This window comes from Adiantum capillus-veneris, chromosome 16, assembly GCF_014529385.1.
Source record: "Adiantum capillus-veneris isolate H3 chromosome 16, ASM1452938v2, whole genome shotgun sequence".
Taxonomy (NCBI): domain Eukaryota; kingdom Viridiplantae; phylum Streptophyta; class Polypodiopsida; order Polypodiales; family Pteridaceae; genus Adiantum; species Adiantum capillus-veneris.
Genome location: NC_140946.1, coordinates 7,561,469 through 7,633,557, shown reverse-complemented (window position 1 = coordinate 7,633,557; position 72,089 = coordinate 7,561,469). Strand labels below are relative to the sequence as shown.

The 72,089-nt window shown below is 41.9% G+C and overlaps 1 protein-coding gene across 1 annotated transcript; it reads left to right on the top strand.

Moving 5' to 3' along the window:
• The first annotated feature begins 34,760 nt into the window (after positions 1 to 34,760).
• Positions 34,761 to 44,179, top strand: LOC147438511 (uncharacterized). The gene is made up of 10 exons (XM_086484122.1): positions 34,761 to 35,072; positions 35,357 to 35,405; positions 35,528 to 35,662; positions 35,801 to 36,017; positions 36,473 to 36,663; positions 37,047 to 37,121; positions 42,380 to 42,522; positions 42,637 to 42,804; positions 43,339 to 43,477; positions 43,559 to 44,179. The coding sequence occupies exons 1-10, from the start codon at positions 34,828 to 34,830 to the stop codon at positions 43,688 to 43,690; spliced, it is 1,494 nt and encodes a 497-aa protein (XP_086340248.1). The 5' UTR covers positions 34,761 to 34,827; the 3' UTR covers positions 43,691 to 44,179.
• The last annotated feature ends 27,910 nt before the right edge of the window (positions 44,180 to 72,089 follow it).

The window sequence follows — 72,089 nt, the reverse complement described above, 5'->3', positions numbered from 1 at the left end:
AAAAATCGGGAAAATTTCAAGTTTGCCCTTACTTTCACTAGTTAGGAATAATGTATTTTTCTAGCCCTGACCACAATGCTTGACATGGCTTTGTGTAGGGTTGGACAGTTCTCCACACTAGCCCATAAGTTCTTCATGAGAACAAACCCAAAAGAATTCATGGGTGTTTCACATTGGTCTGCTAGTCTGTTATTACATTTTTAGAACTTTCATTAAGGCTTCTATGTCAAAATACTTTGCCACGACACTAGAATCAAAGCTTGTATGTGAACATATTTTACAACAGAATATAGATCTCACCACGCATTTGTATTTATGTGTTTTCATTCGAAGGTCACAAGCCCCAAGTCATAAGGATAGGTAGGTATTCTTAAAAATTTACAAAAGCCATTCTTGTACTAATAAGTGCCATCTAGAAGTAGAGTACTGATGAGTCAACATAGAACAACTTTTTGGCCTACACATGGACAAAAGATTGGTATGCCCTTTGATCATTCCAGACAAGAGATAAAGGTATAGACCAAATGCAAACACTTTGAGTTGATTGACAAGTCAACTTCCATTATACCTCATACATTGTTGAGTGTCCAAGCAAAGCTTGAACCTCTGTATAGAAAATGTGTATATGTTTTCCACCATGTGTCAACAAGTTCTATAAGTTTTTTTGGTTGAATCCATTGGGGACAAGATGGAGTGACAAGATGTGTTTTTCACCTAGGGCATCACTAGCACACAGTAGAGGAAGGACAAAGTAAAGTTGTCTTTGAGCATATTCAAGAGATTCTGTACACCGTGCATAAATGTATATTCTTATAGCAACAAAATAGTTGAAAAGAAAGACTACTGAGTGTATAATTATGGACAAACTTTTCAAAAATGATATAGTGCTAGTGACATCATGGGTGATAAGGAGTTTTCGTAATTCCTTAATACTGTTACTTTATTGTCCAAATTGAGCATGCCTTGGAAGATTATAAGAGAACAAAAGGGGCCACAACTAAAGGTCTCGAGGCTATACCTGACCTCAAGGCAAGGATTTGTTATGTACTTATTCATAGTGTGGTATATCTAGGATAGTTAGAAAGAGAAATCCAACCACATGTCTGTAGAATGTCTACTCACACCCCTCGTGCGACAAAGGTTTGCAAATGCAAACTAATAATGTTTTGGAAAGCATGCCATGCCATTGGCAGTGAGATCCCACCCTTGGAAACATGGTTGTCATAATGGGATGTGAGGGTGCCACAATGGGGAGGCAAGTCAAGGAAGAAATTGTGGTTTTGAATGAGAACCATGTTTATTATATCAACATAGATGGCTATGTTGCAAAGAGTGTGATGTATTTTATGACCCTTGCTGATTTCCCACATTGCATATGTGAAGATTTCTAGTGGTGTGAGAGCAAGAAGCTTACATATGTGCCATGTATGCATATATATATATATATATATATATATATATATATATATTGTAGATCCTATCTATGGATCCTATGGCACATGAGTTTATGCATCAAGCTGTTCTCACAAGGACAAGTTGTTCGAGGCCCTTAGAGGTGAAATAGCATCCACACAACCATAGAGCTCAACACTTAGTATCTCTTTTGAGAAAGGTGTTTACCCAGTTCATACGAAAAGGTTTTTGATCTACGTTTAGTTAGGCTTACTATGTTCTTGTCATCGTGTGTGGTATGCCATACTCCACTGCATCTATATAATATTGGATAAGTATTTTGATCTTGTGTAGCTGTCTCTTATTTTGATATTGATACTATGTGATCATCACTTGTTTTGAAAGGACTAATTTTTAATTCTCCCTGTAGTTGGTCGATCAATGTTTCCAAGAAATTAATATCTATTTTATTGTTAAATCCAAGTAAATTCTCTTTGCCTATAGCCTCTATTTGTAAAAAATCGCTCGGCTTTGTGTTCGTTTGAAAACTTTCGCTCGGAGTGTGTGATTCCTCCTCCCATCAAAGGAGACTTTTGTACAATACAATTCTTGTGTTCCTTGACAAAACTCGTTGGTGCAATGAAGATGGAAGCTTCATGCACCAAATTATGCTTGAAAAACACACCTAGTGTCCCTAGCCTCAGTCCTAAGACCTCACACACCTTCAAAAATGGTGAGAGCTAGCAGGGAATGAGGATAGATTGAGAAGAAGAAGAGGTATCTTACGAGAAAGAAGTATTCTCCTCACATAATCACTTTAATAGCATAGCTTAGCTTACTAATTAGCACGGTAGAGAAGATGAGCATGCCATTGAAGCTTGGCTCTTGGTTGGATTTGCATTCCATAGCCAAGAGTTGTTGGTGTAGGCCTCCACTTCTCAATGCTTGGAGAAGGAGATGGAGTTCTTCTTGCACATAGGAGTTGTGTGTGTGTGTGTGTGTGTGTGGCAATGAGTTTGAGTAAAATGCAGCCTCTTCTCTCATCTTGGTCGACCCCTCTTGCTATTTGCTCATGTTGGCATCCTATTGGCTCCTGCAAAGCTTAGCCAATGACAAATTAGAAGCATAATTTCTAGCCTTGTGACATGTGTCCCCCTTTCCCCTTTTGTGGGATATTTAGGTAATTAATAAATTCAACTAAACTCTCATTGGACCTTTTAGTCTTCTGGACAATAGGAATTAAGCAAGCCATTGGGCTGCTCTGCTGAATGCTCATTGGACCCCTTGGTAGACTATCCAATAGTCTTCTAGGGAGCTTAATTTCTATTGGTTCTTCTATCAAGCATTTTAAAATTGATTAAACTAAATTTACTCTAGCCTAATTCTCATTGGTCCACCTCTATGGCCATCCAATAGGATTTGAGGGGAGGTTGGGGGAAACTGGCCTAGGGGCTTGACATGTGTCCAGTATTCCATTTCTGTAACCTTTGTGTAAAGGGGCAGCCTTATAGAGAGAGAGAGAGAGAGAGAGAGAGAGAGAGAGAGAGAGAGAGAGAGAGAGAGAGAGAGAGAGAGAGAGAGAGAGAGAGAGAGAGTCTCTCTCTCTCTCTCATTCCCTACAATAAGTGCTTGCCCCCTCCTTCCTAGGGATGTGGGAAGACTTTTGAGTCTTCCCATGACCATCCAATTTTTCCCTTGCTTTGGCCATTGGATAAATGATTTAATTTTTGGAATCTTAGCCTATGGAAGTCTTAAGCTGAACCTTAGGTCTTTTAAGCCCCATTGGAGCACATTGCTCATTTGCAGATTGTCCCCCTTTTAAGCCCCATTGGAGCACATTTCTCATTTGCAGATTGTCCCCCTTTGGATCTCTATTTTCTCCTTTGGATCCCTGACAGAGACCGGTCTCACAGCCTTACCAATATTCTAGCTTTTACTCCCCTGATACTTCCCCATATTCAATGATCAGTTTAACATGAGAAAATCATTTGGGAGTATTAGATATTATTTTTTATGACATTACCTCTCTCTTGAAATCATAGTCATCCTTGACTATGAGGTAGAGAAGATAAAGCCTAGTCATTAGTCCGTTTGCTAGTGGGTAGAGGATCCCTATTTTACCCTACGACATCGTCCCAGAATGGATGACTAGTCCATTTGGTGCTTGAGAGCGTTAGCGGCTGCAAGCATGTTTTCACATTAGTCCATATGAATCTTCCATAGTAGAGTGACAAGCTCTACTTGGTGTTCAAGAGACGTCGTCTCCACAAACATGATCCTAAGCATGCATACTCATTAACATGTGCACACAATATAAAAAAAGAGAGTCTTATAAGACAAAAACTTTGTTCATTTATATATATTTACATTTGCTTACTCTAGGGAATCATTGTAAGAATTGACAAGGTTTAGGTTATCCTTCAGCTGTATGCATTGCATCCATCTAGCATCTTCAAAAGGATAATTTTAAAACTTGATAAGATATCGCCAGATAGTCTTACCGCCTATACCTTGTCTTCGTGTTGGAGAATGAACTCGGATTGTAGCACCTCTTCTTGGTCCTCAATCCCCGGTGGGTCTTCATTAATTGCTTCTTGAGGTGGCTCTCCTTTGTAAGGCTTTGATAGGCTCACATGGAATGCATTGCGTATGAGCCAATGGTTGGGTAACTTGAGCTGATAGGTCATCTCATTGATTGGCCTAAGAATATGAAAGGGGCCATAGTACCTTTTTGCTAATTTAGCATAGTACTTTTGGTGTCCCGTAGGATTCTTGCCCGACGTGTGTCTTAATCGAGCCTTGGGAAACTTAAGCAAGACCCAATCATTTTGTTTAAAGTCTAGGGCTCTTCTGTGCTTATCAGCAGCAACCTTTTACCTTTGCTGAGAGATGGATATAGCATCTTTAATCTTTTGGAAAGATTCTTGCAGGTCTCGGCTATATTCAGCTGCAGCGAAGATCTTCCCATGTACCTTGAGTAGCAGGGGACTTTTGGATCTTCTCTCTATCACCTCAAATGGTGCTTTTCCCGTGGAAGTATGTACAGTGTTATTGTAAGCATACTCCACTAAGGGTAAGTACTTCTCCCATAGGGACTTTTGATCTACTTCTGTGACATAATCTTTTCGTAGATCAAGAATTGTTAGGTTGGCTATTTCACTTTGGCCATTTGTTTGGGGATGATAGGCTAAAGAGAAGTTTATCCTTATACCTAGATTCTAAAAGAGACCCTTCCAGAAGTTACTGGTCATTCTAGGATCTCTATCCGACACTATGGACATTGGCAATCCATGGTACTTGAAGATTTGTTATATAAAGAGGGTTGCCATTTGATGGGCCTTGATAGTCTTTTTGACAGGTATGAAATGTGCTTGTTTGCTAAACGTGTCTACTATTTTCCATATTCCCGTATTCCCATGGATAGACTTGGGCAATCCAAAGATAAAATACATGGATAGGCTCTCCCATGGTGAATTAGGTATTGGCAATGGTTGAAGCAATCCAGGTTGCTTCCCTCTATCAAACTTCATATTTTGGCATACCACACATTTTGAAACATACTCTTGTATGTTTGCTTTCATGGCAAGCCAATAGAAATATTTTACTATCCCTTTTAGGATAGACTGAATCCCTCTATCCCCCGCATAAGGAGGAGCATGAGATTCATACATTACTTTCTCACATAGTGAGCTAGTAACGCATAGTCTATTACAATAGAGAAGATAACCATCTTGTAGGGTAAATGGTTCTTCCTTCTTCCCTAGTGCAAGGGCTGAAATCACATCTCTAAAATTGGGATCAATAACGTACTCATCTATCATAGAAGATAGATCATTGTGAGTTGCTATGGATACCACATTCACTCTTGGTCGTCTTGAGAGTGCATCGGCTACTTGGTTATGCTTGCCAGCAATGTGAGCAATATGAAAATCAAATTGCAAAAGGAAATTTTCCCACTTCATTTGTTTGTCAAAAATATTGGTGTGCGTCATGAAGGACTTAAGGCTTTGGTGATCCGTTCGCAGAATGAAAGGAGTCCCCGATAAGTAATGCTTCCACAAGTCTAGAGCATGTAGAACTACTAAGAGTTCCTTCTCGTATATGCCTAGAGCTTTCTCAATAGGGTCGAGCCTTTGACTTTGATAGGCTATGGCGTGCCCTTCTTGGAGCAAAAGAGCTCCAAGTCAATCACCACAAGCATCGCATTGGACCTCAAATGGCTTTGAGAGATCGGGCAGTGTAAGCACAGGTTGAGAGATAAGCTTTTCGAAAGCATTGTTCTCCTTGGTGGACCATATATACCTAATGTTTTTCTTTGTTAGGTCATGTAATGGTCCCACGATTTGTGAGAAATTTTCTATGAAGCATCTATAGTATGCACACATACCTATAAAGCTTCTTAGTTCATGCGGATTCCTTGGATTAGGCCATCCTTTTATTACCTCTAGCTTTGATGGATCCATTTGGATGCCATCTTGACAGATAATGTGACCTAAATAATGAATCTCTTGTAAGAAAAGTTCACTTTTCTTTCGATTAATATAAAGTTTATTCTCTCGTAAAACTTGAAATCTTACTAGAGGTGTTACTTGTGTTCGTCTGATGAATTAGAGTAGATGATTATATCATCAAAGAACACTCCAGTGAGGCCTAAATAGCTTCTCCATCAAGCGGTTAAATGTGGTTGGTGCATTGGTCAAGCCAAAAGGCATGACAATGTACTCGTAAAGACCAAACGTAGTGCGAAATGCGGTCTTTACAATTTCTTGATCAACTATCCTTATTAATGGTAGCCACTTTTTAGGTCAATCCTACTGAAGTAGGTCGACCCTTGTAGCTTATCAAATAGGCCTTCTACCCGTGGGATGGGAAACCTATTCTTGATAGTTTTCCTATTTAGTGCTCTGTAGTTAACACACATACGATATGTGCCGTCTTTCTTTTGCACTAATAACACTGGTGAACAAAATGGAGATGAGCTAGGCCAAACCATGCCTTTCGCACTTGCCGCATAATCTCCTCTTGTTGAGCTTGGGAAACTTTATAAGGAGGTTTATTAGGCGGTGAACTTCCTGGAAGAAGTTTAATTGCATGGTCATCATTACCTCGTTTGGAGGTAGTCACAAGGGATATTGTCAGTAAAAACATCTTGGAACCCCTTGAGGAAATTGGGTAACTCTAATTCTTTTTTATTGTTTATGTTTTCTTTTGCTAAAGCATTAGGTTCATTTTGAGAATCTTTAAAAAAAATCATGTACATGGAAATAGAGCTCTTTATTGACTCATTGAAAGCTTGCTTATCTACAAGGGGTATGGTACTACCCAACTCCTTAGCATCTATGTACATATCTTTTTCCTTGAACCTAAAGTAGATTAGCCTTTCAGGGAATTTAACATTGGCAGCCATGCGAATGAACCATGGTGCCCCTAGGATTACATCCTCATGCTTGAGAGGAGAGATAAAGAAATCCTCCTTGTCCACGTAGCTTTGGACATGGAGCCTCAATTTCCCAATTAAGGGAGTGACTGAGGCTTCTTGTCCCTTGAAAGCACCATCGACAGGTAGAACAACTCCCATCTTATAAGCTTGGATGCCTAGCTTCGTGGCCAGCTCTGTGGATATCAAATTGTGAGTAGAACCAGGGTCAAAGAGAATAAAAGCATCATGTTCTCTTACTTTCCCCAAGCATGGCATAGAGGAGATCCTTTGTGATGAGCATACTCTTCTTGAATTTCAACCAAGGCAGCTCTAGAGGCTCATTACGTGCATTCTTGTGGGGTCAAGTACGAAAGGCATGCCCTTGCTCCCCGCACTTGAAACAACGGTTATCTTCTCGATAACGCTCTAGCTCTTTAGGAGAGAGTTTATTTTTGCCTTTATAAACTCCCTTCTCCTTAGATTTGTTGTTGTTGGCGTTGCCTTTGGGAGACTTTTGGATGTTGTCCTCCCTTAGGCTCCTTAATATCCTTGTTTTCCATGGGCTTAAGATTTCTCTTAGCCCCTTGTTGGAAGTTGATTCGTGAAGCCACCATGGTATGGTGTATAACCGCAGATATGGTGCGTGGCCTTTGGGAGTTAGCATACTCTACCATATCCTCTGTTAAACCGACACAAAATTGTTGTTTTTGCTCTTCAAAATCCATCTTTTTAAAGACAGTGTCTTTGAGATGTAAATCCCAAATCTTGTCTACATATTTGTGAATAGATTTATAGGGAGAGAGCTTCAAGCTTTGCCATTCGGTGAGTACTTTGTCTTTGGCATTGGTAGCCAAAAATTGCTTCATGATGGAAGCTCGTAAAGCTTTCTATGTTCGTGGAGCTTCATCGTTTGCTTGTAGGCTAGACCACCATTACCTGGCGGACTTTTGAAAATGCATGGCTACATGACGTAGCTTATAGGACTCCGTGAAGCCCTCATCTCCAAACACTGCATTGAATTGTTGGATAAAGGCCAAGACTTTGTCAGTAGCACCAAAAGTGCCATCGTAGGTAAGGAAAGAGATGTCCTTTCCTCCCTCTTTGAACTTTTTAAGCTTGGACAACCTCTTCCAGGCCGAATAGAATTTCCTATGGCCTCTTCTTTTAGGTGGTTCAAGGGCTACACCATCACTTTCTTCAGAAGAGGAAGAGTATGACAAGGATGCAGAAGAGGGTGACCTCTTTCTCGCCTTTTTCTTACCTTGTTCCTCCTTGTTTGCACCATCACTTTCTTCAAAAGAGGAAGAGAATGACGAAGATGGAGAAGAGGGTGACCTCTTTCTCGCCTTTTTCTTCTCTTGTTTTCTCTCGTCCCTCTTTGAATTATGGTGTAGAGAAGTATGCGATGGTCTTCTCCGTTTAGGGAGTGCTGGAGAGCGTTTTGCCCGCCGTCTTGGTGGAGCCATCTCCACCGAGGTGGCATGAGAGACACTTCTTTCTCGTTCTTTCGGTGGGGGCTCTACCATTGAAACTTGGGTTTTCCGTTGGGAAGGAGATGCGTCATCAAGTAGTAGATTTTTGAGCCCTTCCTACTTCTTCTTCCCTTATCGGAAAGAGTCCTCTTTTGGAAGTCTCACTAGAAGGCTTCCTAGGTACTCTCTCTTCTTGGTGGGGAGTTTGGAGAATACCATGGGTGCGCAATTGATGTAGCACTTCACCTTGGAGGGATGGATTGCCCAGGGTTTGTTGAAGCCTAGAAACAAGATGGTTTGCAAGCATAGGGGCATCATTAGTTTCTCTTTCATTAGCAAAATCAAAGCTATCAACATTCATTTCAATCTCTTTTCCTTTGTCAGCCATACTAGCAAATTTTAGGTTTAAAGTTTTACTTGTACTTTGGCACTTCAAGCCCTAGCTACTACTCCTCTTTACCTTCAAAGATAATGCCTTTATGGAGGGGGGAACGACTCCAAGTAAATCTGGTCCTCAATTGTTGTCAATTGCTCTATTTCTCTCTCTTTTCAAGTATTGTCAATGCCAAATTTCGCACTCCTATTTCTCCCTAGCCTCAGTCCCAAGACCTCACACACCTGCAAAAATGGTGAGAGCTAGCAGGGAATGAGGATAGATTGAGAAGAAGAAGAGGTCTCTTACGAGAAAGAAGTATTCTCCTCACATAATCACTCTAATAGCATAGCTTAGATTAGTAATAGCATGGTAGAGGATATGAGCATGCCATTGAAGTTTGGCTCTTGGTTGGATTTGCATTCCATATCCAAGAGTTGTTGGTGTAGGCCTCCACTTCTCAATGCTTGGAGAAGGAGATGGAGTTCTTCTTGCACACAAGAGTTGTGTGTCTGTGTGTGGCAATGAGTTAGAGTAAAATCCAACCTCTTCTCTCATCTTGGTCTCCCCTCTTGCTATTTGCTCATGCTGGCATCCTATTGCCTCCTGCAAAGCTTAGCCAATGACAAATTAGAAGCATAATTTCTAGCCTTGTGACATGTGTCCCCCTTTCCCCTTTTGTGAGAGCTTTAGGTAATTAATAAATTCAACTAAACTCTCATTAGACCTTTTTAGTCTTTTGGCCAATAGGAATCAAGCAAGCCATTGGGCTATTGAATGTTCATTGGACCCCTTGGTAGACTGTCCAATAGTCTTCTAGGGAGCTTAATTTCTATTGGTTCTTTTATCAAGAATTTTTCAAATTGATTAAACTAAATTTACTCTAGCCTAATTCTCATTGGTCCACCTCTATGGCCATCCAATAGGATTTGAGGGGAGGTTGGGGGCAACTGGCCTAGGGGCTTGACATATGCCCAGTATTCCCTTTGTGTAAAGGGGGAGTCTTGGAGTGTGTGTGAGTGTGTGTGTGTGTGTGTGTGTGTGTGTGTGTGTGTGTGTGTGTGTGTGTGTGTGTGTGTGTGTGTGTGTGTGTGTGTGTGTGTGTGTGTGTGTGTGTGTGTGTGTTTCTCTCTCATCCCCTACAATAAGGGCTTGCCCCCTCCTTCCTAGGGATGTGGGAAGACTTTTTAGTCTTCCCAATGACCATCCAATTTTCCCCTTGCTTTGGTCATTGGATAAATGATTGAATTTTTGGAACCTTAGCCTATGGAAGTCTTAATGGAGCTGAACCTTAGGTCTTTTAAGCCCCATTGGAGCACATTGCTCTTTTGCAAATTGTCCCCCTTTGGATACCCTTCCCTCCTTTGGATCCCTAACAGAGACCAATCTGGCAGCCTTACCAATATTCTAGCTTTTACTCCCCTGGTACTTCCCCATAGTGAATGATCAATTTAACATGAGAAAATAATTTGGGAGTATTAGATATTATTTTTTATGACAACCAATATTCTAGCTTTTACTCCCCTGGTACTTCCCCATAGTGAATGATCAATTTAACATGAGAAAATAATTTGGGAGTATTAGATATTATTTTTTATGACAACTTTCATGGGAGGCCAATAGAAGTACATCTCCACTCCTCAGAGAGTAGGCTGAATGCCTCTATGCCCCACGTAGAGAGGATCATGGGATTCATGCATGACTTTCTCACGAAGGGAGTGGGTAACACATAGCCTATTTCCATGGAGACGATAACCATCCTGGAAGGTGAATGGTTCCTCTTTCTTCCCCAAAGCAAGGGCCGATATTATGTCTTTAAAGTCAAGGTCAATAGCGTACTCATCTATCATAGAAGATAGATCATTGTGAGTTTCTATATACACCGCTTTAACTTTTGTTCGTCGTGAAAGTGCATCGGCCACTTGATTATCCTTTGAGAAATATGAAAATAGAATTGCGAAAGAAAATTTTCCCACCTCATTTGTTTGTCAGAAAGCTTGGTTTGCATCATAAATTACTTGAGACTTTGGTGGTCTATTCCTAAAATAAATGGAGTCCCCAATAAATAGTGCTTCCATGTGTCTAGGGCATGTAGAATAGCTCAAAGCTCTTTCTCATAAATGCCCAAGACTTGTTCATCTGTATTGAGCCTTCGGGTCTCATATGCTATGGCATGCCCTTCTTGAAGCAAGAGTGCTCCAAGGCAATCACCACAAGCATCACATTGGACCTCAAATGGCTTTGAGAGATCCGGAAGCATGAGGACTGGTTGGGAGGTAAGCTTTTCTTTGAGCTTGTCAAAAGCATTTTTCTCCTTAGCAGTCCATGAATACTTAACGTTCTTCTTTGTTAAGTCATCTAATGGTCCTGCTATTTGAGAAAATTTTGCTATGAAGAGTCTATAATATGCACACATACCAATAAAGCTTCTTATCTCATGTAGATTCCTTGGATTAGGCCATGCTTTATTACCTCTAACTTCGATGGATCCATATGGATACCATCTTGAGAGATAATATGACCTAAGTATTGAATCTTTTGAAGGAAAAAATCGTTTTTTTTTTAATTGAGAAAAAGCTTGTTCTTCCTTAGTGCTTGAAAAATCACTTGGAGATGTTGCTTGTGTTCCTTCAATGACTTGGAGTAGATGATGATATCATCGAAGAACACTCTAGTGAATTTGCAGTAGGGTCTAAAGATTTTCTCCACTAGAGGATTGAATGTGGCTGGTGCATTAGTCAAGCCAAAAGGCGTGACTAGATATTCATAAAGACCAAATGTTGTACAAAATCCGGTCTTTAGGATATCTTCATCCACTATCCTTATTTGATGAGAGCCACTTTTAAGGTCAATCCTATTGAAGTTGGTAGAGCCTTGTAGCTTATTAAATAGACCTTGTACCCGAGGCACGAAAAATATGTTTTTGATAGTGATATGGTTTAATGCTCGATTGTCCACACACATACGATATGTACCATCTTTCTTTTGCACTAAAAGGACTGGAGAACAAAAGGGAGAGGAACTAGGCCTCACCATCCCTTTGTCTACCAATTCCTGTACTTGCCTCATGGTCTCCTCTTGTTGATCTTGGGAAACTCGATAAGGAGGCTTGTTAGGTGGGTGAGCTTCCTGGTAGGAGGTCAATTTGATGGTCATCATCCCCTCGTTTTGGAAGTAAGTCCATAGGGATATCATCGATGAACACATCTTGGAATCCTTTTAAAAAATTAGACAAGTCTAACTCTTCTTGATTCCTACCATTTACATTTGATGAAGCATTATGACATTTTAGGGACTCTTTGACAAAAATCATGTATGTAGAAATTGAGCTCTTCATTGATTTATCAAAAGAAGGAGGATTTACAAGTGGTATAGTACGACTAGACTCACTAGCATCTATATACATGTTCTTTTCCTTGTAGATAAAGTATATTCTCTTTTCAGGGATCTTCATGTTGGCAATTGAATGCCCAACTTGGTGGCCAACTCCATTGATATGAAGCTGTGAGTAGAGACATGGTCAAACAAGATGAAGGCATCATGCTCCCTTACCTTTCCCCAAGCATAGGAGAGAGGTGATCCTTTTCAATGAGCATCCTCTTTTGGAGCTTCGATGGTGGAAGCTCTAGGAGTCTCATTGCGGGCATTTCTCTTGGGACAAGAACGATAGCCGTGTCCTTGCTCCCCACACTTAAAACATTTATAGTCCTTGCAAAAAGCTTCAAGATCTTTGGGAGAGAGTTTTTCTTTACCTTTGTAAACTCCCTTCTCCTTGGACCGATTGTTGTTGTTGTTGTTGGAATTACCTTGGGAATAATTTTGGGCATTGGTTTTCCCCTTTGCATCACTTTTGTCTTTTTTTTCCATGGGATTGACATTTTGTCTAGCCCCTTGTTGGAAATTGATGCGCAAAGCAATCATGGTGTGGTGGATTACTTTAATGATAGAACCATGCCGTTGAAAGTTGACGTACTCAGCCATCTTTTCAAGTAATCCTGCACAAAATTGTTGCGTTTGCTCGGCGAAGTCTATCTTTTGGAAGAAAGTAGCCTTGAGATGTAAATCCTAAAACTTGTTCACATTTATGTGAATAGACTCATGGGAGAGAAGCTTCAAACTACACCATTCGCGGTAAGCACTTTGTCCTTTGTATCGCTTGCAAGGAATTGCTTAATGATGGAAACTCGTAGAGCTTTCCATGTTTTCAGGGCTTCATCGTTGCCACGAAGGCTAGCCCACCATTGACGAGCCGATTTCTGGAAGTCATAGCTATATGGTGTAGCTTGGAGGACTCCGTGAAGTCCTCGTCTCCAAAGGCCACATCAAATTGCTGGATGAAGGCCAATACTTTGTCGGTAGCACCAAAGGTGCCATCGTAGATAAGAAAAGAGATACTCTTTCCTCCCTCTTTGAACTTCTTGAGCTGAAAATAACCAAGAGAGTAGAATGAACATTGATAGCTTTGATTTTGCACATGAAGGTGCTAATGATGATGCACCCATGTTTCTCAATTATCTCATTTTACTAGGTTGCAGCAAGCTATGGGCAACCCTGCTTTGCAAGCCGAAGTTATGATAGATGAGTATGCTACTGACCCTACTTTAGAGACATAATGTCAGCCCTTTCTTTGGGGAAGAAAGAGGAACCATTCACCTTGCATGATGGTTATCTTCTCCACGGCAATAGGCTATGTGTTACCCATTCCCTTCATGAGAAAGTTATGTATGAATCCCATGCTCCTCCCTATGTGGGACATAGAGATATTCAACCTACTCTTTAGGGAGTAGAGACATATTTCTATTGCCCTACCATGAAAGTGGAAATACAAGAGTATGTTTCAAAATGCGTAGTATGCCAAAAGACCAAGTATGATAGAGGGAAGCAACCTGGATTACTCCAGCCATTGCCTATCCCACATTCATCATGGGAGAGTATATCCATGGATTTCATCTTTGGATTGCCTAAGTCTATCCATGGGAATATGGGAATATGGACAATAGTCGACAGGTTTAGCAAGCAAGCACACTTTATTCCTGTCAAAAAGACTATTAAGGCACACCAAATGGAAACTCTTTTCATATCACAGATTCTCAAACACCATGGATTACCAACACCCATCGTGTTAGATAGAGATCCTAGAATGACCAGTAATTTCTGGAAAGGTCTCTTTGAAAATCTAGGAACAAGATTGAATTTCTCTTCGGCCTATCACCCACAAACATATGGCCAAAGTGAGATAGCCAAGCCAATCTTACGATACTCGATCTACTCAAGACTTATGTTACAGAAGTAGATCAATGCTCACAATGGGAAAAGTACTTACCTCTTGTACAATATGCCTACAATGATACTGTACATACTTCTACGGGAAAACCACCTTTTGAGATCATTGAAGGAAGACCTAAAAGTTTCTTGCTACTCAAAGTACATGAGAAGATCTTCGCTGCCGATGAGTATAGCCGTGATCTACAAGAATCTTTTCAAAAGATTAAGGAGGCTATATCCATCTCTCAACAAAGGCAAAAAGCTGCTGTTGCTGACAAACACAGAAGGGCCTTAACTTTCAAAGAAAATGATTTCCTAAGGCTCTAGTAAGGCAAACGATGGGCAAAAATCCTATGGGCCATCAAAAGTATTATGCTAAGCTAGAAAAAAGATACTATGGTCCTTTCCAAATCTTGAAGCCTATCAATGAGACAGCCTACCAACTCAAGTTGCCCAACCATTGGCTCATACACAATGATTTTCATGTGAGCCTACTCAAGCCCTACAAAGGAGAGCCACCAAGTGAACCAAATATTGAAGACCCTCCTGAAGTTGAAGACCAGGAAGAGGTGCTACAACCCAAAGCTATCCTTTGGCATGAAGACAAGGTACTACGACATGGTAAGATTATCCGACGATATCTTATGAAGTTCAAAAATTATCCTTTTGAAGATGCTAGATGGATGCAAGGAATACAGTTTAAGGATAGTATGAACCTTGTCAATGCTTACAATGCTACATTAGAGTAAGAAAATGTACAAATTTCTTTTAAATGACACATGTTTTTGTCTTATAAGACTAGTTCTCTTTTTAATTGTACACAAACTTAAATAGTATGCATGCTTAGGACCATGTTTGTGATGATGACGTCTCTCAAACACCAAGTAGAATTTGTCACTCTACTTTGGGAGAATGCAATGGACTAAACTTGCAGACATGCTTGCGGGCAGCTATGTCTCCCAAGCACCAAATGGATCGGTCATCCATCTTGAAAAGATGTCGTAGGGTAAAAAGGGATCCTCTACCCGCTAAGTAAGATTGACTAATGACTAAGGCTTTATCTCTTCTACCTCATAGTCGAGGGACGACTATGATTTCAAGAGAGAGGTAATGTCATAAAATCTAATATCTAACCAACCCAAATGATTTTCTCGTATTAAACTGATCATTTATTGTGGGAGAATAAACGGGACCAAGGGTTAAGATATAGACATGTGCTTATAGATCTATCTCAACACGGGGCCAATAGTAAAGGGCCCTAAATGAGAGATGGTCTATCAAAGAGCAAGGCTAAACAATGGAGCATAAAGACCTTAGGGTTAGCTTCATTGAAGACCTCCAATAGTTAGCGTAAAAGTCCTTTGACCTTAGGTAAGCTAGGGATGTGCTTCAGGTGGGAACCCGGCCCATGCTTAAGGTGCTTGACATGCCTGATCTCTGAGATGCTTGAGATGCTTGAGGTGCTTGTCATGCTTGAGATGCTAGGGTTGTACTTGAGGTGAGAACCCAACCCAAGCTTGAGGGGCTTAAGGGCCAAGCTTGTGGTGAGAACTAGGCCCAAGGTTAAGGGCCTTGAGGTGGCACAAAAGTCGAAGTGAATTCCTACAAGGAGGGGATGAGCCATGCAAGAAGGGGGGGTGGTTGCTTGACCACTCTCTCTCCCAAAGGTCACCCCTTGCCCAAGGGGCAAGTAGGACACATATCAAGCCCCTAGCTAGGTTGCCCTCATGGTGTGCCTGAAGCCTATTGGTTGGCCACCCCAAGGATCCAATGATAATATAGAAGATTTAATTAATTGTTTTTACATTTATCAAGCCCTCTCTCTCAAAGAGGAAAGGGGAACACTTGTCCCAAGGCTATCGTTGTTGCTTGGTTTGACTCTTGCTTGTGATTGGCTAGGCCTGGAGGGGTCCAATGAGCTTCAAGCATGAGCTACAAGGACCAAAGCAAGTAGGGGACCTACTTAGGGGGTATAATCTCCCACACACACTCTCATTTTGGAAAGTGCAAAGTGCAAGAGCTCCCTCTCCTTCTCCAAGCAAGTAGAGAGGTTGAGAGCCTATACCAATACTCTTGGCTGTGGAATGCAAATCCAACCAAGAGTCATGCTTCAATGCTTAAGCTTGCCATCTTCTCCATCTTCATTACTATGCTATTATGTATGCTAGCAAGAAGAGTGATGATAAGTGAGGAACTAATTCTTTCTCCTATGAAATGTTTCTTCTTCCTCTTCCCTACCCTCATTCCCTGCTAGCTCTCTCCACCTTCGAAGGTGTTTGAGGTCTTGGGACTGAGGCTTGGGATAGTTAATGCTTTCTTCAAAGTTTATATTATGCTCGTGATGCATGAAGCTTTCCATATTCATTGCATCACCTAGGTCACAAGGAACACAAAGATTGTATTGTAACAAGTCTCTCTTGATGGGAGAAATCATAAAACAAATTCCTCTTGGAGGGGACCGGCTCCACATAAATCCGGTCCTCAACTGTTGTCATGTTCTCTAAATTCTCTCTCTTGCAAAAGTATTGTTCATGCCAAGTTAACTAAATGCTATGTTTATGTTGCTACCATCAATTATGTTCACCCACTATGCTCACAAAGTAATTTCACAAAAGTACTCTCTCTAATTTCTTCTACTCTCAAATTAAATACCAATTCCATTACATGAATCAATATGGAGCTTCCCATTCCAATTAAACAATCTTTCCTAAGTTGTTTGGTCCTTCATCAAGGTCTTTGGACAGGAAAAATAGCTATGAAGGATGGCATTAGCACTAAAGCTTGTCCCAAATGTGGTCAGCAGAAAGATGTTCTCCACCTATTTATGTTGTGCCCTAAGCTAAAGCCTCTTCTACAAACTGCCAACTAGAGCTTCTGCATCCATCCACCCTCAACCCTTTTCTTACTTGGAGTTAGTACTGGAAGAATGCCATCATTTGGATATCCCTCTTTGTAATCTATGGAGAAATTCTTTCATTTTGGATACAAAGATTGGATGCTTTGTTCACTTTACCTGAGTCTACGACTACTTTTGTTTTAAGTTTCTGAAACAAAATGTCTAGCCAAATTCTCCCTTCAGCCTGTTAAGGATGTCCCATCTGATCCATTGTATTCTATCAGAGAAGCCTTCCTTGTAATCAATGTACATCTAAATTATTGTCATTTTACTCCAGAGAAAAAGCCTTAATAGCTGAAACCTATGGCCTTCTTTAACCCCTCCTGATGGGACTGCCTCTTTCCCTACCTTTGAGGCCTTGCACTTCCCCCTTCTTTGTCTTTTAATACAATTTACTTTTTTTCTCAAAAGAAAAAAAAACAATCCTCACATTGAACAAGGCTAAAGGTGTATTCAGAACAGACTCAAATCTTAAGAAGTGACTATGACGACGAAGTGTATTAGGGGAATCATTGTTAGAATTGAGAAAATAAACATAAAATGTGTATGTTTTTTCCAAAAACTAAAAGAATGTCACTTAACACTTAACATCATCATTGCCTTATTTTCAAAGTTAACAAGTATTAAAATCACGAGGCCTAACAATAAAAAGGCCATATCAACATGAAGCTAGCTTTACACCAAGCTTAGGGTTTCTTTCTCACAAAAACTATCCTCTGTGTACAATCAAACCAATGATTGATGAGATGAAAAAGCAACACAATGGTTGTTGTTAGAATGAATCAAGTCCAATGAGACTTAATGGAGTTCCAAAAGCGGTATCATGTTGCGAGCATGTATATTTCAATATGGTGCTAGGACTTCATTAGAAAAGTAAGTCTTTGGCAAAAGAATGGTGATGAGTTTAGCTAATGTTAAATATCGGGGTGATTGCCCCAGTGGCGTCACCCCCAATCCCTCCATTTCTTTACGTGCTCGCCACTCTTTCCTCTCTTCCCATGCTGACCTGTCCGCCCTCCTCTCTCTCTCTCTCTCTCTCTCTCTCTCTCTCACACACACACACACACACACACACACACACACACTTATCTAGCTGAAAATTCTTTGGCTGACTGCTTCCCTCTTTGGTGCTTTAGGCCGATGTCAATCTTGGACATGGGTTTATGCCTACATCTCTTAGAATGGCCTCTATTATACACATAACCTTCAAGGTTTAGAGATTGGGTCTAGTTTTTGACAAAGAGCCTCACCTTTCGGACGTATACCTGCACACACATTTACTCAGAAGTTAATCGTAGATGTCATTTATGAAAGATAATATATAGCCACTCATAATTACTCAACTACACACCTGCTTCACCACACCCAGTCGTGTTTGATAAAAGGCAACTCAGCTAAATATGATTAGATAGTCACCGTGATCGGGGATACGGTATATCACGAGAAGCGGTTACTTCTTTGCAAATTTGCACCTAACTATCTGCACCTACCTCACCTACCTTCCTTTCGATCCTAATAGTCAAAGGCTTTTTGTAAGCACTTGTCAACAAAACAAGGGCTCATTTGCTTTTTACAGTGCATATATTTAAACACACATATCCTCCACATGGCTTGAAGGATTGAACTTGCACACATGTCCACCTTTCATTTGAATTGCATATCCGATGACTGTTCTTATGCTTTAAAAAGCGCATTATCTGTGAACTGCTCATCCTAGCGCAAACGATGCTCTGTGCTAGTTTCCCGCACCTCCGTACACCATATCCCCGAGTCTGCTCCTTGCGACAGTTGGTGTACACGTTCTCTCTCCCACACACACACACACACACACATAGGTGCTTGAAAGTTCACAACTTCTAATCGGATTTCTTCCTTGGTGACTCTATCTACAGAGTATACGCTCTCTCTCTCTCTCTCTCTCTCTCTCTCTCTCTCTCTCTCTCTCTCTCTCTCTCTCTCTCTCTCTCTCTCTCTCTCTCTCTCTCTCTCTCTCTCTCTCACACACACACACACACACACACACACACACACACACACGATGGGTCAAAGCATGGTTTGGTGGTACAAAAAGTAGTGTCCTTGACACAACATATGCTTGGTGATTCTTGTGTGTAAAAACCATGGGCATTTTTTTGGAATTGGGGAGGGCAAATAAACTTCTTTTTTAAGTGGACATTTTTTTAAACTTTAGAAGCATGCAATCCTAAGAAGAGGTGGGGGTGACGGCGGGGCCGGGGGGTGGGGTTACGGTTGGGAGCTTTCACTCCAGCACCTCTCTCCCTCCCTCCCTCCCTCCCTCCCTCCCTCGCACGTCCCTCTCCCTGTGTGTCTCTCTCAGTTTTGAACCTTCTCGCCGCCTTGCCGCCTCCATAGCCACCGAGCTGTTGTGTTCTCTCTCTCTCTCTCTCTCTCTCTCTCTCTCTCTCTCTCTCTCTCTCTCTCTCTCTCTCTCTCTCTCTCTCTCTCTCTCTCTCTCTCTCTCTCTCTCTCTCTCCAAATGGATAGTAGCGCAAGAGATTACTGTCTGGGTGATGCTCAGGACCTTTCTTTCGATGACATAGAAGGTGATGCTCAGGACCTCTCTTTCAACGAGGTAGAAGGTGATGCACAGCTCCTCTCTATCGACGAGATGGAAGGTGACGCACAGTTCCTCTCTTTTGACGAGCTACAAGGTGGCCCAAGCAATGTTCAGCAGATGCACATCAATTCCATTAGCACTAGTATTCTAGCCGGTAATCAGGCTTTTCTTTGTGATTATTGGGCTGCAAAGAAACACGCACAGAGAAGCAAGGAAAGACATCCTACGTCTGCTCTTGGATTACGGGAAGCCAGGTCAAGAAAGAACATTTGTGCAGCGGTGGCTCGATGTTGGCGCAAGCAAACAGTAGGGATTGCAAAGAATGAGCAGAAGGAAATATTTCGGCAACTCCTGGACCACCAAACATTTTCCTTGCTGCAACCATCAAATTTCAGCAAAGTCGAAGACACTGTTGTATTGGGTGTGCGCAACTCTTTGACTCAAATCAAGGTCCCTCATTCAGCAAGTGAACTTTTTGTAAAGAGAAGCTCTTTGGCAATGATTCTGAACAATAGTACAAACTCACAATCAGTAAACCAAGCCAGAATGGCTAGTATCTTGGGGATCCATCGAAGGAATATAGCTGCAGCAAGCTCACGGCTAGAGAATAAAGATGAAGATGAAGTGTTGCCATTGAGTGCTTGTGAGAGACAATTGCCACGAAGAACCGTTATTACCAATGAAACAAGAGATTTGGTATATGCCTTTTGGACATCAGAGAGCAGAGTTTCACCCAACAAGAAAGACATATGCAAGATGAGAATTGGAAGGAAAAGTGTCGTCAAACATCCTATACATCTACTCGACGAATCTCAGGTACCAACAACTTCTAGTAATTGTTCATCTTGTTTGGTGCTACTTAAGGCTTATTTGGTTCAGACAGTACCAAATTTGGTAGTCTGTTGTACGGCAGAGGGTGTTTACAGTACCAAAGAATATCTAGAAAGTACCAAATCCTAGCTATCGAGTGCCAAAGCCTATCCATAGAGTTTAAAACCCTCTCTATAGAGTACCAAAACCTAATTATCCAGTACCAATGCCTATGTATAGAGAACCAAAAGTCTATTTACAGAGTACCAAACTCAACGGATACCACCAAAGCCTCTCTGTAGAGTACCAAATCCTATCACTATAGGACCGGGATCTATTTACAGGGTACCCCACACTTCTGATAGTACGAAAGCCTATATGTAGAGCACCAAATCATGTCTGTCGAGTACCAAAGGCTATCTATGGAGTACCAAAGCACATCTGTAGAGTACCAAATCCGGTGTATCTAGTACCAAAGCATATGTATGGAGTACCAAAGCAGATCTGTAGAGTACCAAATCCGGTATATCGAGTACAAAATCCTAGCTATCGAGTGCTAAAGCCTATCCATAGAGTTTCAAACCCTCTCGATAGAGTACCAATACCTATTTATCCAGTACCAATGCCTATGTATAGAGAACCAAAAACTATTTACAGAGTACCAAACTCATCGGATACCACCAAAGACTATCTGTAGAGTACCAAATATTCTCTGTAGAGTACCAAATCCTATATGTAGAGTACCAAAGCCTATCACTATAGGACCAAAGTCTATTTACAGGGTACCCCACACTTCTGATAGTACCAAAGCCTATATGTAGAGTACCAAATACTACCTATTGAGTACCAAAGGCTATCTATAAAGTACCAAAGCACATATGCAGGGTACCAAATCCAGTATATCGAGTACCAAAGCCTATCTATGGAGTACCAACTCAGATCTATAGAGTACCAAATCCGGTATATCGAGTACAAAATCCTAGCGATCGAGTGCCAAAGCCTATCCATAGAGTTTCAAATCCTCTCGACAAAGTACCAAAACCTATTTATCCAGTACCAATGCCTATGTATAGAGAACCAAAGTCTATTTACAGAGTACCAAACTCATCGGATACCACCAAAGACTATCTGTAGAGTACCAAATCCGCTCTGAAGAGTACCAGATCCTATCTGTAGAGTACCAAACCCTACCACTATAGGACCAAAGTCTATTTATAGGGTACCCCACACTTCTGATAGTACCAAAGGCTATATGTAGAGTACCAAACTCATCGGATACCACCAAAGACTATCTGTAGAGTACCAAATCCTCTCTGAAGAGTACCAAATCCTATCTGTAGAGTACCAAAGCCTACCACTATAGGACCAAAGTATATTTACAGGGTACCACACACTTCTGATAGTACCAAAGCCTATATGTAGAGTACCAAATAATATCTATAGAGTACCAAAGCCTACCGACAGTACCAAATCTACGGTACCATATTTGGAACTTTTTGGTACTGTTGGACTTGGGTGCATGTCTGTCCACTATTACAGTACCAAATTTGGTACTTTTGGGTACTGTTGAACTTGGGTGCACGTCTGTCCACTATTATAGTACCATATTTGGAACTGCCGAAAGCCAGTTTTGGCAATACTGCAGTAGTGAAATTTTACCAGTACCATGATGTTGGTTTTTTTCTGAATCGTTTTGTTTTTGTGCCATAGGTTGAGCTGTACCAAAGATTCAAGAAGGCTGACCCAACAGTGGTAGTGTCTCTTAGATGCTTCGAGGCATTGAAGCCATACTTTGTACGGAAGTTGAAGGACATAAATACTTGCTGCTGTGTGGTTCATGTGCAGATGCTCTATTTCAAAGAGGCCCTTAATCAAATGCGGCAGAACAAGTTCGGGCACCACGAGAAAGGTCACCTTTGCACTTGCTCCGTTTGTTGCAGAGGTGATGAGAGAGGAACGTGTTTTGCAAACCAAGCAGTGTGTCGGCACATCACCGTTATGTGGGAATCCATCATGTGCCCAAAGCCTCCAAATTGTGAATACCATGCAAAGAAATGCTTGATGGGGGACTGCTCACAATGTGGAGTACGGAGGTTGACATTTTGTCCCGATGAGATAGCAGAGGATAGCAAGGAGGTGTCTGTGAAGGTTTTCATGGAGGTTGGAACAGGACAGGTTCATGAAGGTGGGAGTGAGAAGAAGAGAAAGGACTTGATTGTGCAACGGATGAAAAGTGGGACTTTTCTTAGCCTATTTTCAGCCCATCTGATAGGCTTCATCAGGCACAACTTTGTCTTCCGCTGGCAAGCCCAACAATTCAAGGACTGTTTGCAGAATTCTCCTAGCAACGTTGTAGTATCTGTTATTGACTTTGCGGAGAATTATTCATTTAAAGTTCAGAATGAAATTCAGTCAATGCATTGGTGGTCTACCCAAGTCACAATACTTGTGCACATCACTTATTTAAGAAATGCAGCAGGTGGTACATAGAAGACGCTACACTTCTACATATCGGATGACAAGCAGCATGACACATTGTTTGTACAACATTGTTTCTTGCTGCATGACAAGTGGCTGAAAGAAGGAGGACATTCTCTGCAACAACATTGGGTTTGGTAAGATGGTGCTGCTTCACAATTCAAGGCCGGTAGACCTTACTATTTTGTGGCCAGGTACTATCAAATGACAGGCTTGCACATGATGCATAACTTCTCTGCATCCAGCCATGGAAAAGGTAAACATGATGGGGCAGGGGCGGTCATCAAAAGAACTTTGACGCATGAGGAATTTAAACCAGATGGCTGGCGTATGAAGTGTGCAGCCGATGTTGTCAACTTTTTGAAAGCAACTTTTCAGCCAAGAGAACAGTCTCAGAGGTGTAATACGCAAAGAGTCTTTTGGCTTATTGGCGCGAATGAAGTGGAGCGCAATCTACAATGGGACTGTGAGCGCATCGTTGGCTCCCGCTCATTTCATTGTGCTGATGGCTATTCACAGGACAACCGCACCGCCATACGCTTTCGATCACTTTCATGCTTTTGTGATCCATGTATGCGTGGGTTGTGGAGAAGATGCAAGAACAGAATGCACATTGAAGAATGGAAATATGTTTGCATCAAACCATTGCCAGAGTCCGGGGATACAATTAGGGATGACGAATCAGATGACGAGGAGGAGGGTGGAGATTCAACATCGATTCCGATGAGCCAAGTGTCCAACCTGCCACTATATGAAGGATGCCCTGAAATGTTAAGTGGCATGTTGTCCATAGGGGATAATTTTGCAGTAAAAGCAACTGAGGCAAACGAAGACTTCTACATTATCAAATGCATAGAAGTGTTGTACCAAACGGTGAAAGCACAAAAGGATAAGTGGCATAACAAAATTGTTAGAGGAGGGAAGGTTGTTGAAGGCTTTTTTTATGGCCAAGTTGAAGGAAAAGCTGATACATACCGGCTATTGGATCACACATCTCCGGTAATGATCTACTCACATCTTGTTAGGGCCATACGTTTCCTGATGGAGCCTATTGCAGGATCCCTATGTCAAATTTTACAATACAAGTTGTCTACTGAAGTATATGAGAGGATATACAATAGCATGCCATATCATGATGATGAGAGCGACGAAGGTGCGTCCATGTTACTTGAGGGCAATGAGAAGCCCTGATTGAACAACTGAATCCGGTAGTCAATAGTACCAAATCTGGTAGTCAACAGTACCAAGTGTATTCCGCACTATGTGCTTTTTAGTGACTGAGTCAACTTGATTTTTTGGCCCTGAGCTTTATCTGTTCTCTCTATCTAGTTCTGTGTTGGTATGTTACCTTTCATTACATTACTGTTTCAGTTGTCCTCACTATATGTGAATTTGGTACATTTTGGTACTGTTGAACTTGGGTGCTTCTCTATCCACTATTACAGTACCAAATCTTGTACTTTTTGGTACTGTTGAACTTGGGTGCACGTATGTCCACTATTACAGTACCAAATTGGAACTGCTTGAACTTGTTGTATCACTTATGGTTTACTTTATTTCTCTATCTGGTTCTGTGCTGGTATGTTACCTTTCATTACATTACTGTTTCAGTTGTCCTCACTATATCTCTACTTTCTGGTATTGTTGAACTTGGGTGCACGTCGGTCCACTATTACAGTACCAAATTTGATACTTTTTGGTAATGTGTTGAACTTGGGTGCACTCCTGTCCACTATTACAGTACCAAATTTGGTACAATTTGGTACTCCTTGAACTTGCTGTATCACTTATGGTTTACTTTATTTCTTCGTATTTTTCAGTTTGTCTATTCGTATTTGATACGACCACCTTGAGCAATGTCTAGAACTACGTTGATAACATGAAAGGTATGCCAAACATAGATGTTATCTGCCTCAAAAATTAAAATGTTGGGCAACCTGGTTAGCTCCAAGAGGTTTCAACAGAATTAGTCAGAGGTTTCAACAGTAGAGATCAAGATACCAAGACAGTCTGAACAAGAGAAGTGGTTTTCCATTATGTATAGTATCGGGTTACAAAATTCCACTATTTACATGATTATGGTAATCTGCTACCTCGGGGGATCAAATTTATAGGAATACCCCTCCATCTGTATGAAGTAATCAGTAATGTACCCAGAAATATCGTCTTCAGTGTCAAAGACTGGGTTTTTGCGAGTACGCTGTTGGGTACCGATCCCTTATCCACCCGAGCAACCAAGGCAAAACAAAATCCAACAAGTAAAATGGGTAATCGGTTCCTACTACCATGGGATCGTATGATCGGATTGCCATACAGTTTTCATAGTCATTTTTAAGAGACTTGTATCTACAATCATAGTGTTGTTGGCATCGTACTTTGGGTGCCTTGCCCACAGCGTCCGTAGATTCTTCAAGAAAACGGGCTTATCGCCCATGTGTTTGGGCACAACCCGAACCTCCGACATACGGGGCCGCCATATTTCACAGTCCTCTTGGGAGAGAATATATGCTAATGCCAAAAAACGAGGTTAGAGGTATGCGTAACTTATGTCCTGCAACATTCAAAGCGGGCATGCTTTACTTGCAAAATATTTTTGCCTTCTATGGTTGGGGAAGCACGCGTTCACCATGTGTAATAGTTTTTCCCTTCTACAGCAGGACCACAACACTAGGCTGGCTTTCTGTTAAAGCCGTAGGATGAACTGCTCCGCATCCGGCCTTACAAGACAAATTACATTCTTTTGGAGATAGACTACCCGTGGCGTGTGCTCCTTTGGCAGGCACTCAAGTTCCTCGGGGATTTCATTGCAGCTGGTTAGTAGCACACCATTAAGATCAAGCACAATCATCCGCCCGTGTCTAGCATCCACATCAGGCTGCAATAATGTGCTTGCCGGTGTCTCGTCTAGCCACCAACTTACTACAGCACCAACAAACATAATGAGTGGGGACAAATACACAGTGCAAACATCATATCTAAAACAAAAAACTGGTCCAAAAACTACCAAATTTGGTACTGTATTGCACAAGTGATAAGGACTATCCGAAATCGCAAGTTCAAGAAGTACCAAATTGGTACTGTAATAGTGGACAGACATGCACCCAAGTTCAATAGTACCAAAAAGTACCAAATTTGGTACTGTAATGCACATATAGTGAGGACAACTGAAACAATAATGTAACGAAAGGTAACATACCAACACAGAACTAGATAGAGAGAACAGATAAAGCTCAAGGCCAAAAAATCAAGTTGACTCAGTCACTAAAAAGCACAAAGTGCGGAATACAATAGATTCTCACTGGCTACAGTTTGCATGCACGGGATAATTGATCACGGGCGCGATTGCGCTTCTTTCTCTGCAAACAGAAAAGTTCCTGCAAGGTCACGGAATCAGGGGAATCACCTCTCCGCTTCGAAACAGCATCGGCAGCAGTAGAGTCAACGCCCCCATCGGTGCTGTCCACAATAGTATCGTTCGCAAGTACTTCTTCCTGCTCATCCTAGGCCTCCCTCCGATCTTTGTTGCCTTCCGACCCCTCTTTGACCTCCCCTTCACTCCCCTTTGTGGTTTCCACCCCCTCCCCAACACCCCCCTTTGTGGGTTCTTCCTCTCCCTTCTTGGCCGTTGCTTCATCGAGCTTTGTGTTGGCAGCATCCTGGCTTTCCTCTGCATCCAGCTCCACAACAACAGGGACTTTACCTTCCTCCTTGTCCTTAGTCTTTTACCATCTCTGGCCTCCTCCTCACTTTTACTTTCGCTGTCACCTGTCTTTTTATCATCTCTGGCCTCCTCCTCACTTTTACTTTCGCTGTCACCTGTTGCCTCACATCTTTGCCCCGTCACATTGTCTTTCCCTACAGAATTACCTTGCTTCAGATTGTGGAGAACATCTGATATCTCCCTTGTCACCTCATCCACGTCCCATATTCGACTTGCAGCCGACTTTGTGGCGTGCTGATCAGCAACTGCAGCATCCTGCTCCTCTGCAAACATAAAGAAAGACAGCACATACTAACTTGTATGAAAACCTCACTGAGTTGCAAGTGCGCATATGTATTCAAAAATGCACACATACTTACTCTTGACAACTTGAAGCCCACTGGCCCAGGACTTTGCCAAAATCAGAGATTACCATATTACAACCCAGCTTGACACATTGATCCTTGCTTTGTAACAGAGCACTGAAGCACAAGGGATGATACTGGTGTCGGCACTCTAGCATGAAGGTTCCAACTACATGTGCGCACTCCAAGGGCTCACCGCATGCAACACACATACCAAACACCGGGATCACATTTACCGAATCATTAACCTGGGGCCTAGGATATAGTAGGAACCTCTTCCCAAGCTTGATATCAGACAACATCTCCTTCACAAATAGGGTATGCTCTTGACCTTCCTTCCATTTTTTCTCCAGAGTGTCATACTCAGCCTGTTGACAACTAGCGGTCCTAATTAGTTTCAAAAACTACCAAGAAGTCATACCGAGACTGGTACTTCTAAGTATTGTACTACGAAACAGAACCCAAACTACCAAAACCACCAAAACTACCAAAAACTACCAAACTCGAGAATCATATAGTACCAAAAACATATAAATACCCTCAATGCAGAACTAAACTACCCAAACCTTATCAAAACTACCAAAAGCCACTTTTTGCAGCACTTTCAAATAGTACCTAAGAGTACCAAAACTACCAAAATCAAACTACCAAACAAGCTTTTTGCATCACTTTCAAATAGTACCTAAAAGTACCCAAAACTACCAAAATCAAACTACCAAACAAGCTTTTTGCAGCACTTTCAAATAGTACCTAAAAGTACCAAAACTACCAAACCCACTTTTTGCAGCACTTTCAAATAGTACCTAAAAGTACCAAAACTACCAAATCAAACTACAGAAGCCACTTATTGCAGCACTTTCTCATAGTACCTAAAAGTACCAAAAGTACCAAAACTCCCAAAATCAAACTTTCAAATAGTACCAAAACAACCAAAACTACCAAGACTACCAAAGAAACACTTTTTGAAGCACTTTCAAAAACTACCAAAATTGCCAAAATCAAACTACCAATTACACTTTTGCAGCACTTTCAAATAGTACCTAAAAGTACAAAAACTAGCAAAACTACCAAAGCTATCAGAATAAAACTACCATAACACCTTTTGCATCACTTTCTAAAAGTACCTTAAAGTACCAAAACTTCTTCATAGTACCAGAAATACCAAACCATAAGACAGAAGGAAACCATAAACTACTTAGAATAAAAACAGTTCTACCATGAGTACCTAATACTACCAATCCCACCAAACCAAGCATAAACAGTTCTATCAAAGGTACCTAACACTACCAATCCCACCAAACCAAGCATAAACAGTTCTACCAAAGGTACCTAACACTACCAATCCCACCAAACCAAGCATAAACAATTCTACCAAAACTCCCAAAACTACTAGAACTTGTTGCTCTAGAATCTCCTTGTTGAGCAATGACATATCTTCATTGATTCCGTATCGACGTAGCATCCTTCGACTGGCAGCCAAATCAACTTCTATCACATTGATTTCTGCATCATCGCCAGTGTTGGCCTCTCTCAGTGTTTCCAGTTGAGTCTCATATTCATTGATGTCGTCCATAATCTGTTTGACAAGTTTATTGGAACCCTCTGCCCTCAAGAGTGTTTCCTTCTTCTACTTCAGAGACATTGTCAGCTCTTTCAGCCTATCGGCTACCCCGACACATGTCCGAGGGACTCTCCCAACCATAGCTTCAAGGTCCGCAATATAATCAAGTGTCTTCTCCTCATGACGTTGTGGGGGGACTTTCTGTGTAGGGAGCATACTACCGACTGGCGTAAGTCGGGGCTTCTTGGTATTTGACGGGTGGCCTTCTTGGGACGCACCATTTTCCTTTCGCCAATTCTCAACCTTCTCTTCCAAGCCTCCTGGTCGGGAGGAACACATGTTGAGTACACTCTCACCAAACCTGGCCCGTGCAACCCTGTGGCCCGCAGGGTCCTTTGTGGCTGCATGACACTTCTCATATGCAAAACAGCGGGCAAATTTTGTAGTGATCTCCCCACATGATGGTGGGCCTTGGTACACCTTATGGAACAGGAACCTGCATTCATCCTGAAGCCGTGGCTGCACGTGATTTAAGTAAATCTTTGTCTTCTTCTGGCTGGAATGCTTGAATACAGTGAGCCACTGGTCATCGGGGATGTCATCTTTCGTAAGATCCTTTGGCAGCACCCCCTCCATGCTCAATCCATACTCATCATGAAGCTCTTGTGCTGTATAGCAGAACTTTGTCAAGATAGGGTACTCCTCCATCTTGTTTTTTCCTGCGATGTGGAACAACACGCAAGTAAAGACATGCCCTCATTATATGCCTCATTCAGTTGTGCAAAACAAAACACATGGAATGAAATGAATGTATCTCATTTAGGTGACAATTGCAAAATTCACTTGTATACAAAGCCAAATTTGGTAGTGGTTAGTATCAAATTTGGTACTGGTTAGTACCAAATTTGGTACTAACCAAATTTGGTTATGCTGACATCCCTACTGAGCTTCAACTTTGTGCTATGCTCATGCACAACATATACTGATTTTTGCACTTGCATGCATGCAAGTTAGCAATCTAAAGAGCAACTTATACATGTAACTTTCCTAAACCCTAAATTCCTAAGAAGATCCCAAACATGCACATGTACTTGCTGCATGCAAAAAAAAGCAAATGCAGACCTCATCAGATAAAAGACATGCAGAAGCTTGCATGCATGGAAAATAAAATGGTAAATCACCAGAAAACGCACAGCTCTCATAGCACCTACCTTTAGATGTTGTAGATGACCGTGGAGTCTCATCATCGGCAAAAAGAGGCACAGGCTTAAATGAAGTCTCCATGGATACAACAGGTTTCTCCCTCTCCACAAAGGAGGCCCCCTTGCTAGCCCTCGTATTTGGGGTGTCGATGTTCCGAGGGGATTTTGCATCCATTGTCCTCTTCTTCTTTTTTCCATTGTCCGGTGACGCTTTGGCTGCTGATTTCCTTGCTGGCGTCCTCATCTTCCTAATTGTGAGTAGCCGGGGAGCTTATTACCTGCAACTGTAGTGGTTTGCAGAAGGCGATGTAGTAAGAGAGCAAGGCGGAAGCTGAAAAATGTGTTGAGCAACTGCGCCACTCACAAACGCAGTCTGTGATGGGACTTTTGGCACGGTTTCAAACACCACTCGCATTACTTATTGCCCCACCCACGTTTTCTTTCACGGAAAGTTTAAATCATAAAAATTTCCCTCCTACCATTCTTTAACATAGATGAAAAAAAAGGTTCCCTCCAAAGTGTGGACATATGTAGAAGTACCAACCACGTAGAAGCAAAATAGGTCCTTTTTTTGTACCACCAAACCATGCTTTCACCCACACACAGATGATATTGAAGGATGCTTTCACACACACACACACACACACACATGATATTGAAGGATGGTGATTTGTATTTAGCTTTCCTCCTGAGAGACGTTGTCCCCACAGAGTTATTTGTTGTTACAAACCTCTTCATGAGTTTCGATTTCACCCTCTTTTTACATACTAGCGAGATGCAGCACACCACATGGGTTTACATTATGCCTCCTCCATCGGTCCCCCATCCTTAAGCCTCCTCCAATACTCGAAGCACCTTCTGCAATCGGTTATCGATAAGGGAAACAGTACCTAGAAGCATCCTTCTCAACTTCTTCTGTGTCTCAGTACATACATCAAATTGGCAAGCAAGATGGTCTCCCTTGCAATAGCTGGTGTGGAGTATCTTCGGCATACTACTGCATAGGCTCTAACACACACACACTTGCTTCAACAAACAGGAAAGCAACATCGTCCAGGTAGGTGCACTGCACCTACTCAGTCCGGTAGAAAGTATATATTCTGGTTTTTTTTTTAAAACATACATTGTGACAGATGTTCTTAATCTATTGAATAGAATCTAAAGATAATTTGTAATGATAAGATTGTTACCACCCCTTGCACCCTCGTGCCCGCCTCGCAATCGTACGCACTCATATCCTTCCGCAACAGTCTCATACCATTTTGGTTTGCTCACGTTTTGACTTGCAGAAAAAAGTCTACATAAATTAATTTGATCTAGTTCGGATATGGTTTTTGGAAATGATTTGTCACTTTTTCTTTCAGTAACCTCGTGTGAGAGTATCGTACATGATGGCTGGGACTGGATTTTTTTGAAAATATGGAGCAGATACAAAGGAAATGTTGTCGAAATTCCTACAAAAATCGAAAAGACATACACTATGTAGCTTTAAAAAGAACATAGTATAGGGAATGATGACAATGAACTATGAAATTGGGGTTGATTCCCGACGATACATAATATACATTAGATGCTATGATGGGATACATTTATACAGGCTTATTGCATATTGCATTTCTTCATTTACAGTCGAAATGGTTTCAAAAGATTGAGCTTAGATGGTTAATCTGGCTATGTTGCTGAGAAACTACTCAGTAAATTTTGGTTTTTTAATGGTTACTACTGACGTGTTGTCTCTCCGAGTTAATCAGGCTTGTCACAAATGTATGTCGTAAACCTTTGAGCTTGATAGGTTGAAAACATTCTCTCCTTAATTGAATAGATGTATAACTCTTGAATTTAGTGTTAGTACTTTACTTTGAACATACTCCAATGTTTTTAAATAGTGCCTTAATCCTCACGTGAGGGTCTCGGATGAGATGGCAGTGGACTCGACTTTTGAAAATTAGTTCAAAATACAAAGGAGATGCATGAATCCACCCTCAACCCTTTTCTTACTTGGAGTGAGTACTGAAAGAATGCCATCATTTGGATATCCCTCTTTGTAATCTATGGAGAAATGCTTTCATTTTGGATACAAAGATTGGATGCTTTGTTCACTTTACCTGAGTCTACGACTACTTTTGTTTTTCCTTTCGGAAATAAAATGTCTGGCCAAATTCTCCCTTCAGGCTGTTAAGGATGTCCCACCTGATCCATTGTATTCTATTCAGAGAAGCCTTCCTTGTAATCAATGTACATCTAAATTATTGTCATTTTACTCCAGAGAAAGAGCCTTAATGGCTGAAACCTATGGCCTACTTTAACCCCTCCTGATGGGACTGCCTCTTTCCTTGCCTTTGAGGCCTTGCAGTTCCCCCTTCTTTGTCTTTTAATACAATTTACTTTTTTCTCAAAAGAAAAAAAAAACAATCCTCACATTGACCAAGGCTAAAGGTGTATACAGAATAGACTCAAATCCTAAGAAGTGACTATGACGACGAAGCGTATTAGGGGAATCATTGTTAGAGTTGAGAAAATAAACATAAAGTGTGAATTTTTTTCGAGAAACTAAAAGAATATCACTTACCACTTAGCATCATTGCCTTATTTTCAAAGTTAACAAGTATTGAAATCACTAGGCCTGCCAATAAAAAGGGCATATCAACATGAAGCTAACTTTACACCAAGCTTAGGGTTTCTTTCTCACAAAAACTATCCTCTTTGTACAATCAAACCAATGATTGATGAGATGAAAAAGCAACACAATGGTCGGTGTTAGAATGAATCAAGGCCGATGAGACTTAATGGAGTTCCAAAAGCGGTATTAGGTTGCGAGCATGTATATTTCAATATGGTGCTAGGGCTTCATTAGAAAAGCAAGTCTTTGGCAAAAGAATGGTGATGAGTTTAGCTAATGTTAAATATCGGGGTGCTTGCCCCCGTGGAGTCACCCCCAATCCCTCCATTCCTTTACGTGTTGGCCACTCTTTTCTCCCTTCCCATGCTGACCTGTCCGCCCTCCCTCTCTCTCTCTCTCTCTCTCTCTCTCTCTCTCTCTCTCTCACACACACACACACACACACACAAGAATATAGTTCTAATCTATATGGTGGGGTCCACTACTCATTTATTTGAAGGGTTGCTCTATTTGTGGCATTCTGAGGTTACCTTCTGCTTGGGTTTTCAAAGGAAAAAAGGATAAGAGCCAATCTTCACAAGTAGTAGGATTTAGGAAGTTTTGATGACGTGCAAACTTTCTAAATTTCATTTAAAAGAGGTTATCCTTGGTAAATAGGTTGTCTTTTTTACTTTTGGAGTTCAAACTTAGGAAAGACACTCCCCTAGAGATAGATTAAACCAATGGCTAGATGTTAATCTTTTTTTTTTTTTTTTTTGCATAACTCACAATTTGTGAATGAATTGTATTAAGCCCAACATAAAATTACAAAACAACCTCAAGCTCGGGCCCAAGCTCGGGCCAAGCCTTGAGGTGCCGAAGATTACAAGTAGGATGACTACCACCTCTCATCGAGGCTAAGCATCATCGGCTTAACAAAGTAAGTGAACTATGTGGGTGCAACCGATTACCACTCTAGTGCTATTAGACTTGTCAGCGAAAAAATAACCGAGCCCTCCCTATACCTGACCATAGCCTAAGGCATCACCCCTTTGGAGAGGACAAAAAGGTGAAGTGATGGATGTGGGTTTTAGACTAAGGCCTTGGTCACACACGTTCGCCTAGACATGTGTGATGTTAACATGGCGAATTGGTATTGGTTATCGGACATGTTCGCACCTATGCAAAGTGGGGCAGCTTGACCCCCTCGCCCATCTCAATAACTTCACAGACATGCAAAAGAAAGGTGTGTGAGATCTCACCAAGTTTCAAGCTAATAACCTTCTTCGAACTCAAAGCGCTTTGTTCCAGCATGCTAGCATTTGATTTGTTGCTCTATATGGCGAGATTTTTTACTTTAAATAATGTCCATTACTGGGTGACACAATGGACGCTCGGGCAAGCTGTTTTGGGCCTATCCATCGCCTATGTGCGACATAGGCCTAAGCCTTTTGACTTCACAAAAGTTGTCAATGCTTTAAAATATAGCTGTATACCTTGTAATTTTTTGCGCTGCTCAATATAATCCAGTCACAATTGTGAGTTTTGCAAAATAAAAAATAAAAAAAAACAGCTATATACAATCCCTTGTTTAATATCTCAAGGTAAGGGCGTGGTCACACGATGCATAGTTATTAATACCTTTTTTTTAATAACTATGCCTTTGGCACGGTCACATGTGGAAAGTATGCAGGAATAGTAGAACTATGCCTTAAATTTTGTAACTATGTTGAAATCAGCATAGTTGCACAAGCTAGAGGAGAAGAGGCATTTAATTGGTCCAAGTGTGCCGTAGTTTTTTGGTTAAATATTTATCAATAGTTACGTGGCATTCTAGGAGTGGGCAATGGTGCTATGTCCTTGCTCTCGTGTGTTCAACTCGGGCCCCCTCATGCTCTGTGTATCGATTGTGAGCTCTCATCACTAGCCATGCAGTGGGTAGGCAACCTCTAGCTGGTTGTAAAGTGGGCAAACAGTGTCGCACGTGACCATGAAGAGCTTTTTCGTTGCCTATTTATTAAGGACGAGGGCTTAGTTTTGCACAATAGCCCATTACGGATAACTGCGGTCGCGTGACCAAGAAGAAGCCGTGACTTTGGAGAATCCTAAAGCGCGTCATCTCACATTAAGTGGGTGGTTCAACCACCCTCCACGCTCGTAGTTGCCGACTACACGAAAATAGCACTAAAATAGCTCCGTGACTTGCAACTGACTCATAGATGTCAACGATTTTCGAGAGCACGAGTGAAACCTTGCAAGTATTTGCTAGTTTTGCAATGCGTAGAGCGAGTATGTCGAGCCCCTGTAGCCCTTGCAATTGTTGCGTGTGTCATTAAAGCTTCCATAGCAGACGCTAGGTGGGACGAGCCGTCACACCTTGCTACAGTATCGCCATACGTTCACGGTTCAATATCCCTTTCCTCTACTTTCGGTTGCTAATCCAGATCGTGGTTAATAAACCGGGAGGGAACATGGGGCCACGTTTCTGCTGCCCTCGAATTTCTTAGCGAGTCGGTTTATGGGGCGAGCGCGCTTCGTCGTGTGGTTTTCCGAAGGAGCCGGTCCCCCTCGTGTGGGGATATGAAGGACACGTAAGGCGTCGCCCACGCGCGCGTACACAGACGCCCACCCTAAGCCCCCCGCCCCCCACACACACACACACACACACATACAAATAAACGAGAGAGAGAAAGAGAGTGAGAGGGTATAACATAGAAATGCCGCACCCTGCAGCCGTAGAGCTAATGAAGTGTGTGTCTCAGCAGCTGATGATATTGACGGCGGGGGGAGTGGCGGACATGGTGCGGCCTTTGCCTCGCAGTTTTCCACCGGGTCCAACGCACGACATTGCTCTGGAAATGGCACGCGATCCCTTGCTCTGCTTTCAAAGCCTCAAGAACTCCTATGGCTCCACTGTTGGCTTCAAGCTTGCTACACGCCCTGCCGTCCTTGTCACCTCCCCGTATGCTTTCAGCCTCAGCCTTCCTAATCCTCCTATAATTATTATAATATTGCAGCCACCACTGTCGCGCAATAATTCTTTCCAGCACTGATAAACTTGATGCGTGATTGACGTCGCATCGACCTCTTCCTCTTGTATTAAGAGCAATTAATTATAAGAGCTGGCAGAGCTGCATTGCCCAAAGCTTCTCGGAAAGTGTTTGAAGAAACCATGTAGCTAGTTGTCTCATTCCCCTGGCCCGTGCAAACATACAAATTGGTGAATTAATTCATTTGTAAATGCAGGAAACTTGTGAAGGAGGTGTTGGTTGGCCAAAGTAAGACCTTTGTGAAGGTACGCTAATTTTTTGATGCATGAGTCAGTTAGTTAGCATCAACGTCGGATCTCTCATCAGTGAATTCATGCTAGCAACAATCTTGGATCGATTGAAATTAGCTGTCGACGTCCTTGATCAGGCTGGCACCGCATTCTTTCCCGGCAGCAGCCTCACCGGCAATGGTCTTCTGGTTAGTGATGGGCAAGTTTGGTTGAGACAAAGGCGGCTTGCAAACCCTGCTTTCCGCAAGAGCGTAGTTGATTGTTACGCCCAGGTAATTATTAATGTCAATCAATTTGTATTACGGCTGGCCAAGTGTCTTTTCCCACGTTCTTAATTAATTCAGACTGCAACTCAGCTTCTATGACCATAATATCAGCTAGCTGACGAAATGTCACACGACTGGTGTCAGGTGATGGTGGACCTAACAAGCAAGTTTTTGGAGAGAACTTGGCACCACAGGAGATGCACAAGAGATGTATATGCAGATTTCAACCGTCTTACTTTGGAGATTGTTGCCACCACACTTTTCGGGGGATACAAAGGATCACACACCTTTGATGAAATTGGGCAAGCCATCACAACCGCTTTCAAAATGTTTGAGAAACGTGGGACTTCAATATTCAGTGGTCAGTGATGCTTTCTAAGTTTCATCATGAGCTAGATGTGCATATGTGAATGAGATGCTTGAGCGAATTCTCCATTTATAGAGATGCTGGCATTTATAATTGGTTGGATTCGTTGGCTGTTTTCTTTCTGTGATTTATAACACGCACCGGCCATATATGATTAAAAGATGAATACCATTGTTTAATGTTGATTAGAGCCCTAGCTATAGGCGCCGCTTTTTCAAGGAAAACTTCCATATGAGATCATGATCATGAAGTCTCAATATTGCTTTGATTATTCAAAAGAATTAGTGGCTCCCCATGCCTCCCATCTACCATTTGATTAGCTGGTGACATTTATTCAGCCGCGGCTTTAAATGGATATTAGAAGAAGAAAGTTTAGGCTCAGTAGACCTATTAGGTATGATTCCAAGACACTGTGTTATTAAAGACTTGAAATTACCTTACGTGGACAGTTCCAGAATGGTTTCCCACGCCTGACAATCTGGAATACAAGAGTGCAATCAAGAAACTCGACAATGTTGTGTATGCGGTCATCAAAGAGAGGCGTGCGCTTTTATTAGCTCAAGAGAGTGAAGGGCTTGAGCGGAGTAGTATGGAATCAGGGTCGGGACTATTTCAAGATCTCCTCATGCATTTACTACAGGTACCTTTTATGCCTTTTTTTGGATCACCGTTGAGGCTGCATGCAATTTGTTGCGAAGGGCATTTGGTAGCAAGAGCCTCATATTAGAGTCGAGTTGCGGTAATGCATTGATGTATTAATGCAACGGTGGTAAACTTCATTAATAGAATGTGACATAATATGGTGGGTGCCTCAATCATATGAGCCTGCATTTTTATGGAGGAGTGCCTTTTGCACCTCTTCATATCATGGGTTTCATTGCCGTGGCTGGGCAGCTTTTCCCTATGAATGCAAGTGAGGAGTGACGCAGGGTCTTCTTAAGGATATTCAGGCCATTTAATCTGTGGAGCTTGGTGTTGACGTCTTAATGGATGAAAGATTAATGCTCTTTTGATGATGAGCAGGGGAAAGACGATGATAGCTGCTTAGGAATGAGTGATGTTCTCTTGCGAGATGAGTTGATGACCTTGCTAGTTGCGGTATGTTGCCTCTTCTTCTTTATATACTTGTGTTCATTATGCATACTTAGCCTATACATCAAGTTGTGTAGCGAGTCCCGCTATGTATCTAAAGTATTAGTGGCATTAATTAAAACGTGCAGTATGCTAGTCACACTAGTTACTTATCATCAAGGAAACAGAACCCTTAGAAGTAGTAATGCTGTTAATCCTGGCTTTTTCTCATGTATTAGAGAGACTTATGGAAGTCTAGCTAATGAAAAAGAGAGTTGACTCCTTGAATGGGTGAGAGAAAGGGGGAAAGCTAGGAGGATTTGACTCCACCTATCATTGTGCATAATCACGTTTTGAATAAGCTCCTTTCTTAACTTTTGTTTCCAAGGTTTATGTGGGACCATATTACTTTCCTTGATGTTTAATACCACTAAAACATTTAGTTATAGGGGAACTAATAAGTTGTATAATCACAGATGTGTGTATTTTGAAAATGTAATTTTTAAGTGCGTGAGATTCGCATCAAAGGAGAGTGCACGCTCAATACCATTTCTTTTTACCGTAACAGTTGTGAGAGAGAGAGAGAGAGAGATGGATTTGAATATGTGGCTGATCTATGTCAGTGCATATATTAGCATCAAGCTTTGAGTCCCAGTGCTATCCCTCTAAACTCCTAGGAATTAGCCATTGGGGCCAGAGTCCAGATTCAATGATTGGCAATATACAAATGTAGACGCGGGCCGTGATTGCTGTAAATACGCATGCTTGACTGCCAAGCCTCCATGCAATTACTTGCCCAAGGGAAGGGAACCGGCATTCATGAGCATGTGACCATTGGGAGCATTCAAAGAGAGAAGGTGTGTGGTAGTGTGCACAAAGAGAAGCTGAACGGTCTAGAATGAGAGAGAGAGAGAGAGAGAGAGAGAGAGAGAGAGAGAGCTGGAATATGTGTGGCTACAGCCTATAGGGTGTATGATGGTGGGAATCATTGAAGACACCAGCTATAGGATATGCAGGGCGGTACGACCGTGATGACTAAGAGGTACGACGTGCTAGCAAGGTGTTCAAACCGTCGGGCTTTGCCGGATGCAGTTAATGTCCCTGTAGGAGGGTGGTGGAATGGTAGACCATAGCCGATACGTTTGTGCAATACCAATGCAGCCGGGATGGCCGCTATGTCGCCCCACTTGCCTAGCACACTCCCACAACAACTTTCAAACCCTTTCTCATCATTTTGCAGATCAAGTTTGCTTTCCCATTCCTCTCTCTCCTCTCTCTCTCTCTCTCTCTCATAGCTCCATGAGTCCTTCCAACCTAACAAAGCATTGAGTCGACCTATGTGTCGGCTCATATCCACCACTTCTATGCCAATCCACAATTGTTGTAGCTCTTCCAATAGTGTACGAAGATACACATCCATATTCTTCACTTTATATCGCCCCGGCAAAATCAAGCTTAGAAACAGGTGCCTCTTCTTGGTAGTCAACCACGGGGGAATGTTGTAGTTGACGACGACAACTGGCCATACACTGTAAGATGTTGACCTATAACCAAATGGATTTACGCCATTCATGGCCAGGCCAAGGCACAAATTTCGAGCTTCCCTGGAAAAATCCGGCCATGTGTCGTCTATATGCTTTCAGGCCACGCAATCTTTAGGAATCTGCAGCACACCATCCGAAGATCTATTCTCCTCATGTCATGATGCTAGGGCGGTCATGGACTTACATTCAAAGAAATGTTTGATGGGAGATAGCAGAGGAAAGTGTCGCAAAACCTTCTGCGGACTTTTTTGTCCGTGGAGATCTACTCAACATCTTTCGGAATCACATTTCGGACACTTCTCCATGTCTATGTATTTCCCTCTGAAAAAAATGCAGTGGTTAGGACAAGCGTGAATAGAATTATAATCCATCCCCAAGTTTCGTAAGATCTTTCTTGCTTCTTCTCTGGAATTTGACATCACATTATCAGTTGACAAAATGTGTTTTGAGGAATCTACAAAGCGAAAAAAATACGGTACACTTGTGTAAGTAATCTATCTGATCATTATACATTTAGAGTTTTTTATTGAAGTAAACACATTGTAATAGATCACTTGAAAAGTGTTGTGACGCTAATGTCACTCCATCCAAACTTTGCCTCCATGTTGAAAAGAACCAAGAGCGCGTTCAATTTAGACACATGTGCTCCACCATACAATGGCGTATCGGCTTCATTTTTTCATGTCATCATAGATAAGCCTATTTGAATCAATGATCGTCTCAATCATTTTATCAATCTTGGGCTCAAACATAGCTTCGTTGGGAATGTGGTATGCATGATCACTCTCCGAGCAGTCAGAGGTTACATCTTGTGGCTCACATATGCTGCTTGACCGAAGCGCCTGTAATGTCTGCCTCCATTCTGAGTATCATGCCGTTGAAAGCTTTCCAACTTAATGCCGCATCTGTGGAGAGAAAGAGAAGAATAACCATAAACCTAACTCTAAATTTAAACCGTAATCGTGAGTTAACCACTTTCCTCTTCCATCACTCAAGCTCAACAGATGGAGAACGCTTTCAGCAGCTAGCGTTGTTGCCTACCCTTTGAACATTCCAAAGTTAACTAGCTTCAAATACCTTTAAGCTTTACAAAAAAGAGAAATGGTTGGGCCTCTTTTTCAGCTCTAAATTTTAAATCTTCAGTTAAATCCTAAACCTAACATCAAACCTCTTTCTTCACCGACTGATGCACTATTTTCTTGGCCAACGCAGACAATATATTAGATCCACAAGGAGTTTATCGGATTGGTTTCATAAATCATTTTGAAATTTTGAAGACGTTTAATATAACATTTCATTTCATATTCTCTCTCTCTTTCTCTATTCTCTCTATTCTTTCTCTCTCTCTCTCTCTCTCTCTCTCTCTCTCTCTGCTTTCTTCCTCCCTCTATTTCCCTTTCTCTTTGTTTTCTCCTCTTCTCTCTCTCTCTCTCCCTCTCTCTCTCTCTCTCTCTCTCTCTCACACACACACACACACACACACATTGTGTGTGTGTGTGTGTGTGTGTGTGGGAGGGGGCGGGGGGGGGGGGGGGGGGGGGGGGGGGGAAGAGAGAGAGAGAGAGAGGGGAAAGGAACATGAGAGGGAGGAGAGGGAAGGAGCATACTTGGCTCTCCTTCCTCTTATCGTGTGTGTGTGTGTGTGTGTGTGTGTGTGTGTGTGTGTGTGTGTGTGTGTGGGGAGGGGGGGAGAGAGAGAGAGAGAGAGAGAGAGAGAGAGAGAGATGCGGGTATACCTGTTTTGCTAGAGCGTCGAAACTCAGATATGAGATTTGAGATCTGAATTTTTGGCACTCTCGGAATATTTTTTTACCCTGTCGGTGTCGCTATGAGTTTTGCTATGATCATCGCTATGAGCGACCTATGCGACAAATAATATAGCGACGATCATAGCGACGCCGTGGATATCCACATTTGAGCGTCGCATTGCTAGTGTCGCTAATATGAAGAACCTTTTGTAGTGTCATCTTGAAAGAGACATGCAGAAGCTCAGATGCTCAAATAACAAATCCTGGACTAATTTTCATCTCAGGGAGATCATACTTTCTTCTATTCCAATTCATCTAGTAGGTTCAAAAATTGTGTGTAGAATATGGATGGCTTCGAACTCCATCAAAGCCAATTGAAAAACCTACAGCAACTTTCTACGTTAACCAAACCAATTTTTTATAGGACTCCTTTTGGTTTGGCTTTTTTGTAGGGAATTCAAATGCTCTACTATGTAGAAAAGCACACAAGTGCCATAAAGCAGGCATCAAATATTGGTCTGATTTTCTGTCACAAGGGACTTTAAAGTTAGATAGGCAATTGCACCAGCAATATTCAATCCCACTGTCCCTAGCTAAGTGGTGTTACACTCGAGACAAAGGAAAATTAGATAAAATCAGTATTCCACTTATGGCTTCTCGATCAACCCTCTAGCAGCCTGGCTAAACTGGCAATTGACGCCTTCAAGCAGTTTTGTCCCAAAACATGAGTGGAAGAAGAGGTAAAATAAAGACTAAAACAAAATCTGGAAGATAATCTAGAGCTGCAAACATTGGACCTACAAGTTTAAGTGCATATGGGCTTTCTCTTTTTTAGAGATAAAACACTCGACTCTTATATGTGGCTTATTTTATACAATGGGATATGAGATGGAAGTAGAGCCCTTAGAGGAGGAGTGAGCAATGGACTTTGTACCAGATGCTACAAAGAGGTGGAAGACAGCCTGCACCTATGGTTTAAATGTAAAGCAAATAAAGACATTTTAAGGACTTTGCAGAATATCACAAGTCAAATTAATCTAAAAGCTCTGGACTTCAAGGACTTCATATTTGGAAAGTTGCAGAGGAGTGGAAATCCCGTTATGGAACTCTGGAGAGATTTCATGCTATGGTATATATGGAATCAAAGGAATGCAATTGTATTCAACAGCCAGTCTGTTTACTCTATTTGGTTTCTAAAGCATAACTTAAAGCTCTCTACCCTTAATCGTTGTAATAAAGTCCAAGAAGCTCTCCTTGAGAATCTTTCTGTCTCTTCCATCCTACAATCAATAAGATGGCAAAAATCAAGATGTGTTTCCACTATGTTCTACCATTCTGCTAGAAGCAGAATCTTCAGTTTATTATAACTTGATCCTCAGCAGGGTAAAACCCCCATTGGTGTGCCACCTAAGAGCCGACAAATTGCGGCGACTGCTCCGCACTGTTTTCACTTGTGAAGGGCGCATTCAAAAGCTGGAAGCACAAACAATTTTATCACTTTCTTATTGTTTTTGAAAGCCGTCGTGACCCTTTCACTTGTTTTAATACATTTATACTCCTTCCCCCCCCCCCCAAAAAAAAAGTGATTGCCACGTCACGAATCTATAAGAGCTCTCTCTCTCTCTCTCTCTCGCGCGCGCGCGCATTCCTCTCTCTCCTGCGTGTTCCCTTGTCACCACACCTGCTGCTGCACCATGGAGCTGCTTGATAGCTCCTTTTGGCGACGAATCTGATATCGATCCTTCAGCAAAGTTTTCGACCTCTCATGATTTTGGGTGGCCTGTTTCTGCAATTGCTCACCTCTACAGACATCCTCCACTCGCACCCATTCAGCTTTTTGTTTGTACCTCCCTATTTTGTAACCCTACATCCTATGGTTTGTTATTTTGATATACCTCAGAGGTTTTTTCACTATCAGAATGGGTACACGCCCTCCTCTTTTGCCGGGGCGAGAGAGAGAGAGAGAGAGAGATTGAGAGAGATTTTGTTTCAGGGGCAGGAGACTTCAGCAATCTTGTTGGCATGGTGTATGCATATGCTAGCTTTGCATCCACACCTTCAAGAAAAGGTCTACATGGAAGTGAAGGATGTGACTGGGAACAAAGAACCATCTCATGCGGACATAAGACAATTACGGTACTTAAGACATTGTTGCTTTTCTGCTAGTACTGGACTCGTTTATTAGCTTGTATTTTTATTATGCACCGCAAAGCCTGTTTTATATTTTCATATCAAGGTCTAATGTTGCAGTCTTACAGAAGCCTTTGTACTAGAGACCATGAGGTTGATGCCACCTGCATACATTGTAGGTCGATGTGCGGACCATTCAACCACCCTCGGAAGGTGGGAGATTCCAAAGGGAACGACGGTGCTTGTAGGCATTTATCTACTGCATCGTGATCCACTGTACTGGAGTGAGTAAGTCTTTTAATCTCCGATACAATATGTGAACAGAAGGTGTCGCGTTTATTTGGTATTTTGGCAGAATGTTGATAGCCAGGTGTAATTACACCGTATTCAATCCCTAGTTGCATGTTTGTGAGGTTTAGGTGATTGGGGAGGTACTGGTGACGAGCTTAAAGTCTTGAAGCAATAAAAGCAGGACGATACATACGTTTCAAGTGTGTGAGCATGTGTGCGTGCTTGTGTTGCTTTCTGTTTGTTTTGGGGGAGAAGAAGAGAGGATCAACAACTTGCAACCTTCATTGTGCACCATTTATCCCCTTGTGCTCCTCCGTATATCAATGGTGTGTGGGAATGATTTGACAACTACGTTAAGTGACAGAGTAGGATGATATGGTGATTTGTTTCATGTATGCTTTGGATTTTTTCCATGAACTCACATATTTTCCAGGTTTATATAGTATTTGCAATATTTTAAGGTAGTTGCTCACGCTTTACGTTCAACGGCACTGTCGCTTTTAAACTAGTAGGGATGTTGGTCCTTGACAGACCTCTCAGATTTGATCCATCACGGTGGTTGAAAGTGGAGAGAGCAAGCAGATTGACAGAGATGGATACTTACTGGCCTTTTGGTGGAGGTCCAAGGACTTGCATTGGCATGGGCTTTGCAATGATGGAGGCATGTCTGGTAACAATGTTTCTTTTTGGTTTCAAGTCAGTTCTGAGCCATATGCAAGAATAATTCGTTTCTGATTGAAATATTTGTCAGCTCCTCTCTACTATCCTATTAAGGTACAAGGTATCCCTTCCACAACATGGCTCCTCAAGGATCAAACCTAAAGCAAGAATTACCTTACGGCCAGAGGACAAAGTGGAATTAGAACTTATGATGAGGTTGTAATTAAACGAAGGGGAGGCCTTCCTTAAAAAGAGAAATGAGCTGAGTTCATGTGACATACAGACACTCTGGCTGAACATCCGGTGCAGGCCAGCTGAGTGAGAAGACAAGGCAATTGCAGCTTTGCCAAATATTGATGATGAGCTGGCTACTTCTTACGCTTGGATAGCTATATTGTACGTGAGCGCCGTCTCAGTAGTATATTCTTGCCGCCCCCACCCTCAAACAACGGTACTGACTTGATATTGTGGACTGCACCTTTGTTTTAGGACACGTATTCAACTTATTGCCTTTCTAGCTTTAGCGCTCTGCTGGCAAAACAATTTCACTCACCAGCAGGTCGTGTGAGCGAAGCCAAATTTAATTGCTGCTCCTAGCTGTGATGTGGATTGTTAAATTAAGGATATAGGCTAAAGCATGTATTGGTGAGTCGTGACTATGATTTCCTCTATTCTTATATGAGCAGAGAAGATTAACATACCCTTGACGTAACTCACGAGGTGCGAACCTCCTCATGTCTCAATTATTCATTGTGAGGATTTTCAAGCCACTTGATGCCTTCTCTGCCTTGCATAATATCCGTCGTGAGCTCGACTGTCATCCAAGCCAATGCATAAATTTTTCCACGTCTTTCACAATGCCATGGGAGCGGCTGAAGGTCGAGAAGGAGCAATATATACGTTGTTTGCATCAGAAAGATCTTCGCTAATTGTAGAAAGTGAAGTTATTTCAAAGTCGAGTTACAATTGCAAAATTGCAGTAGCACGTGTTAGCGCCTGTGTGGTGTAAAAGGAATACCTACATAGGCTATGTCCTAGGTCGCTAGTATACTATCTTTTGCGATGCTTTTAGAAGCTCAATGAGTCAAATTTTGTGCTTTTCTACTAGATAGCTAACTTCTAAGGTGGTGGTTGTTTTCAATGCTTTCACCATAAAAGAAAGCACCGTGTAAGAAAAAGTCATTCAATGAGTTATGATTGTTGTGGTTAGGTGTGAAGTATGAGCCAAAAAGCATACAGCTCATTTGCATAAAAAACCCAAAGTATGACGACAACATTTTTTAATATTGGCCTTGTAGCAGTTACTCAGAAAATTTTTCTATGTACTACTTACCAATTCATTCACAAAGAAAGTCAACACCAATATTGTTTTGAGAGAATTTGTGTTACTTTTTCTTGTGTGTGTGTTTCACCATATTCTCTTCTCATGTGTACATGAAGTTGCATGCAAGCATTTAGAGTTGAATCTACAGTGAGTCCCCGAAGATTTTCTACACAACAAAATCTAAGCCTCCTTGAAATCCACAAAGCAAAATTAGAAGTCTTGTTGACTTAGCACGGAGATATGATCCTCTAGTCAGCCCATGAGCATGCGTTATCATTGCTTCAATATTAAGGCATGCCATGCCCATGTCCATGTGCAAGGCTGATCACTAATCTACCCATATGTGTATATATTTGAACATTCTGGAGCTTCATATCATGAAAATAACGCTCTGTGACTGTTGCGAACATCCTCATCTTCGAAAGGTGAAAGAAAGCGCCCGTTTTGTTAAGGAGAGGAGAACCTAGATTGAGCCACAAAGACTTTGAAGGAGATAAAGAGAGAATTTGTGTTTCACTTGTTTTTCAGTGGATTTACCCTGAGCCTAAAGAAATAAGGTCAAGGATTAAAAAAAATATGACAAGGCAAAAAAACAAAAAAACATTTCATTCAATTTTTTTCCTCAACTGGAAATTATGGAAAATGTAAATTGGTTAAGGTTTTCCAGACAATAGGGAGTTTTTTTTTTTCCACACACCAGAGGGCCCACAGGGGGAGGTGCTTATCCCTTCCAAATATTAGCCATGTTACATGGTCGGGGAAGGGCCGCGTACCATCGGGGAAGAGCCACGCGTAGGCATCACCATGGCCACCTAATTGATGCACCACATGCTGGGAACGACGGAGAGAACTCGTAGCAACCAACTAGGAACCTCCTCCTCGGGTGACCCACCCCAGGAGGAGGATGCACTCGAGTGTCCAAGGGCAAGAGCCCTAGCAACGTGAACACCAGGTGAGCACAAGGTGTCCCTCTAGAGTGTGACCCAACAGGGGATTTGAACCCACAACCCGTAGGTTGAGAGGCCAAAGCCTTACCGTTAGACCAACTCTTTGGGGATAACAATAGGGAGTTCTTGTCAACTGTTATTGGAGAACCTTCTTATGGACGACAAGACCTAGGTGCAATGCAAAGCTGCGTGAATGGCAAACCGGCTAGGATCACGATAGAAGATTCATCCACACATAGTTTTATCGACTCTTGTGAAAAAGTTGAACGTTCCGCAACAACTAGCACACACATCAATATATCGTTTCTATCATTCATGGAGAGGTAAGCAAATATAGGATAACATGGTATCCAATTTGGAAGATTACATTCAAGGATATAAAGCGACACTTGACTTCCAGGTATGAATATGGATCGCATTGACTAAGCATTTAGGGCCCTTCACTTGTAGCAATTGAAATTGGTTTTCTATGAGGGCTCTCCTATACATCCCTTAAAGGGTGTTACAAGGCAAGCGGCCCTTGACATCATAAACATCCTACAGGCGGTAAAAGGCATAAGAACAACCTACAGGCCATCAACTTCAAGATAAAGGGTCTTTTGGGAGTAGAGGGGGTGGTCTAAGCACCAACCAACTAAAAGGTTGGAGAAGGAATCGGTTGTAGCAAGTTTTACGGGTAGGTTAGCTTGCCTATGGGGGTGGAGGAACTTGGAGCCCTCCTAAAGGCACCGGGAGGGGCTTGTAGAGGAGCCCATACAAGATATTTTTTATTAACTCCATGGAGCCAAATGTTTCTTCATGATGGAACTTAATTGAAGATATTCTTAAATGAGAATAAAGTCTAAGGATGTGTTTGAGATAGCCTTTGAATCAGATATAGGCAATATGAATTCTTGGTAATCTTGTTGGGTCTTAGTAATGCACTAATACTTTTGTCGAGTTGATGAATAGTGTACTACAACATTATGTAAGAAATTTTGTAGTGGTTTTCTTAGATGACATTCTCTACTTAGAGCATATAATCTCAAAAGACAAATCTCTGTGGATTCAATAAAGGTCAAGGTGATGAGCAAATGGCATGAGCCTAAGATATTTAAAGAGTTCCGAATACTTATAGGCTTGCTCAACAAAGATTGTATCAAAAATTGTTGTTCCCTAATCAAAGAGTTGCGATGAGAGATGCAGCCCTTCTCACAAAAGTGTGCTTGCATATAGTCTCAAAAGACAAACTCTGTATGGATTCAACGAAGGTAAAGCGATAAGCAAAATATATGCAAGGAAAATAAACGAGCATCACCTTTGAACAAGCCACATTATGATGTTTAAATTGTAGATTTATCTAGCAGGGTTAATATTTATATTACGTAACTATGTACAACTTATTTTATATGATGCATTTTCAGAAAGGTCTCCTTGTGATTTGAGGCTTCATCATCCTCGTAAGCCACCAAATGAGAAATTGGCGTATGAAACAATCCACATTGACGTGAGCTTTTTTCACACACATCTATAGGGGCTCCAATTGACAAAGAAGGGTTCTTGCAATCCAATTGACTGAGCTATTTGGAAAATAAATCTTTGGAGATACTGTTATGTACGACCATGGGAGCCAAATGAGGAAGAAAGAGTTTGGACTTAGACAAAAACAAAGGAAGTTGAAGAATGTTGAAAGTCTCAAGCGAGGAGGTGGAGGATGCAGCAGAAGAATCAAAGCCGTGAAGTAAAATTGTTTCTTTTTTCAAATTGATATCTATTGTAAGTTGGTAGCTTTGGGTGATATAGTCTTTCCTTGTGTTTACCCAGGTCCTTAGTTCAACTCCGCTTGAGCGGGGGTCTCCGAGGTGACGGTGGAAGGTGACCACCCGATCTTGGCAAACCACGGCTTGCTGCCACCAGGCGCTCGATGGACTCGGTATGGGGACAACGGACAATGGGACGTAGTCTTGACCTTGATTTTCTCCTCACCTCACCGTTTGAGTACTACGAACGTGTGCGGGGGTTTGAGCGTGCCCGGTAACGGGACTGTCCCCCTCCACTTCATCACGTGGAGGTATTCGGGGGAGTTCGCCACGCACGGGGACCACTCACAAGGAAACATGAGAGGTGCATTACAATTATTATGTTAAGTGATTCCACCTGTTCTTGCTTGCAACCTCTTGAATGAAAGAAGATTTAGGATAAATAGGTACAATATCATCAATGGATTTTGGCAAAGTTCTACTTTGGACAAAGATGAAGTTCAAGGCACTTTGGATAAAGCTGGAATCAATAGGGTAGGTTATTGAAAGCTATTCAAGCTCATCAACAAAAACCTGAAGAAGTCAAGAGTGAGGGGTCCTTCCTTCCAAAGTCATCAATTGTTCAACAGGCCAGGTTTAGAATTAATTCCAAGGTCATAGAGATTCTTGGACAGCCTTTTCACATCAATGACATATATCCTAGTAAAAAGAAAGACCTCAATTTTAACTCTTTCAACAATCTATTCTTTGACTTGAGAACTTTGCAAAGGGCCATGATAAAATTTTATGATCTTCAGCATACTGAGGTGAATAGGCAAGCCATTTTTGTCATCAAATTAGATGAGAGTGAAATTATGAAGGATAGAAAGCTTGAGATAGTATCAATAACTCTCATGAATAGAGCTCTTCATACGACATAGGGGAAAAACTAACCCTAAAATTTATAGTGTGCAATCATAGAAGAACAATTAGATTTTGAGGTTGATAGTGAAGATTTCAATGTGTTGAATTGGGTATTACACCACACCAATATCCCTGCTATAGTCAAAGCTCGATAGGCTAGGAAGGAGCTAGATGTTGAGGGCTTTGGTGTGTACAAGGTGGAATGGCACATGAGGGAAAACCTAAAGACTCTAAAGTGTATGTACAATGTGTCAAGGGGTGCCAATGACAAAATCCCCTGTATCTAATGTATGGGTGCAGTAAAGAAGCTAAATCTTGCTAACTGCAACAAAGCCCCAGATAGACACTCTAAAGATCCAAACTTTCAAGTTGTTTTAAATATTTTCCTTTCAAATGTCCACCTCTACACACTGTATGCACTTTGTAGAATGATTGAGAAGATTGTGCACCTCTACATAGGGTTTGTATGGAAACTACAACCTTTATCAACTAGAGAAACTGCAATAAAAAGTATTGTGAGGGTATTGTATGATATTGGACTTCATGGGGAGAATGTTGTGATTGGGTAAGACCCCAAAAGGTCATTTGGTGGAAATAATGTCCCTAGAAAAAATTCTATTGGTGGGATGAAGGCCATAACATTCTTGGGATTTCATGGAAAGTTGAGTAGAGGTTGATCTAAACACCAATACAACCAATGAAAGGCTCTGCACAATGCTGTGAAGGACCATGGAGTTGATGACAGGGCAAGAAATGAGAAGACAAAAGTGTGGGAAGTCGTGGATGCAGTCTTTTCTTATTGTGATAAAAGTCATTGGGGAAAGAATGACCTTCTAACTTCAAGCAAGAGTTGAACAGATTCAAGAAACCTATGACAAGTGCTTGGAGCTCAGAGAACTTAACACATTGCATAGTAATAATTATGAATTTTGACTCTACTAATTTGCTTCATTACTTGTATAAGTTGCTAAAGAAATTATCTTTTTTTTTTGTGCAGCATATTATCTACAATCACACTCCTTGGTTTGTAAAGAAATATGGGAGTTTGTCAATTTTGTCTACTCAAGGTATGGAAAAGTCCCACTATCAGGCCAAGAACGAAGTTTTTCAAGCACACTAGACATGGTGGAGGAGCTCAAAAAGCTAATAGCTTGCTTGAAGTATTCTAGTGGTTTTACAGACAAGCTAATAGCTTGTTTGAAGTATTCCAGTGGTTTTATAGACAAGTGTGGCACAGAACAAGAGCACGCGAGACTAAAAAATTATTAGACCTTTCTGATATTGCTACAGCTATAGAGAGGAGTCTACGAAAAAGGAAGGATTCATACAGTAGATCATATGTAAGTGAAAGGTTTTTACAATGGATTTTTACTAGAGAGAGGCAAGGAAGCAAATGGGAAATAATACAAGGATCAATTCTGGCTGCTTGAGCTAGCAACAGGCTTTTCATTTTTCCACCTTCACTTCAAGTACTCTTGTTTCTTATAACCCTACAATTGCTTCAAGTTACCAAAAGAGGCAAAGATATAACTGGCCATAGTGTCAAAGTATGCACTTCTTCAGCCCATAAATCTTGGAGCAAGTCCAAAAATGCTAATGGCTTCTTGCTTCTCAAGAAGCATGATTTTGTCCACTCCAACTCTTATTGGCTGTGAACCTATCACCCTTGACATAGCCACTAGTGCTTGGTATGGGGAGAGTGGGTGATTGGGAAAGCTTCCTCTGGTAGATAGCTATTGTCTCCTTGTTGAGCTTCCCAATGTAATGGCCCAAATTATGATCCCTCTTCAAATCCAAAGGCATCAACCCCTTCCCTCTCCCTAAAATTTGTCAGGATCTAAAATATCAACCTCTGCAAAAAAAACCCTCAAATTAGTTAATAGAAATGACGTGTCATTGAAACTTTAATGGCATAAATAATGTGCTTGCAAAAGTTATATATAGTTTTAACATTTAATCTTAGGGTTTTCATCATCTTCAAGAATGTCCTCTTTCCATAGGTCAATGTAAAAACTTGGTTTATTCTCTTTGCTCTCTCTTGGGACCTCTGTGATCATGTTTTCAATCTTCAATCTTTTGTGAATTTGATGGAACTCCTCATTTGTGGGAAGTCCTTGCTCTTCATAGCTTTGAACAGCACTTAGCACATGCTCCCTAACATGGGACTGATCAATAAACTTCTCAGAGTCTATATCAAGTAATGAAAATGGGCATGGTGTACACAAAGCCTTTATCATGCTCTGTCCACTCTGCCATAATAGCAAGGCAATAGTCCTCTCTTAGATCAAAGAGGTTTTTATATCATGTTGCAACAAATACTCCTTATTGTATATCTTGTAGGTGGACATTGTTGCACAACAAGGGATCAAGCTCTTGCTCTGGAATATGGATTGGCTCCTCCACTTTGGTGATGTTCCTTGCCTTGAACTCTGCAACATCCAAGATCTCTTTGCTTTGAACCATCTCCATCTCCATTTCCTCTCTGAAATCTTCATGTGTTTCATACAAACCTTGGACATTCACAGTTATTGTATTTTGCAGAGATTTAGCTCTCCTTCGTCTAATGGAGTAAGAGTCAAAAGGAGAAAAAATGTTATATCTTCAATCACAAGCTTGAAACCATGCCCTCCATGCCACTGATAGGGGTTATGGACCTTCTTCCAATCATCTTGGAGTAATGCCAACTTCTTGGAGCCTGTGCTTGCTTGGTGTTAAATTGCCTTCTTTAAAAATATCATTTAAGTGTACAAAGTCGTCAAGCTTGTTCTCCATGATAAGGTCAGCAAAAACCTTTTGATAGTCAAGAATTTCATTGCTGAACCCTTTCAGAAAACTCTCCAGATCAAAAGAACATTAAATATTTCTTTCACATAGGCAAACTTAGGCAATTGCTTGACTTGGTATAGTAGCCCCATTACCTTGTCATCACATGTGTCCTCAACCTCTTCAATATCAAGACTCTCCAAACTCTTTCTAGTAGCCTTTTCTGCACAAGAAACAAAAAAGAAAACTTTAAAATGTCATACACTTGACAAAATTATTGGTCATACTCACCCTAAAACAACCATAGTCATATGTCCCCCTATGCAAAAATAAAGCACACGAAAGGCTATTCAGTTGTTCTATTTTTGCATATGGGCGACACCACATCTTAAAATGTATACTTCTTATTTGTAACATTGTGTCCTCGTTATACGAAAATAGAGCACTCCAACGGTCGTTCGGGTGGTCTATTTTTGCATACGGACAACAATATATTTTATAGAAAGGTACTTCTTATTTGTAACATTGTGTCCTTGCTATGCGAAAACGGAGTACTCGGATGACCGTTTGGTGCTCTATTTTTGCACACAAACGACAATACATTCTTTAAAAAAACTTACTTCTTATTTGTAACATTGTGTCTTCGCTATGCAAAAATAGAGCATTCGGACAGTCGTCTGGGTGCTCTATTTTTGCATACGAACAACATCACATTCTTTAATAAATATAGTTCTTCTTTTATACATTGTAACTTTCACTATGGAAAAATAGAGCACTCGACCGAGTGCTCTATTTTTGCATATGGGCTATAAAACATTCTTTGTAGAAACATACTTTCTATTTTTGCATATGGGCTATAGAACATTCTTTGTGCCCTTGCTATGCAAAAATAGAGCACTCGGACGGCCGTCCGAGATTTTTTTTTTCACATAGAGATGACATAAACACAAAGAAAAAAACGTTACAAAAACTTTCCGAATTAAAATGGTTACCTTTATGTTTTCTTAGAAACATTTTGAGCTCTTTAGATTTGAAATGTGTACAAAACACTTTCACTAAATACCCCGGTTTGATCTTTAAATGTTATATAAAGCTCCTTATAGAGCTATAAATAGAATGTCATCGTGCCAATCATGCATTTTGGGACACACAACCAACGGTCAAATCCATGTGTCATAATTGTGTAAAGTTTAAATTTTACCTTGGTAATTGTGCACTCCTATATGTAGAGGCACTCGCACTCGAACAAGATTTTTGCAATTCTTTTTCTATTAGCTCCATTGCAAACTCCACATTGATTCACAAAGCCGATTCAAGGTCGACTTACATCGGGTCTCTTCTCTCAATGTTGCCATGCTTTGCATTCAAGTCACCTCTTCGTAGCTTTCTTGGGCTAATTCTTTCTTCATAGAGATACGTGTCTTTGATGAGCTTTCTGTTTAATATGTCACTTACGGAGATGGCTCCACGTATGGTCAAAAGCCAAGCTTTGACACGTGTTTTGGTGTCAGGTTGTCATGTTGTTGTGTATATACTAAAGAGGTGTCCTACTAAAGCATTGCAATCTATCACTATTATGGCATGGAAAGAAGTTATCTAGCACGCCTACTTTATGCACTTAACAGGGACAACGTCGAGAGCTATGGTCTTAATAATGGAGTCCTACGGGGATTGCCTATGGCTTAACCATTATTGAGCATTAGAAGCTTGACAGGAACCGGTGCTATCTTGGCTCTGTTGAACCCTCTCTTATATTCCTTGCAATTAATAATATTCGAGCCACGGATATAGATGCTTGAGTGCTTATCTTTGAAGATAAAGAGGAGTAGCAACTAGGGCTTGAAGTGCCAAAGTACAAAGTTTACACCTAAAAATTTGCTAGTATGGCTGACAAAGGAAAAGAGATTGAAATGAATGTTGATAGGCTTGATTTTGCTACTGAAAGAGCAACTAATGATGCCCCTATGCTTGTAAACTATCTTGTTTCTAGGCTTCAACAAGCCCTAGGCAACCCATCTCTCCAAGGTGAAGTTCTACAACAATTTCGCACCCATGGTATTCTCCAAACTCCCCACCAAGAAGAGATAGTACCTAGGAAGCCTCCTAGTGAGAGTTCCAAAAGAGGACTCTCTCCGATAAGGCAGAAGAAGAGGATCCATATGAAGGGCTCAAAAATCTACTACTCGATGACGCACCTCCTTCCCAAAGGAAAACCCAACTTTCAACGGTAGAGCCCCCACCGAAAGAACGAGAAAGAAGTGAGTCTCCAGCCACCTCGATGGAGATGGCTCCATGAAGACAGCGGGCAAAACGCTCTTCAACACCCCCTAAAAACGGAGAATACCATCGCATACTTCTCTACACCATAATTCAAAGAGGGACGAGAGAAAACAAGAGAAGAAAAAGGCGAGAAAGAGATCACCCTCTTCTCCATCTTCTTTCATCCTCTTCCTCTTTTGAAGAAAGTGATGGTGCAGACAAGGAGGAACAAGGGAAGAGAAAGGCAAAAAAAAGAACACTTCCTCTTCTGAAGAAAGTGACGGTGCAGCTCTTGAACCACCTAAAAGAAGAGGCCATAGGAAATCCTATGCCGCCTGGAAGAGGTCGTCCAAGCTCAAAAAGTTCAAAGAGGGAGGAAAGAACATCTCTTTTCTTACCTACGATGGCACTTTTCATGCTACGGACAAATCTTGGCCTTTATCCAACAATTCAATGCGGCGTTTGAAGATGAGGGCTTCACGGAGTCCTCTAAGCTACGCCATGTAGCTATGCATTTTCAAAAGTCCGCCAGGCAATGGTGATCTAACCTATGAGCAAATGGTGAAGCTCCACAAACATGGAAAGCTTTAAGAGCTTCCATTATGAAGCAGTTTTTGGCTACCGATGCCAAAAACAAAGTACTCACCGAATGGCGAAGCTTGAAGCTCTCTCCCTACGAATCTATCCACAAATATGTAGAAAAGTTTTCGGATTTACATCTCAAATCCATTGTCTTCAAAAAGATGGATTTTGGAGAGCAAAAATAACAATTTTGTGCGGGTCTAACTCAGGATATGGTGGAGTATGTTAACTCCCAAAGTCCACGCACCATATCTGCGGTCATACACCATACCATGGTGGCTTAACAAATCAACTTCCAACAAGGGGCTAAGAGAAATCAAGGACCATAATGAGCCTAAGGGGAAGGACAACGTCCAAAAATCTCCCAAAGGCAACGCCAACAATAACAAAGCTAAGGAGAAGGGAGATTATAAAGGTAAAAATAAACTCTCTCATGAAGAGCTAGAGCATTATCGAAAAGGTAACCGTTGTTTCAAGGCGGGGAGCAAGGGCATGCCTATCATGCTTGCCCCCACAAGGATACACGGAATTAGCCTCCTAGAGCTACCTTGGTCGAAATTCAAGAAGAGGATGCTCATCACAAAGGATCTCCTCTATGCCATGCTTGGGGAAAGGTAAGAGAATATGATGCTTTTATTCTCTTTGACCCTAGTTCTACTCACAATTTCATATCCACAGAGTTGGCCACCAAGCTAGGCATCCAAGCCTATGAGATGGGAGATGTCCTACCTGCTCATGCTTTCAAGGGGCAAGAAGCCACAGTCACTGAAACCGGCCCATAGGGCGGTTTACTTTAGACACACACACAGAGCACTTTGCAAAGAGAACCTGTACGGGGATTAACACCTAAGTACACACACGGCTCGGAAGCTAGAATGCTCCGAGCAAACGCCGACAACCTATAGGCCCCAAAATTGGTGCCCCTTTCGGTATTTCTTTATTCTTTAACAGAGGGAATAAAACCTGTGATCTCCTACGCACTGCCCCGCAAAATCTAGGCTAAGAAACACCTAATCTGGCCCGATTTTGGCAGCATAATTGTACTAGGACGCTTCACAATCAGTATCCCCACGCAATAGATGACTTTCCCGACGCATACGGACACTTTGCAAAACCTAGCAAGAGTCTCCAACACGCTGAATTCTCTGTTTTTTGCCTGGAAAATGCGCCAAATCACCTCTACAGCGGTCCCCTCGCGTGCCTGAACCTCTTGGGGGTATTAGGTTTCGTTTAGGGCCGAAACCCTAAACCTGCAAAAATACACAGCATGTTGTAATTCCCCGTTTTGGGCTCCATTTTGCGTGCCGATCGCATATGTAGCAAGACCTCGAGCTCCTGCATCTATAGGGCTACTTGCCCTTTGAATTGGATGAAATTTCTCACGTGAAACCTCTCCGAATTCACATGTACCTGCGGGGATTGGCCACTACCTAACCCAATACCTATGCAAGAGGCTCTTGCATCGGCAATCACGCATGAACCCACACAACTATACATTGGTCAAATGAAAAGCCCACTAGAGGGGCATACCATACTGCTCATAAAGGAGAGAGAGCACAGTGCGTAGCGTGCAGGGCATCACTCCGAGCACCACATTGTACATAAGGGGGAAAGGAAGCACTCCATAGCTCTTAACATGTGACAAAATGCAAAAGGGGGCCTCTCCCAGCATAAAATTCAGCACCCATTTTTTTGCATGAGGCAAGTTCGGGAAGAACTGCCACTTGGCGCATTTACAAGCATTTTCCCGTTTCGCATCTGCCGCTTAAAAATCTCCCAACTGGTCGCTCAGTTGACTTCGCGGCAGAGTTGTACAATGTTCCCCTAGTCATACCGGAGGTAATGACGCGAACACATTTCACGACCCAAAATAGCAGTTTCCTAAATTTTAGGAAATGATTCCGTTGGGCCATCTATCCTCATTGGGACCGCATCCAAAAGTGCAATGTGCCCCAACTGTCGGATACTTTCTGTTGGTAGTCACACCTTGACGTTAGGCCTTTATTGAGTTCACTCCCTAGTATCCACCAACTTGCTAAGTGCGACCGGGGGACCTATATGATCTTTCTCTGAGCCTAGACATCCTCTTACTATACGAATTCCAGTGCCGACCACTTCCCGTCTGTGGGTGAAACTACCGTTCACATTGGCCATACAATGTCCGACCATTTTCTACTTCAAGAAGAGGGTCTCAAAAATAAAACAAAACCCATTGGAAAGAAACCAACAACTAAAGTTAGCAGTTGCCACATCCTCGTGACATAGTTAACAGCTGCCACGTCCCCATGACATATCCCCGTCTTCAAATCACAAACGTCCTCGATTTCATACCATAAATACACGCCACTGATGATCTTGTGCTATCAACACTCTTTTATCATCGCATGTATCGAAAGGTCATAGCACATAGATACAAATGACTTAATGAGACCTTCATACTTTTGTCATTTCCATCTATTACACTGAATTCATATGTACATTTGATGTACTAGCTCTATCATTACCCCTCCTTTGCACACGTTGGGTTGGGGCATAAGTAGGTTGTAACCCAAAGGCTTCAAGGTAATGCTGCAATACATTTGGTGACTCTGACAGTTCATGCTCTTCCATCCACTTTGCATCCATAGGCAGATAGTTCTTGAACTTCACCAAATAGCGTCTTGCAACCTGTCCTTTAACTTTTCTGTCCTTATGTGCCAAAACTTGCTCAGGTACCAGGATCGCATCAAGTTCCTCAACTTCTGGCTGATCCTCATCTCGCATATCTTCTGGCACATCACCCATGAAGGGTCTTAGAAGAGTCACGTGAAACGCATTATGAATCTTCCATGCATCAGGCAATTTCAGCCTGTAAGCCACATTGTTGATCTTGTCAAGCACTTGAAAAGGCCCATAGTAACGCATGATGAGCTTAGGAAATAGTCGTTCCTTGCCCTTCATCTTCTTTAACCTTGCATTTTTTAACCTTAATAGAACCCAATCACCAAGTGATAGTAGCAATTCACGACGGTGACATTCAGCAACCTTTTTCTGCTTTGCCTGAGTCTTCTCCAGGGCAACTTTAATTTTCTTATACATCTCATCGATGTTCTCACCATATCGATATGCCTCAAAGATCTTGTCCTTTGAATGCAAAATGGGAGAAACCTTTTTGCCCCCTTCAACATTCTTAAAAGGTGCCTTGCCTATGGACGAATGCACCGTATTGTTGTACTCATACTCAAGCATAGGCAAATATTGTTCCCACTTGCCCTTATTATCTGACACATAACATTTCAGCAGATCTAAGACAATAGAATTAGCCTCTTCTGACTGTCCATCAGTTTGTGGATGAAATGAAGACGAGAACTTGAGCGTAGTGCCCATGTTCTCAAACAATCCTCTCCAGAACAAACTGTTCATGCGAGGATCACGATCACTAATAATCGATTGTGGCATACCATGGTACTTAAACACATTGTACATGAACAAGCGTGCCATTTGATTAGATTTTATCTTCTTCCTCACAGGGATAAAATGGGCCTGCTTGTTGAACCTACAGATAATGGCTTATATACCATCATTCCCTGTTGGCGTTCTTGGAAGATCAAAGATAAAGTCCATAGCAATGCTTTCCCATGGCTTATCTGGAATCGGTAGTGGTTGTAACAATCGTGGTGCCTTTTGCCTGTCAAACTTGACCTTTTGGAAAACTATGCATGCTTGCACAAAGGCATCCACATCTCTCCTCAAGATAGGCCAATAGAAGAATGTCTCTGCCGCTTTAACTATTGCATCAATGCCACGATGCCCTGCATACAGTGGGACATGAATCTCTTCCATGACCTTACATCACAGTGGCCTAGTGACACAAAGTCTGCCATGCATCATCATAAAACCATCTCTGAGGAGGTAGTGCTCGTGATGTTGCCCCTCTTGTAACTGTTCAAAGATCCTTGCAAAATCTTCATCAGCAGTATACCGTTCCTTCATGTCATCTAGCTCATGATGATAAGGAATTGACACAGCTGAAATTTGTGGCTTTCTTGATAACGCATCAGCCACAACATTCTTCTTGCCTTCCACATGCATAATCTGGAAGTGGAACATGGAAAGAATGTTTGACCATCGCATATGCTTTTCAGATAACTTTGACTGTGTCAAGAAGTATCGCAAGGTCTGATGATCTGTTTGGACAACAAAATCAGCACCTAAGAGGTAGTGCTTCCAGCTAGAAAGCGCATGAATCATGGCCAAGAGCTCTTTTTTATAGACTTGCATAGTCCTCTCTGGCCCTTGCAAAATTCGGCTTTCATAAGCTACTTCCCGTCCGTCTTGCATTAGCACTGCTTCGATGCTACTGCCACACGCGTCACACTAGACCACAAATGACTTTCTGAGATCTGGCAAAACAATTACTGGATCTGAAGTCAACTTTTCCTTTAAGAGACTAAAAGCTGAAATCTCTTTTTGGGTCCATCTGAAAGTGACCTCTTTCTTTTGCAAAGCGTGAAGAGGCGATGCTATCTCTGCAAAATTTCGAATAAACCTTCTATAGTAGGAACATAATCCCAAGAAGTTTCTGACATCGTGCACAGTCTTCAAGTCTGGCCATGTCTTAATAGCTTCGACCTTTGCGGGATCCATTCTAACACCATCCATTGAGACTATGTGGCCAAGAAAGTGGATCTCTTTCACATCAAGAGAAAGTTGGACTCACTTTTGGGCCCTGTAAGAAGTGCCACGTCGGCTTAGAGAGAGAAAATGAAAATGTTAACTTGTGCATTTTATGTGATACTTTTCTGCGCAACAAAAAGCCAAAATGACATTCTTTGGTAGGTAGCCGCCGTCTTTATCATTCTTATCCTTCGTTCTCTTGTCATGAATCCAACTAACCATATGACTAATGATTTGAAATGACAACTTACAAGCGTTCCCTCCAGAAACATAAGCCACACGAACTCTATCAACTCTAAACTTGAGAATATGGCTTTCCCTCCCAAAACCTGAGACATTTCTCTGTCTTCTTCTCTATCAACTCTAGGAATGGAGAACGCATCTTTTCCTGATGAAAACACTAATTTGCACTTACAATCCTTGGCCCCTTCATCTTTAACACTTACCCAAAGAAAGAACACACATCATCTTCATGTTGATGTATTGCAAGAGTACGCACCGTTGTAGAAACGTAGGAGGGAGTCTTTCTTATCTCAACGGGAGAAAGAACTTAGAAGGACAAACAAGGAACATCATTTGGATTTGTGGACCGATGGGTCTATTTATCCAAAGGATCCTACGACAAATGCGCCACCTCCCTTTGCTAATATCACTAACCTCTTACATTTCACAGGCGATGGCAAGGATGGGCTATTGGGATACAGTGAACATTTGGAAATGAGAGGATGGAATTCGGAAAGGCAAAGAAACTTTGTGGCAATGGATAACATGCAGCTGAAGAAACTTAATGAAGCATGCTCTCAAAAGATTTCATCAAACAAAGATCACAAGTTTGCGAGAGAAAGACACCGTGCTTGGTAGTCGGAAAAGAAAACGAGATCTGTGCATCCTTGAGAACATGAAGGTTGGTAGTGGTGGCCTGAAAAAACGAATACGAGCTTTAAGGTAACTCGAAGTTTGTTTCTTCAATGTGCTTCATTAAGAAGTGGATACACTTACTTTCCTATACATGATTATAACGCATTGTGCTTTTTTGGCAGGTCTTTACTGCATCCAAACTCGAAGTTTGTTTCTTCAATGTGCTTCCTTAAGAAGTGGATACACTTACTTTCCTATACATGATCATAACGCATTGTGCTTTTTTGGCAGGTCTTTATTGCATCCAAACTCGAACGGTGCACGCTTCAATGCCGGAGTGCATTACAGCCGTCTAGTTCCAAAAGAAGTAGTTGAAGAGATGATAACTCAGAAAAAATTTCGTAAGTTGAAAGGGAAGCTACTTACCTCCTTCATGAACGAGAATCGGCTGGAACCAATGGAAGTGCAAGCAATACTTGATGAGAGTGGCATTTTGCAGATGGGATACAGGGCACTCTTCAAAGCATTAGCTAAAAAATCTCAAAATAAACTACAGAGAGGATCATTGTTGCCAAAGCCATCACATGTAAAGGATGCTCGCCGGCATGTAAACGATGAGGTGTTTGAGAAACTTGGGTCACCATTCCATATTGAAGCAACGTTCTTAGGCAAGGGCGGCAGAGAGGTACAGTTTAACGAGCACAACAACCTCTTCGTTGATCTTGAAGCATTGCAAAGGTATGCAGTTCACTTCTTTGACATCAGTCGAGACGAGTACGATGGGGTTCTCAAGTTTGTTTTGAAGCTCGACGAGTGCGAGGTCCTGAAGAACAAGAATTTGGAGAGATTCACCATTACCCTCATGAACAGAGCTCTGGATCCATCAATAACAAAAGAGGATCCACGATACTTCAGCGTGCAATCAGAAAACAACATTCTATCTCTAGGATCATTTCAGGTATACTTCGTTCAATCTCTGATAACAAAAATATTGATTATTTGGTTGTTGATTTTGTGTTTTCATTTTTCACTGCTGGTTGATAAGGAAAATTTTGAAATCCTCGATTGGGTTTTTAGTCAAACCCAAATTCCTTCTATCATCAGTGAACAAAGAAACGGAGCCGTTCTTTCAGTTGAAGGGCGACTACACAGTGGAATGGCACATGGCAGGTGACTTAAAGACTCTTAAGTGTATGTACAACATAACACACGGAGCAGTTGTGGCAAATCCATGCTTATATTGTATGGCTAATGCACAATCACTTGAGAGTGTGCAGTGGATTAGAGCTCCCAACAGACATCTTCAAGATAAAACTTTTAAACCAGTGCTTGATATTCCTTTGAGTAGAGTTCACGTCTGTACACTTCATGCACTCTGTCGAATAATTAAAAAGGTGGTTCATTTGTACATATGTTTTGCATGGACATTAAAGCCAGAGAGTGAGTCGAAAAGAGTGATCAAAGCATTAGAGGGAGTGCTCTCAGACATTGGTTTGCATGGAGGCAATGTCAAAATCGAAGAGGACCCTAAGATGTCTCAAAGTCGGTACAAGGTACCGAGGAAAGCATCGATAGGCGGAGTGAAGGCAAGAAGGTTTTTTGGGTTTAGCCTCAAAGATTCAGATAGAGAAGAAAGGAGAATCCTATTCAACAAATGGAAACAGTTACATAAAGTGGTTAGTTAAAAACAATGCTGGTGGTGGGGCAATCCAGAATCACAAGGAGAACGTGTGAAAATCACTAGATAAAATTTTCCACTACCTTGAGCAACATTCTTGGGACCAAAGTAAGCTCACGTCATTTCAAGCAGCCTTGCTGGATTGGAAAAAGGTTTACCTTACAGGGTGGGGTGGGCAACATATCACACATTACATAGTAGGTTGGCATTCTACGTATACAAAACAAAATTTTAAATTGTACTCAACTGACCATTTTGTTTTATTTCAATGCAGCACATACTATTCAACCATGGTCCATATTTTGCCAAGACATACGGCTCACTATCAATATGGTCCACATAAGGCATGGAAAAAACCCACTACATGGCAAGAACAGGTTATTGACGGGTTATGTCCCGTGCGCTAATGTCATAAGTGGTGACATTAGTTGAGTCAGTACCAAGCGAGTAGGGCCCCCAAGAATCTCTGAAGGGCCCTATTCGCTTGAATCTGTCTTGTGGCATTCGGAACAGGTGGATAAGAACAGAGCATATTATGTTATCAGTGATAGATTTATAGGCCTACTCACTCACTATGCCCAAACTCAGGCACGGTCACATAAGGAGTAATTATTCCAACCATGAATGCGATACGGTCACATAATGAGTAATTATTCCAACCATGCATGCGTTTTTACCCTAACGCAGTGGCTTCGGTGCGCACACAGTTAACAACACACAGGAAGGGGAGAGGCAGAGAGAAAGAACCTGTCTCTGCAATATCCAATGGCGCCGAGCTCGATGGTGATGTCGCAGGCCACCAACAGCAAGAACCAGTAGGGGGGCGATGGCGATGGCGACACGGCAGCAAAGGACTCGACCCAGTGGAGGTCACTCAACGCAGGATCACGAGAGCTGGGCAAGGGGAAGAGCGCAAAAAATGCAAAGGCGATGGCGAATGCAAGGGCGATCGGCGTCTGACTCTAAACGCAAAATCACGAGAGCTGGCCAAGGGGAAGGGCGCAGAAAAGGCAAAGGCGATGGTGAATGCAAGGGCGATCGGCGTCTGACTCTAAACGCAAGATCACGAGAGTTGGCCAAGGGGAAGGGCGCAGAAAAGGCAAAGGCACGAGAGCTGGCCAGGCAGAAGGTGCGAGATGGAGATGGAGATGGCGACTGCAAGGGCGATTAGCGTCTGTCTGACCCTTAACGGTCACTCAAAAAGGCACATGGGCTGCGCTCTCAAGGACAACCAGTATTAAATGGTCTCAGATTCCCATGCAGTACGATTTACCAACCGCAATCTCGCGCATAAGTGAAGTTGTAACCCTCCCCGAGGTAAGCATTCTAAGTTGAGGCATTACCCCCGCCAAACATCTCAAGTTTCAACTATTCTGCCTCTTTTCGCGTCCTCTACTGCGCATCATTCTAATTAACTCTACCCCCATCGACGCTACGTCGTAAGCAAATCTCTCTCTCTCTCTCTCTCTCTCTCTCTCTCTCTCTCTACACCCTCTCTCTAAAATGAGTTTAGTGGGTTATACTTGAGTAATGGATTATTTTTCTCTCTCTAAAAGCCATAGTCTACAAATTTGGAGCTCCTCTACCTCCCTCACCCTCTCCACCTCACTCTCACACGAGCTAACCATAGCCCTTTTCCCTCTACTGTGTAGTGGTGCAGATCTACACATCCTTTCAAGCTCAAGCTCCAACCCAATCCCCATGTCCACCCTCAACTACACATCCATCAACATTCTAAAGTTGCATAGCCAAGCATAGCAAGCTAAAGCTCCATCTCCATCTCCATCCCCATCTACAACACTATCACAATCTCCATCTCCATCTTCATCTCAATCTTCATCTCCATCTCCATCTTCAATGGTTATATGCTTCTTTAGTGATGGCTTCAATGGATTTTTAGGTATTGTAAGAGGCTCCATTCTCTCTTTTTGTAAGAACTCATGAAGCCAAATCAATTCAACACAACCTCGAAATGCTTCAGGCATCAAACTTGAAGGAAAAGGAACAACTCATGGTATCTTTTGTGGGAGAAAATGAACAATTGATGGTGCAAATCAAGGACTTAACAAAGCAGGTTGTAGAACAAAAGGCAAAGGTTGATGAGGGTGTGGAAAGCATTGATCGAGTTGTGGACAATTATGTTCGCTTTTGATATTCAACCCAAAAACTTTGACGGCGTGTTGATCACTTCATTCACCTACCCATGGGATACAACGCAAGAAGACAGAAGCGCGAGGCTATGGGGCTCCTTTCCAAATTTGGACTCGCTTGCAAGAGACATCTACGACAAACAAGGTAACTGCAGCATTTGAAGTAAACGGATTTTGTTGCTACTATTTGTTAATTCAATCCATTTTCTTTGCAAAGGAGGGACTATGCATAAGAAATGCTAAGTTGCAACGATACGAAGGATTCAGTGCATGCCTCTATCCTTCAACACATTGTTCATGAGAAGGATGTCATCAACATGATATCTAATCCTACAAATGTCATGATGTGCCTAAGTGTTCAAAAACTTTTGTTGAAGGACCTCCAAGACATTATCAGGCCTATCGATATGCTTATGGTTTGTCAGAAGGTGTCAGCACTGATAAGAAATACAGGGCATTGTATACTTGCATCACAGGACATCTACACAGCAAGGGAATGACACGGCCATACTTCCAACATCGTACAGTATGGTTATGGCAAGAAAATCAGCAAACAATGATGTTGCCACATTGTTAGGTGGCTACAAGTGGGTTGATGATAGCATGCCAATGTCTTCATCAATTTTTTTTTTCTACAACAGGTTTAACAATGTCTACATTGAGGTAGAAGCATTAAAACGAGCTATGATTCAATATTATGATCTCAGGATAGAGGAGACCAATGGAAAGGCTATTTTTTACTCAACTAGACAAATGTCAAGTTGTGAAATGCCAAAGATTGGAGTGCACAAGTCTCACTCTCTGAGCAAGGCATTAATGGGAAAGGGCTTACAATCTGTAGATGAGGCCAAGGATGTTGAAATTAATATGCACAAAAAGCGTCATAAGAAAGATTATTATGGAGTGCAATCAGATAAGAATACTTGGTGGAAAGAAGCATGGTCACTCCCACATGATGACCATGATACTCTGAGGTTGTATTTCACCCGTACATGTATTAAAGATGTGGTGCAACAATCATCCAATGGGCAACTCTTGCATGTCCCTGGCATTGGCAAGTTTCAAGTAGAGTGGCACCTTGGTGGTGATTTGAAGACCCTAAAGTGCATGTTGGTTACTAAAATGGGTGCCAACATTTTGTTTCCTTGCATATACTATTGCCATCCAAGATGCCTAAGGACACTTTGGGAAAGGGAAAACGAAGGACCAAACCAAAAGGATGTAAGCAACAAGGAGACAATGGTGCAAACGAGTTGCAAAATGGAAAAGGATCACATATGTGGTTTAACGGCATTATGAGTTGCAACCAGACCAAGAAACCATGCCGCAATGAGGATGATACTAATTGGAATCCTATTCTTTAAATTCCACTTGTTTGAGTACAAGTATGTTCCTTGCACGTTAGGCTCAGAATTTTGGACAAGTTATTAGTGCTCCACGTAAATTATGCATGGAACATGGAGCCTCAAGCACGGTGGGAAGAATGCATCAAGCACTTGAAGCGGTATTATCTTTTGTGGGGCTTCATTTTGGTGCATTTACCCTCTCAAAGGATCGAAAGAACCCAAACACTACACTAAATAGTCCTAATAAGGTTTGCATGGGTGGTGCAAAATCCAAACACTTGCTCTCAAATCACAGCGAAGCACAAAGTCATACGGACTTTCAAATTTGGAAACAAGTGTGCGACATAACAACCTACAAGGGGAATGAGGCTATACTAGGGCTTAGAACCAGAGGATAAATTCAAAATCTCAGGGCTAGCAAATACCCCATAGATAAGATCAAAGAATATCTACCATTGGCATTGGCCAAGGCATACAAGCAACGGCAAGGGGAAACTCCATGTGATGCAAGGATACTCCCCACTCAAAGCAAAATCAACAAAATCTTTGACAGAGTGTGCACAAATGCAGCACAAAAGGAGAAGGATTGGCTTCTACAACTACAAAGAAGAAGAGATTGGAGTCAGAATGAGCAAACAAAATCAAAGAAGCTAGAAGACTAGCAAAAGAAAGGGAAGATGCCAAAAAGCATGCTGCTTGGCAAGAAAATAGGAGAAGGTAGTGGCCATGGTGGGGCAAAGGGGAAAACAGTTCTTAAGCGTAGAGAACCCCACAGCATGAAGATGAAACAAGGAAAGCATTTGAAGAGCGGCAAAAAAAGTACCACCATGATACTCCTACATGGACATATAGAGAGCAGCCTCCACCACCCCACCAATTCAAAAGAAGTGTAGGTGGAGGCCTGGCACTTGTGCTCAACGTGAGATACAAAAATATCAAAAGAGCACAGAGCCAAGAATTCCCAAGGCACCATTTACAAGGCTAGTAAAAGAAATTATGTTTCAATACTTTGGCACAGCATCAATAGAGTGCAATCGGTTGCCTTAGAAAGCACTACAGTAAGGCGCAGAAGACATTTTGGTTTCTCTTTTTCAAGATTCAGTGTTGGCCATGGCGCATACCAACAGGGTTACCATAAAACCCAAAGATATGGCATAAGCAATGTGTCTATGTGGTGATAATTGCCTCCATCCCCACTAGTTAGGAAAGCCTTTGTATTAACAATTGTTGACTTCAAAGTCTCACATAAGATGTTACTTTTTAAAAATCAATGAGAAAAGCGTGTCTTGTGGTTTGATTATGTATTGATTTAATTTCTTAAGTAAACTTTGATGATGTTGGTGCAATAAAGATAACATTTTTATCGATGTATACATGTACTGTAGTCTTGTAATAATCATGATAATCAAAATAATGTGTCGGAATCAAATCCAATGTCAAAAGGCCGAGGATCAAAATACGTTGCTAACGCCAAGTGAGAATTAATAAGCCGCCAAAAAGTGCCCCTAGGAGGTAGGTGGGGGCCCGGGGTCCGGTCCATTGGGTGATATCAAGGGTGCAAGCCCGTCTCAAATATCACCCAATGGGCTCCCCTGATCAAACAATCCAAAGTCGCCCTATGGAGCACAAGCCCCCAGAGCGGACTTCTGACAAGCTTGCACCCTAGGTATTGCCCAATGGGCTCCCTCAAGCCCCCACCTGCCCCTAGGGCCACTTTTTGGTGGCCTTGATGTGCACCGACCAAAATTGGGCTGCTAAAACTTGCCCCTAGGGCAAGGTGGGGGCACGGGGAGGCCCATTGGGCGATACCGAGGGTGCAAGCCGACCAGAAGGCCGCTCCGAGGGGCTTGTGCTCCACGGGGTGACTTTTGGCTGTTTGACTCGATCAAATACCCAAAAGTCACCCCGTGGAGCACAAGCCCCCCGGAGCGACGGCCTTATGTAATGTAATAAGTGATTACATGTGAAGAGTTTGGAGAAAGGGCTAATGTAGTCTCTTCATGAGCTCATTGAATGACTCAATATTAAGGATTTTTACAAACGGCAGATTACCAATGTGGGATGCATCCGTGATACCTTGCACAAGAGTTAGACCACAATATCCTAGTAAAGATCCAACTCTCTTGTCGCCAAAGCTAAAGAGTGCGGCTTCCCTATTTACAAGTATACATTTGTGTGCATTTTGGGATATGGGACTTTTTGCGAGAATGGCACTAAGTTCCCTGCTCTTATAAAGTTCAGCGTGTGAGTAGTCATTGTGGATGACCCGGACCATGTTAGCATTGAAGCTTGGGAGGTAGTGCCACAATGATCCGTCTTTCCCTTCAGATTGCGTGCGTGAGCTACCTTTTTGTGTGCAGATAAGTCCATTTCTTTTGCAGTCTACAGAAAGATCCATTGTAATGAGGGGCAAACACAAAAAAATTGAATCACCAGTGTGAAGGGAATGTTGGCACATTAACTCAGTTGCATCGCCAAGGGCTTGTGTTGGAGCCCAACTTGTCCAACTATTGTAATGAGCCCACCTTGTAAAGCCTATCAAATTCCCATTTTTATGTCGAAGACGTCTTATCATTTTGATCCACTTGTCTGGGTTATGTAAAGATTAATCAGCCAGTCAGGACCTGAATTGTTCCCACTTTGTAATTATGAGGAAGAGAACCCCATGTACATTTTTGAGCTAAGGTGACTAAAGTATAAAAGTCACCTTAGAACCATTTTTTGGCATAACATTTTGAATATTAATCTTGTGTCGTACGAGTCTGAGAGAGAGAGAGAGAGAGAGAGAGAGAGTCTTATCCTCTTCGCTACGCGCTTCTCCCTCACCGGATTCACGACGTGACCACACCATCGCGATAGCCTCTCCGAGAGCTACGCGCCCACGCCACGCATTCACATTTTCGAGCCATTCGCGATCGATCCTTCCTCGAGCTTTGTTTTGTTTGTAAGTAACACAAACAGTGTCTGTTTTCAACAATCAAGTGCTTTATGGAATGAGAAAGAGATTAGCTACACATAGATACTCATAAACTTAGGTTTCACCCACTTTTGGATTATGACTTGTGAGTCTATCGCGACTGTAATCGAGATAACTAGGGTTCAAATCTGGTGAGATTAGACTTATAGGTAAGCATATCTTATTGAGAGGATGGTGCCTAGTAAGTTTGATGCGATTCCGATTTCATTTGAGATGTAAACGGTGTTGTGAGCGTTTAGGGATAGAGTGGGTTGCATTCTACCAGGGTTAGTGATTGATGCATCCTAAAAGTGCGTATGTGTAGATTGGTCTCAGCCTAACAAGCTAACGAGATTGCCTACGTGCACCTACGGGTTAGTCGTGTCATCGGATGATAAGTATGTTGTCTGTGTCGTGCTTGTGAGCATGAACAGGGGAGTAGTTTTTCCTTAAAACATTGGCGCCGCTGCCGGGGACACAAGACCTTAAGTAGGGAGATCTACGTCACTCATGTGATGGTTAGCTTACTTTAGTTTCGACTAGAGAGAGCTTAAACTTTTAGAACAAGATCCAGGATAGAGTATCCTGAGGTCTAGTGGATAGCCAAGAAGCCTGTGTCTTGCCAAGGGTCTGTGACTAGTTAGATTTAGTTAAGTAGGATAATGTGGAGTTATGGTTTTTGGTTTTGAGTGCTTGTTATACTTGTGTAGAAATAGAGTAGAAAACCGCTGTAAAAATGCAAAACAAACAAAAAGAAGAAACAATAAGGTTGTTTGCTTGCCTTGAAAGCAAAACCCACACCATATACCCTTGAAGGGGGTGAAAAGAGTAGACATTGAAATTTATGATCCAACATTTGAGAAAACATAAAAATTACGACCAAAACCAACAAAAAGAAACAAGTGATTGTCATAAGAAAACACTAAGTGAACCTAAAGAGGCCAAGAAGAGATATAACCATTAGCCTAGGGTAAACTGACTGTGTCATGTGGTACGACTGATATTCACAAGTTTAAGATAAAGTGTCATCAAATTTGCATCACTTCAAGTGCATTTGAGTTGTGAATTGCCATAGAAAAGTGAAATTTGTGAAGTGCTTGAGTCCAAGGTCAAAATAAGTCCAAACTTCATAAAACTTGAGGGATAGACTTATATGGGCACAGAGAACACAATTGTCCAAAAACAGACAAAAAATGAAATCCCTATTGCTCTCTGCCTAGTCTATCGCGATAGACTGATGAAGTTGGTGATTGACTAACAACAGGAAAAAAAAAACCTTTATGCCATAGGTTTAACACATCAACACAAGGGTACTCACAAAAATTGAGTGAATCTGAACACCATCTTGACCACAAAACTTCAAAACTGGTGTTTTAGAGTCTGAATTCAGAGACAAGGGCAAGAAGGCTTTCACCAAATGTCCAAACAGGGCAAAAATTTGTCATTACACTACACAGGGAGAGGGTGAACCAGCTGTGGAGATAACTTAAGAAAAATGCCAATAATGGAGAACATGCCTAGTCTATCGCGATAGACTAGGGAAACTGTTGTTGAGGACCTTATCTTCCAAATTTCCCTTAGGGAGAGTTTTATCAAAGCCTATACAACATACACACCAAATTTCAAGGCATTTAGATCACTGAAAGTCAATCTAAGGCCCAGATACAGAATCAGGCTCTGACCAAAATACTAAAATGGGACCAAAACCCAAACCAAGTGTCCAAACTTCATAAAACTTTAGGGATAGGCTATAGAGGGTAACTGGAACTCAAGGGTGAAGTCACAATTTTAAATTGACTTATGCTGAGCAAATTGTCAGTCTATCGCGATAGACTAGAAAAGTAGTGATTCAGACATATTTTGCAATTTGTGACTATACTGCTAGGACATACTCTCCACATATATCCCAGCCATCATTTCATATTTGAAATTGGACCACCAAAAGACTGACTAAGTGGTTGTTGTACATACTTGAAAGATTTTTCGTGGTTCAAGGAAAACCCTTGTGAACAGACTAACCATACTTGTGTAGATCCCAGAAGGAGATCATCACAGATCCGCACAGGAAGAAGGAGTCCAGGTAAGCTTTAAGTTTGCAACCCAGCTTTCATTCTTATGTATTTAAGGTCGGGAGCCTTTGTTGAGTCAAAAGCTAAAAGTGTCAAAAGTCAAGTAAGCACCACGTCCAACGAAGAGAGTGTAACTCAGACGAGACTAGACCCATTAGCACCGATCATTGAAGAGGGTAGTGATACTGACACTTCGTCGAAAAAGTCCTTCTTCATGATGGGGAGTCAACAGCCAGGAGGTTTCAACTGTGAAAGACCAATGCCAGGGGGAAGCACCTCCCTACATCCTTTAAACGAAACCAAGTTCACTATAATCTTCTTGGAAGGAACAAACTCGAGGGGAGCCTTAGTTTATTCTGACCATCGAGGACACAAGTGTATTTGTATTGAAGAAAGACCGGCTCAGATACTGGAGATAATTTGAGTCTATGATGATGGAGACAGATTCCGAGATGAAAAGGGGAACCACTATCTGATAGTTAGTAACCCTGAGGATTACAACAGATATGGAGATAACGTGGCAAAAGGGAAAATGGTTTCAGAAACCCAAGAACCGCCTCCTAACATGGATCGACCTGGAGCGCTTTTTATGTATGATAAGAAAACAACCATGGTCCCAACCTATAATGAGAATGTGGGATTTACAAGCATGAAAGCGAGGGAATAGTCTCTTACTTTCGATGCAAGGAACCCTACCCAAACGAATTAAGCAAAGACAAGGTTCTTTACTTATTCTCTTATGAAACTGCTATGGGGAAGGATATTTTTTTTGTTGACAGGTACGGGCGAGAACACAAATGTATTCTCCCAGAAGAGGTTGAAAAGGCAACAGTTCCGGGAGCATCAACATATAGCCCTGACAAAATACCAAGAGCCAACTACACCCCTAGCAAGTCGACAAATCCCATTTCAGAAGAGTATGATGCCACCTCACTTTCTACCCGACAATCGATGTTCAACTACCAGAACCAACCAGCTACTCAGCCATCATTGCAGGCATGGCTTCGACAGAGTGCTACATTAGAACAAGACCGAACCCGAGAGGGTTATCAAACCGCACGAGGGCTAAGGGATTTACAAGAACCACCACTCTATGAACAGTATCAAGGAGAGAGTAAGCCAAAGACTCAGGGATCAACTGAGCCTAGAAGTCCACCCCTAGAACGAGTTCGAAGAGATGAACCATCTCTTGCAAGAACTGTTAGAAACTATGGATTAGGAGCACCATTGGGAGAGGAACCTGGCCACTACAGAAGACCAAAGGAGGTATATCGACTAGGACGGGGAGATCCCATGATGATACTTGTAGACCATCGTAGAATTAGACCTTCTCAAGTGCAAAAATGGGTAAACAAGAAATACACGGGAAGCAGGGATCCGAGAGATCATGTAGCATCCTTTGTGCGTGTAATTCGAGCTAAAGAGGTGTTAGACTTCCCTACCCAATTTGTAGGATTTGGTTTAACCTTAGAGGATGATGCTGCTACATGGTTTGACTCAGTGGAGCGAAGAGACTTTGAGTCTATGGAGGAAGTGTTTGACGAGTTTATCGAGGAATTCTCACAAAGGAGAATCGCTCATAATACAGTCTCACAAATCCATAAATTCAAACAGAAAGATGGAGAGTCTGTGCGAAAGGCAGCCCTCCGATTAAAAAGATATGTTAAGTTTTGCCTCGTGGAAGAACTGCCAACTCAGTCGAGACTTATGCTTATATTTATCCAAGGACTAAGGAATGCAAATCTCCAGAAGGACTTACATATGAAAAGGAGCACGACGTTGAATGAGTTAACCAAGGAGGCTCTATACCTTGTGGACAATTGTGCGGTCTACAAACAGGGCGAGTTCAAGGATCTTGATGATGATTCCTCCTCACAACAAAGCGGAAGCAAGTCTGCTAAGACAACACCGAAAGGAGAAGCAGCGGTGAGCCAAGAGCATCTTGTAGAGGAAGTACTTAAAAAGATAAACTTGTATTCCAAACCACAAGCTAAACAACCAAAATGGTGTGCAATTGAACAAAAATGGACAAACCATGGGACGGAGGAGTGTTATTATAACAAGGGATATGTGAGAGAACGACCATATGCTTCGCAAGCTCAGGCGACATCCCCTCAAGTCCCACCGATGCCTAGATATCAAATAGGCAACCTACCAGGACCTGTAGGTGTAGAAAGACCACTACCAGTGTTGGGACAACAACCACCCCTACCAGGTTTACGACCAGTCGGCATAAGATACACACCAATAGTAACTGAATCGGATGAGAAGGCTTTGGTACCTATGCATGCATACTACGACGAGCCCAACGGATATACGAAAAACTCTGTCTATTATCCACCGAAAGAACCCTCTACACCAGAACCATGGAGCATGATAAGAAATACAGAAC

Excerpts from the sequence above, each read along its gene's own strand:
- LOC147438511 (XM_086484122.1), top strand. The coding sequence starts at position 34,828 with ATGCCGCACCCTGCAGCCGTAGAGCTAATGAAGTGTGTGTCTCAGCAG. Across the intron at positions 36,018-36,472 it reads TGGGACTTCAATATTCAGTG|TTCCAGAATGGTTTCCCACG; the intron begins GTCAGTGATGCT and ends TTACGTGGACAG. Across the intron at positions 36,664-37,046 it reads TCCTCATGCATTTACTACAG|GGGAAAGACGATGATAGCTG; the intron begins GTACCTTTTATG and ends GATGATGAGCAG.